A 72,089-nucleotide genomic window follows, 5' to 3' on the forward strand; every position below is an offset into this window, starting at 1 on the left:
AAACATAAAATAAAAGCATTCAAGACGTTTTGCTCTCAGTATCATTAAAAACATATGCTATGCTAACGTAACATTTTGCTAACATATATTTCAGACGATCAAGGAAATCACAGAGGTAAAAATATTAACAAAAGTACTTAAAGTAGACTGTGGGTAATGTTACTTAACAATCTGACGCAGTTGTTGAACTTTATTGCTATAAAACTGACGAGAAACACGGAGAAACGTCGACGCTGTCCTCTCCAGCAGCTTGAATGTTTTCCCGGTTGCCATGGCAACTCTAACGGCCACCTGCACTAACGTAAACATAACAATAAAAAAAGGTTTTGCGTCTTTCCAAAGTTAACTTTATACATTTTTATAAAAGCCATTTATTCGTTGTCACCTCGGAAAAATAAATTCTTCTCTCAGAAAAATTAACTTTACACTCTTATCAACATACTGTGGGCACGCGCGCACTCCATTTGTGGAGGCGCGCGCTGTATGTCACGTCACTATATATAAAAAGCAGTCATCCATACTCTGATTTGGTGAAAAGAAACATTTTTTTTTTCTTAAGGGGACATTTCAGTCTTGTGTCTGACATTTAATTACACGTTTTATATTGCAAATTCTGGTAATAATAACATATAAAGAATGTGTAAATGATGGTAATGAAATTACGAGCACATGACGTTGCTGTTACGTTGCCAGTAAGTCATGGAATGACCATTATATTACGAATAGAGGACGTATCTGGAACGTCCTTGGTAATCTTGTAACGTTAGGAGAACGTACTGACGACGTTGTGAGATGGTAATCTGAAGGTAATGAAATTACTGGCATGCGACGTCGTAGTTACGTTGTCAGTTAGTAAGTCATGACATTACCAAAAAGTACGAATACATTACGTAACTGTTACGTCGTGTGTTAGCTGGGATATGTGGTTAATCTGTGCTTTTCACGGCAGAGGACTGTTATTTTGTTGAACGAACTGAAGATGACGTCACTGGCTCAGATTTGATTGACCAATCGGCTGAAAGGGGCGTGTAATGACCGCCCACATGTGGAAAACGAGTTTTGAAGTCATGTTTCCGTTTTCTATCCGTGACCCGAAAAAACGAAAATCGAGTCAAAATCTCGTTTTTCCGTTTTTTTTTAACAAAAAAAAAAAAAACGGGAAACAACCGTTTTCTCGTTTCTGCATATTTCATTTCAAATTGGAAAACAAACTATCAAAACGTACACGGACCGTTGGGTTCCCTCAAGAATTTCCCTGTATATCCATAATGCTCCAGCTTTTTCTAACCATGCAGGTACAGCTTCTATCTACAGTACATGAAGATGGAAAGAAGGAAATAACTGGCAGTTGAAATTATATTTCAATAACATTTGAAAACAGAAATAAAACATGAGAACATAAAGTTCAAATAACGCAAAAAGAAGGGGGAAAAAAGCAGGCTGGTCCAGAACTTCTATTAATTGGTGCGATTTCGTCCATCCATGAATTAATCCCATCTGCCCTGTACATTCAGTTTCAGTTAATGACAAAATTTGTCCATTTTTATTGCTTTAGCTACATACAAAGAAAACTGCAAACACAACCTACAAGCTGATGACAATATAAAATGACAAAAAAAAAAAAAAACTAATTAAAAAAGAAAAAATAATTTGTATTACATAATGTAAAGGTAAAAGGAGAAAGGAATAAGGAGAAGAAAGGGGAAAAATAAGCAAGTTGAATAGCCCTACTGATAATGAGCCAAAGACCATTTGTGGCAGGCAGTCATTTATTACCCCAGTAAAATAGGTAGTTTAGCATTGTTTGGCATTGTCTCAAATATGTGGTGTTGTGTTTTTTTTTTTTTTTTCTTTTCTTTTCCTTTTTAAATGTTTATTCATTTATTATTTTGGTAAAAAATTATTAGAAAATGCAACTCTGTCTCCATTTTAATTTGGGTGCGAATGTGGACACAATCTTTCTTCTTGGCACCCATGTTTTCTTGTTTGTGTGGTTGTGTGTCCATATCGGTCCATATCTTGTGGTGGTTCCCAGTTTTCTATCAGGTAGTGGATGGTACAAACAAAACAGGCTTGTGTTGTAATTTCGCTGAATCAAGCTGGATGTATCAAATACATTCTGTGTCTCAGGTCAGTTGTTATTGATACTGAAATATTTTTTTGCGTGTTTGTTTCACGAAAAAATCACGAATAAATGTACTTGTTTGTTTGTCACACGTCACGTGAACGGATTACGTCGCTGCCACATGGTATCTGTTACTTTTCCCTGCGCAGTTGACTGTTGACCAATTACAATTGATTGTGGTTAAAGGATAAGAAAGATATTAGTACATTTAGTAGCACAGTGGTACTATTTTTTTGCTGTGACTGCTATAAAACAGTTTTGAAATTGTTCTATATTTATTCGCCCAGTCTTCTAAAGCGCAATTAATTTCGATAGTGCCTCGAGAGATTCCGTTAGGTTCATCATTGTTTGGAGTTCAACCTCCGGTTTTTACGCTCTTATGCGAATTCATTGTCACACTACGCGGTATTCGTTGCGTTATTTGTGTACTTTCAATACACCCCTACGTACAAATGCTACGATGTTAAACGGGGCGGACCCAGTTGCGTAGTGGTAGACGACATTTTCTTTAACCGAGTGAGCACGAAGGTGTTGTTTTTCTAACTCAAAACTGGCGTGTTTTTCACGGGTTTGTTGTTTGTAAAAGTCTGTTTTCATGCTGTAACGAGTTACATGCAGAATTTGCACCCTAACCTACTCTAAAACACCCTCATAACATATTACATATCTACCGCTTATCAGAGAAAAAAAAACACATTTCCACAAACCAGGTAGGACCAGCGTTTCTTCGTTTCGTTCTGGAAGAAAAGGTAATCATTCTGCTCGGGTTTTACTTTACTGGTCAAGGAGATGAGAGGAAGCTCCTCATATGGAGACCGAGACAGAGATCGAGGACGGGACAGAGGGTGGGCCTGTATATTTAATCGATGTTTGTTTATTTATGCGTATTAATACATTTTAATCATATCAGTTTAATTGGATAGGAGATATTGAATAATGATATTTTTGGTTTAAGTTAACAGATTTAACTACTTGTCCATACACTTCTCTTAAACACTGCTTATAACTGACAGGAAAAGCAAAGGATTTAAAGTTTAAGATATGAATATCTCACAGGCCTCGCTTTGGATCCAGTCGAGTTGTCCAACCTCCACCTAAGAAGTTTGGGAATCCAGGAGATAGGCTGAGGAAGAAGAAATGGGACCTGGACCAGCTGCCCAAATTTGAGAAGAATTTCTACAGTGAACACCCCGAGGTTCATCACATGAGTCAGGTAATAAAGAACCTAATTATATATAAAAAAAAAAAAAAATTGGTCTACTATTTTTTATTTTTTTATTTTTTACTTTAATTTATATTTATCTTTGTATATTTAATAGTATGATGTTGAAGAATATCGCAAGAGGAAAGAGATCACTGTCAGAGGCTCTGGCTGTCCAAAGCCTGTTACCAACTTCAATCAAGCTCAGTTTCCTCGTGAGTTTAATTCACATGTATATCACTTTATTCTAAAGGCCCTTTCACACTAAACACAAATATTTGGTGCAAGCAAAAAATTTAATTGAAAAAGGGGATCTAAATTAATTTTTTTTTTTTTTTTTTTTTTTTTTCAAAACGCACTTACTTTTCTGTGTTTTTTAAGAATATGTGATGGAAGTGCTTCTGCAGCAGAACTTTAAAGAGCCCACTGCAATCCAGGCTCAAGGTTTTCCTTTGGCTCTCAGTGGCAGGGACATGGTGGGCATCGCTCAGACTGGCTCTGGAAAAACACTGGCTGTAAGAGACCTACATCTACAACCAACAGCCAGAGAAAACACACATACTTAAATACCAATTCCAAGTAAAGTCATGTTTACTTATTTTAATGTCCTCCACAGTATCTGCTGCCTGCCATTGTGCACATTAACCATCAGCCATACCTAGAGAGAGGGGATGGCCCCATTGTAAGTTGCAATACAACTTTTACCTCAATAATTGGTAGAAGTGGGCACTGATTTAGAATCAAAATTGTGTACTATTGTTGATGCACAGTAGGATCAAAATGAATCCAAACTGCTTTGTTCAATCCAAAGTACATTCTTCATTTCTGCTGTGTTTCCTGCTTTCTGTTCTGTTTAGTGTCTTGTGTTGGCACCCACGCGTGAATTAGCCCAGCAGGTGCAACAAGTGGCTTATGACTATGGCAAATCATCCCGAATCAAGAGTACCTGTGTTTATGGTGGAGCCCCTAAAGGTCCACAGATCAGAGATTTAGAAAGAGGTATGGAATGGATCTGACCAACATCTACAACTCACTAACAAAATGTGATTTCTATTTTTTTAATGCTCAAAATATAATCATGATTATTCTAAGAAAATAATTCCTGTGAACTAAACCGATCCGAGACATTTCTATTTATTTATTTTTTTTATATACAATACCTATTTTTAATGCTCAAAATATAATCATGATTATTCTAAGAATTCCTGTGAACTAAACCGATCCGAGACACTGAAAACTAAAAAAATCAACTAAAAGCTCACTAATGTGTGTAAAAGAGCATGGTGCCATGTTTCACTCTGGAACATGCAGGTTGGCAGGCTATAAATGTACATAATTAAATCCTAGTCTTTGCCAGTGAAAATCTGACAAATACAGAATAAATGGTGTCACTGTAGAGCCCAGGGCAGCGTTTCCCAAAAGCTTCGTAAGTACCAATGGAGCTACGATCAACTTAAGGAAACACTACCTTGGCCAGTTTGACCAAAATAGCTGTAAAGTGCTCTGTCTTGGTGTGTTCAAGTCACTTTCGTCAGAGCAAGATGGTGGTGTACCTTCTCTTAATTAACTACACAAAAAAGCAAGTTTCTTTTAACTCTGCTTGAAGAAAATTAAGAACAAAGAATGTGCATCAGGTGTTTTGGTTTTTAATTAATTTATGAAGCCACTGTAATCTTTATTGTTATATAACAATGCTATCAAATTGTGTGCAGGCAGTGAGCTTATTTTGTTGTAAATAAAAAAATAAAAGCCTGAGAATGTCACCACAAAATACCTACAAATATACCTTGTGGTATTTTGATATATTACTTACTAAAACGCCTCCAACTCGGAAACTCTGAGATCAAAGAAAATGCAGAGTTTCCCACAAGTAATTACGACACTGTCCGTGTGTGCAACTTGTAAATACAGTCTTTTCGACATGACTTTAAGGCACCATTTTTATCCAGCTGGAAAATAATGTAACCCTTTTTGTGTTTTCCCAATTTAAAGCTTAACAAATAATTCACTGAAATGGACTTACATAGACTTGCATGTTTCTACAGTAATATTTAGCACATCTGTAATATTGGTGCAGAAATACAAATCTTAACTTTTGGGGTTAGTCATGGTCTGCTGAAAGTAATTTGTTAGTACTTTTACAATTTTAAGTTGTGTTTTATGTTAAATGATTGAGGGGTGTGGATAATAACATCCCTGCATTGTTTTTGAAAATGCTTATTATTGCATTTATATAGTAAAGCGTTAAAGGGTTAGTTCACCCTAAAATGAAAATTCATAATTTGCTTCCCCTGGTGTTGTTCTAATGCAGTATGCCCTTCTTCTTTTATGGACCACAAAAGGAGTATTTAAAAAAAAAACAAAGTCCCATTCTGCACTTGTGCTTTTCCATATAATGGCAGTGAAGAGCGACCAGCATCAAACTTTTTAAAAAAAGATCCAAAAGTACCTCCGAATGATTCCATGTGACGCATGCCATTTATTCCAAGTGTTCTGGGGGTATACAATAGGGTTTGATGGAAAAACAAACTGAAATTTATTGAATTATTTAACTAAAATCCTGAGCTTGGCTGTTGGTCTTCTGTGCACAGCTACGCAACATGCACATTCTTTTAGCACCGCAATTCACTCCATCTCACTCAGAAAAAGAACACAAGTTGAGAGAAATCAAGATTAACAAAAACACAACATGAAATACAATCCATCTACTTTCTAAATAATAATAAAATAAATCCAATGAGTCATAAGAAGTTATCATGTTCACACCTGTCAACTGTATATGGATAAAGATACAGATACTTTTTTGGGATTGCTTTGTATTTCATGTGTATTTATTAATCTTGATTTCTTACAATTTGTTTGCTTTTTCTGGGTGAGATGGAGTGAAACGCAGCGTTAATAGTGTCTCACAAATGTGCATGTCAAGGTCAGGATTTTTGTTAAAGAATACATATATTTGTTTTTTTTTTTAAACAAACCCTATTGAACACTTGAAAATATGGCATGTCACAGAGATCATTCTGTGATACCTTTGCATCTTTTAAAAAGCTTGATGCTGATCACTTTTCACTGCCGTTATATGGAAATGTGCTAGTGTGACATTTTTTTAAAATTCCTCTTTTTTTTGGTCATGGCATGTAGAAAAATGGTGGATTGAGCTGTGGTTCTCAACCCTGTTCCTGGACAAGTGTAATAGTAGCTTTGTATATTTTCTGATTAATTGAGCAGGAATAGTTAAGGGCTTTTCTTTCAATAAATATTGTTTGACCTCTTAAAGGTGTTGAAATCTGCATTGCCACACCTGGCCGTCTGATAGACTTCCTGGAGGCAGGAAAAACCAACCTACGCCGTTGCACCTACCTGGTGCTAGATGAGGCTGATCGTATGTTGGACATGGGTTTTGAACCCCAAATCCGCAAAATTGTTGACCAAATTAGAGTAAGTACTTTCCTTTTGTGAAACATTCTTTTTGTCCGTCTTAAACCTTTGTTTACTTAACTGTATTTGACAGTTCATGGATGTTAAAATTACACGCACATTAGTGCTAGACTGAAAATCTAGGATAATCGGCAGTAATAATGGACTCAAAAAAAGGGCCTTGTCTGTGTTTAAGATTGCTACCCATAATCACTTTCCTTAGAATACATATCATTAAGCTCAATTGTTTACGTTTGCTGCTATTCCTGTTTCCTTCAGCCTGACAGACAGACTCTCATGTGGAGTGCTACCTGGCCTAAAGAAGTGCGTCAGCTGGCTGAAGATTTCCTCCATGACTATGTCCAAATCAATATAGGAGCTCTAGAACTAAGCGCAAACCACAACATCTTGCAAATAGTGGATGTCTGCATGGAAAATGAAAAAGACAACAAGTAAGCTGATTTACCAGTGATGTCTCTAAAGTAGTGGATATGAAATTTATTGAGCTTTTATTAAGTTATTCAGGCATTGTGATTTGTGTTGGTTTACTTTCCTATTTGTCGGTATAAATCAAGATGAAAATGTTTCAAAGACATTTGTGCTCAAAGGCTGATTCAGCTGATGGAGGAAATCATGGCTGAAAAGGAGAACAAAACCATAATCTTTGTTGAGACAAAGAAACGTTGTGATGAACTGACTCGTAGGATGCGAAGAGATGGGTGAGACAAATTTTTATAATCCCTCTTAAAGGTTTTTGCAAAATTATATAGTATGCTGATGTAATTTGTGTTCTGTCTTTTTCCAGGTGGCCTGCAATGTGTATTCATGGTGACAAGAGCCAACCAGAGAGGGACTGGGTACTATCAGGTGAAGTTTTTAAGCTTCACATTTTATTGAAGCAGGCTGTCACAATTTTTCCTGACTGTTCTCACTGCATTGTGCTGTGTATTTCAGAGTTTCGCAGTGGAAAAGCTCCAATTTTGATCGCCACTGACGTTGCATCACGGGGTCTGGGTATGTTCTGATACTTGATACTCATTCAGAACCATTTCTGATTTTTTTTTTTTTTATACAATTCTAAACCGAATGATTATCTGATCGCCACTAAATAATACAGATAATATATAGACAACTCGATGACATGTACAACACTGACACATGCAGTCACATAATTGTGAAAAGTTCAGTGACGTCTCAAACTTTGACAACAGAGATGCACTGGTTAAGCAGATGTCATTCCTAGTCACAAAACACGGGACTACAAACTGCTCATCTTTTTGGAGAAATTCGTTGTTTTGAAAGCAAAATCACTTCTGTGAGATCCAAAAAATTGACTATAATAGATTTAACCTTAAATACATGAAATCATAAAACTTGATTGAAATGTTTGCTACACACTTGTTCTTTCACAAGAAATTCCCACTGAAGCATGTCCTCTTATATGTAATTGACTTTTTTCACACCTTAGCAGTTTGCATCCCTGCAAACAGCTAATCAAACAGTGTTTTCAAGTAATTATGTAATTATGTCAGACAGAAACCTAAATGATCACTGAAGTAATCGATAAATAAGTGCACTAGTCAAATATCGCTAACAATGAAACTTGGTCGATGCACACAGCCAAGTCCCATGTCCTGTATGTTCACACTTATAGTTTGGTTCTTTTGGACCGGACCAAAAAAAGAAAGGGATACATTTTTGTTTTAAATTTAATTTAACCAAACTGGCCAAGTGTGAACATTCTTAGTGGAATTCTTAAAAAAAAAAAAAAATCAAATATATAAAGTGCAGTTTATTTGTATAGCGCTTTTTACAGTACGCACTGATATTAAGATATTTAAGATATTATAAACATGAACATCAAGGAGTGTTCACATTGACAACTATTTACAGTAGCCATGCCATTCATTTTCAAAGAGAGTTGAAGATTTCCATCAATGTGTGACAGCTGTATCAGGTGGTGGATCGCAGTTAAGTAGGAACTCTCACCAACAGCACAGAGATTTGGTAACATCCAGTTATTTAATCCGTATCAGTGTGAACGCCCCTGTACTTTTCGTCAGCTCCAGTTGATGAACAGAGAACGCTGTTTTGTGTACTTGAAGGCTTAGGTATATTTCATTTTCCACATTCCACTTCATCCCGTGCATCTTGTGGCCCTTTCTTTTCAGTTGCTCAAATCATTTGCACATGTGCTGTGGTCTGCACACAAGTCTCCACAGATACAAAAACAGTGTGCACAGTAGGGATCTACATCTCCATAACTGAGGCCTATGTGATACGCATCTCAATGCATAGCCAATGATCCATTAAAGATACATATGAAGCAGCTACCGATACGATACGATTCAACTGTTACAATGCAGTGCAATCCTATTTTGATTCTATTCAACACAGTGCGAATCAATGCACTACGTTGCAATGGAAAAAGTTATGATGCTATGCAATTGAATTCAGATCGCTTTTATTTCTTTGGTTCAGACAGACAGCAAATCATAAATTAACTTAAGTGCTTTCTGACTTCTAACGCATGGCCCTTTCACAAACAGGCCTTTGTAGTGCCATGTTAATCTATATTTTATGTGACTCTCACGACATGCCTCGGTCTCCATAGTGTTAAGATGTTAAGTGTTAACTGTCCACAATATATGGAGTGGAATGCGGAAAAGTATACTTTTGGATTAAGAGTTTTAAGAAATTAAGAAATTCAAATTTATAGTTTAAGCACATAGAAATCAGTACCTAGAATTCTGCCTTGTCTTTTTTGTTTTGGATTATTTTGGTTTGCACCTTAATTGTTTGATGTTTTTACCTACAGCAATTCTTCTTTCACTCTCTCTCTCTTCTCCAACCTGTCCTTTTCTCTCTTATCTTTTCTTCCCAGCCTTCACTTGTTTGAGCAATATGCATATTTATTGACTAGTTGTCAAGTTTACCTTAAATCGTAAAAAGGACTCTGGGCTGACGGTGACTGACTGGTGGGCTGCTTCGTCAGTTTCCACATCCACAAGATGTTCCAGACATGTTAAACTTGTGCTGTCTGTTTCTTGTTACTAATGTAAAAATCCTCGCACATGTGGGGCTCACCGGCTCGCTGTTGACCCTAGCACGGATCTAGGGGAGCTGCTACCCTTCCCTCCTCTTCCCTGGGTCCTAATTCCAGTCTCCTTCCTGAACAAATTGTGTCCAAGTGTCCAGTTATCTTGGAAGATGTTAGTCAGTAGTCATGGTCAGAATAGAGATGGTCAGAACTTTTACTACACTTTTTATAAATATTTTACTTTATTACTTTTTTTGTGCAAAACTTCTTTCTGGAATCATTCAAATCTGGGTGAAAAATTACCTCACAAAAGATATTAGAAATTGCTATTTTGTTTTGTCTGGGTATGTTTGGGTTATTCTAGAGGGTCTTACACTATTATTGTTCTTTTTCCCCTTCAGGATTTTTGACTTCCTAACTGCCAGCCCAGGCATGCTGTGCTAATTTGACACAGTGGCCTCCCTCTACCATGTAACCAGACACTAGCACAGGGCTTGATTTGGATAAACTCTCTCAGCTGCGCCCCTATTTATCTTGAGTCTTAAGGGCTAGCGGCATCAACTAGCTTACTTTTTCTTTTTTTTTTTTACCTCAAAATCTGGATTGACCATTAAACATCTCAAAGGATACTATGGCCCCTCAGGGCTCTGTTAGATTCCAGGAAAGTCTGCCCCTAAGATAGATTTGGGGCTGAATGGCCCGCGGAGTGCTAGAGAGAGGGACAGAGAAAGTTAAGAGTGCTGGATGCAGTCCGGTCCGGTTTGTGGAGGCCCTGCAACCCAGCGAGAGAGAGAGAACTGGGGCAGAGCCGGTTCTGCTCCCGCCTGGCGTTGCTGGGGCAGGGCCGAGGGTGAAGGGGGGGCAGCTCAACGCGTGAGCCCACATTAACCTCTTCCTCTTGGGCCGCTCCACGGGACCCAGGACTGATCCCAGCCAAGAATAACCTAACCTAGGGTAAGTACCTGATCATGCCCTAGTCACTGCCCTGTTTATAAGAGCTGTTTCCATAGTGTGGCAAATGTCCTTTAAGAATGTTTGAATGGGTGTGGTAAGTGCCATGATATATTAGGCAATTATTGTATATGACTGTATTTCCATTTTACCACATTGCATTTTTCTTTAGATATCTAAAATGGTATTAAATATCATTATCATTTTCCAAAAGGAGACTGTTTTCTTTTAGGGTCAATAGCAGTGTTGTTAGAGCCCCTTTTGAACTGTAATGAGAAACAGACTTTTAATATGTCAAAAAAAAAAAAAAAAAAATCCTGTAATTTCTCCTCTTTAATACAACCTCAAGTATTGCTGGACACAGTTGTTAATTTTCATTGATAGTTCATGTAACACTTAAGATTAGAATAGCTGTTTATCTTTGGAATAGGTAAGTGCTTTTTTATTTGTACAGTGCTGCTCTGCTTAAGGCGGTTTCTCACTAGCCGACTGAAAATGGCTATTTGATAACAAAATTTTGGTCTCACATTATTCTGTTCAGTGCTTTCACACTAGCACTTTCTGGTTCGTACCCAGTTTCGTTTTACGTCAGTGTTCAGTTTGTTTGGATGATGTGAATGGTTTTCCAAGCTGTTGCTTTGATGTAAGCATACTGGTTCTGACCCAAAAATACATTGTGAACAGAATCCAGCAAGGGCAGTGAGAGAAGCAAGTTTCTGTTTCAATTCCCCATTACCCATATTTAGTCCCAGTAAAAAAAAAGAAAAGATGTTTGAATTAGATCCGATCACTGTCTAAAATGATCATTTCAAAGGAGACTAGTTGACTTCAAGTCGTAAGTGACATTAACCCAGCAAGTAGTTAATGCACCATCACTGAGAGATGCTCCATTGGAAATCAACTGCAAAATCGGCTAGTGAGACCCTGTCTTTGGGTTGAATTTAAGACAGAGCTTTATCTGAATTATTGTTATAGTGATGCACTGAAATTTCAGCAACTGAAATTTTTCAGTTTTGGAGGGAAGAATTCATTGACCGAAATGGTGGCTCCGGTTTCATTACGCTTCTCTGATTGCGTGTTTTGACACTATCAGTGTCTACTTCGTGTACACAACGTGGATCAGCCACAACTTGAAAACTTGTCAGCTGCTATGGCTGGGTTGACAATATCAATTAAAGATCTTCATTTTGATGGACCGCAATCATTTAGTTTATGCTGTTTTCAGTTGATTCATAAGCAAAACTTCACTAAATATTATTTGTAGTGCACATATCATCCAATAATCACAGTAAGCTTTGTTACTTTTTATATGAAATGAGTCTGAGCTTTCAAATTCTGTAAATTTTTAATACAAAATTCAAACAAATGTCCTTAGTAAACTCATCAATGAAAACTTAAATTTTGATTTCGATGTTAAAAAAAATAATTTCGGTGCATCACTAATTATATGTGTTAACACCTGGATATGTATGACTGTTGATGACAGCATACTTCAAAACTTTCAAAAAGTGTATTCAGATCATTGGATAACTTTTACAATTGAATGCCTATTAAAAGCATTGCATTTATTAAACATTACCCTTCTTGTATTGATCTTTTTAGTAATAGACAAACCTTACTCCAAAGCCATGCCTGTAAAATCCATGAAGAGATCCCAAACACAGATGAGTGAACAATGCCAGTGCTGCTGTCGCAGTGAACTAGGCAATGGTCCATTACTTCTGTCTACCTCACTTTCTAATTTTGAATTTTTTCTTCTTCCTCCATAAATGTATTTACCTTGGCCCCATGAAGATGTGGAGGATGTTAAATTTGTCATCAACTATGACTATCCAAACTCTTCTGAGGATTATGTTCATCGCATTGGCCGCACAGCTCGCAGCACCAACAAAGGTACAGCCTACACCTTCTTCACACCTGGAAACCTTCGGCAAGCTCGTGATCTGGTTCGAGTTCTTGAGGAGGCTAGACAGGCCATCAACCCCAAACTGCTGCAGCTGGTGGACACAGGTCGTGGGGGAAGTGGAGGTGAGAGTTTCAAGATGAGCTGAAGTTGGGCAGGCATGTTTCAGTTTGTAATATATCCTTGAAAAACTGGCACCATTTTAGAGGCAAATTTTTCTTTTTCACATTTCAAAATATTGTATCACTTGCCTAATTCCTGGCCTCTCACTGGCTACTTCTGTAGGTGGAAGGATGCGTTACCGTGGCAACAACTCAAGCTCAAATAACCCCAACCTGATGTACCAGGACGAATGTGAACGCCGTATGCGCTCTGCAACGGGGGGTAACAAGGGCAGCCGCAGCAACAACTTTAGCCGTGATGGAAGGTCAGGTGGGAGCAGCCGTGACGACCGCTTGTCTTCGTCTTCTTACAGAGATCGCAGTAGGGATGGACGAAACAACTACAACTCGGGGCCCTCCTATAACAGTGGAGGAGGTGACCAATACCAGAGCTATGGGGGTGGAGGAGGGGGGCAGTATGGCTCCAGAGGGGGAGGCTCACATCCAGGTGTAGGTGGTAGTGGGGGAGCCGGAGGGCAAGATCAAGCTGGGCCTCCCCAAGGTATGTTTGGAGCGCCGCCTCCAACTCCTCCTCAGCCTGGGCCAGGTCCGCAACCACTCATGGCACAACAGTTCCCTCCTCCACCACAGCCTGTCATTGGATTCATGGGTCCTGGCCCATACCCATTTGCCTCACCACCACCACCCCTTCCTCCCCCTCCCAGAAAGTAGCATCTAGAGGCATTGCTGTCTTTTCAAATCTTTTCTTGTTGTAGTAGTAACCTGCCCCTTTACCAGTCTGAACGTTTGAATATAGCTGTGTAATATGGTGTGCTCTTTATTTTCTGTTGTATTGTCATAGAAAAGAATGGCTTTGCGTTTAATCAAGCCAGTGGTCCAGGGTCTTGAAAGAAGGGCTTCTCGACTTTGTTTTTTGGTTCTCAAATCTTGGTCCTGAAGAAAAACCAGCTACGAAGCATCTTTAGTTTGTCATAAAAACTGAATTATCTTTAGATATTGTGACTTTTTTTTGTGTATCTTCTTCAATACATCTTTTGATTACAGTTGGTCAATACTTATGATGTTTATTGATGTTTTTAAAAAGTGTAATTTGTTTTATTAAAGATACTTACTTAGTTTTGCTAACTTTTAGCCATTTTGCTAACTTCAACCACACACCCTGGAAAACCCACCCACCAATGTCTGCCAACTCAACGTCATCAACCTGCAAAAATGCAAAATGTTTGATAGCTGGAGGTAGCTTCCATTTCAAAAGCTAACCACTCTGCATCTTGCCTTAGCACTAGCCAATTAATATGCTTAACCTTACCTATACCCAATGCATACATTAAATTATACTGTTGGTTTGCATTATTGCATTACTATATTGGATGATCAGGCATCACAAACAGCTATCCCCTGAGGTCCTGGACAAGACTCAGCTTGTTCATGACAGCCCTCTGATTGGAAGGGAGCTGGAAATGAACAAATTCTTTTTATATAATCACTTTGTATTACAGATTTTAATAAAGAGTTCAATACAGATCGTTCTCATCAATTTTTTGATTATATACCTTATTCAACTTTTGATCAAAGATTTAAAATTATGAAAACATGCATTTTAAACCCCAGAGAAAAAGAATAACTTTATTTCCCTTAAATACATATTTGCACTACATTCACTTCTCCATATGTTTAGTCTGTATAAGTTTTTGGCAAATGTACATAATAGCAATACCGATATTTACACTTTGTCAGGTTGGAAGGACAATCTGGAATGCAACTGGCTTTATCACAGACCTTTAACTGTAGGGAGACACAAACTAGAATTGTTTATTTGAGAACTAATTTAAATTCCTGTCTGCAGTGAATTCTGATGCAGCAGCAGCATCCTGATTCAGCAAATTATTTCTGTTAACATTTTCTGAATACAGAATCCTTCTGATAACTTATCTCATACAAGCATGGTGAAGGGTGAAATAGTATTCATTAAACTGTACTGCACTGAAAGAGCCCAGATTAACTGTGGAACAATCAAGGATTCAAAAAAGTGTCTACCCAAGGGGCAAATGCTTGTTATTCTGCCAATTAAAAACAAGCATCAAACACAAAAATATATTCACATTAGCATGAAAAAAAAAAAAAAAATCTGATTAGGCACGTACGGTAAATATAAACAAGACATCAGCGTGAAGTTCCAGAGCAGTACAGTGAACAGAACAAGGGCAATTTTAGGATTGAGGACAATCATAAATTAGATGCAAAAATTACATTGAATGAAGGGCTGTTTGATTTGTAATATAGTCTACTTTAAGTATTCCTTGCTAAGAAATTGATTCAAGTTTGGTGTTACCAGTAAAACCACATGCAGCCTGACAATACAATCAAACACACAAAAAACTGAAATATGATCAAGAATGTGTGCAAGTGAACAAAACCTATTAATCAACACAATGAAAATGAAACAATTAGTGCAGAAATTTCACCTGCTCTATGTCATTACAGCTGACTGAGACTCCAGCATCTCAATTCACACGTGGAAGTAATGTCATAAATGACCACAAAACTCAACTCTCTAACTTTCAAACATTTAAAGCTTCATACAAAAAGGGCAGAAAACAACAACAAGGGAAAAAAGGGGGGGATGGGGGCTGAAAAAAGTTAGAACTGGAATTAAAAATCAAACAAGTTTATTTAAAGGCCTCCTCTCAGCACTCATCCGGACAAAGGCAGAGCCATTGACAGACTGGATATGAACTGCCATCAGGAAGCAGAGGGGCCACTAGCAGGAAATCAGTCTGTTTCTTTAAAGGTTTCCCCAGGACTCTGGCGGAGGGAACTGCTCTACATCTCCGCTTTCATCATGTGATTCTTCTCCTAAATCAAATGTCAGTTTGTATCTCAACCGCACCTTCTCCTTCAAAAGGAAAAGAAAAAAATGCATTGGTAAGAACATGAAGAAATGCCATGTACTGTAATCAGATATCTACAAATCAGCAACAAAGACAGCTACACACATCTGACATAAGCCATAACCATAACCAGCACAGTTTGTGAGCTTTACAGACAAATCATATTCACATATACACTACTAGTCCAAAGTTTGGAAGAAAAAAAAAAATGATTTGAACAAAGTCTTATTCTCACAAAGGCTGTTTTTAATTTAATTGATTAAAAATACAGTAAAACAGTAATATTGTGAAATATTAAGATTTGAAAGAATTTTCATTTTAATATATTTAAAGATATAATTTATTCCTGTGATTGTAAAGCTGAATTTTCAGCAGCAATAATTCCAGTCTCCACTTTGAACATTCATCATTCTAATGAGCTGATTTGCAGCTCAGTTATTAATAATGGTTTTTATTATCCTCAATGTTAATTCCAAAGAACAGCACTTTTTTGAAATAGAAATCTTTTGTAACATCATACGTCTTTATGTTCACTTTTGATCAATTTAATGTGTCTTTGCTAAATAAAAGTGTACATTTCTTTTAAATCTTACCCCAGGCTTTTGAATGGTAGTGTATCACAGTTTCCACAAAAATGTTAAGCAGCAATTTTTAACATTGAAAATAAGAAGAAATGCTTCTTGAGCACTAAATCAGCATATTATGATAATGCAAGACTGAAGAGAGGAGTAACAGTTGCTGACAATTCAGCTTTGACGTCACAGGAATAAATAATGATTTAAAATATATTAAAATAGAAAATTATTTTAAATTATAATAATATTTCACATTACTGTTTCTACTGTATTTTTGATCAAATAAATGCAGCTTTCTTTCAAAAACATTTAATATCTTAATTATTCTTTACTTTTGATGGGTAGTGCATAGGGCTGCAACAGTACACAAAATTGATGTTTCAGTACATACCTCAATATTGGAATCACATTTTGGTACAGCAAAGAGAACAAAGAATCTGTCTTGAAATTATTATTCATGTTACAAATGGTGGCACAGTTACGAGTCTTCTTTTTACTGCCAAATCTCAGGCTTAAGATACATTTTACTAAACTCAGTTTTGAGGTTTGACGTCTATTGGACCACACACAAGAGCAAATTAATTTCTCTTCTAATAACTATTGTACTCCAGGTCCTTCAAGGTCTCTGTTGCTTTGCGATGTCAGTAAATTCATTCAGTCTTACTCAGAGTGGATAGAATAATAAATACAATATAGCATTAGACAAGGAAAGGCAGTATTCACATCTGGTAAGGTAAGCCAGCAAGAACAGCAGCGAAAAATGGCAGATGGAGCAATAATTGACAATAAACTGACATGATCCATGATATCATGATATTTTTAGTGATATTTGTAAATTGTCTTTCTAAATGTTTCATTAGCATGTTGCTAATGTACTGTTAAATGTGGTTAAAGTTACCATCATTTCTTACTGTATTCACGGAGACAAGAGAGCCGTCGCTATTTTCATTTTTAAACATGTGCATTAAACATAATGCATAAACACAGAGCATAGCCTCAAACTCATACAGAATCAAACGTAAACATCAATACTTTACTCACATAATTCGAAGCATGCACACAGCATGCATGACGAACATCTTGTAAAGATCCATTTGAGGGTTGTATTAGCTGTGTGAACTTTGTAAATGCACTGTAATATAGTCGAGAGCTCGTGAGGCAGGGAGCACGCCATTTAAAGGGGCGGCGCTGCTAAAATCAGTGTATAGTTAATGATGCCCCAAAATAGGCAGTTAAAAAAATTATTTAAAAAAAATCTATGGGGTATTTTGAGCTGAAACTTCACAGACACATTCAGGAGACACCTTATATAGACTTATATTACATCTTGTGAAAAAGCATTCTTGGGCACCTTTAATCGACATATATCATTATATCACCGTAATTTCGTACTGTTAAAGAAATAACAGTTAACATAACAGTATGGCCATCTTTAATACATTCTTGAAATTATTTGAATGATCTCAACAAGCTATTACAAGTAACATGTCCATATGTTACCATATATTATTTATGGTGTACAGTGGCGTACTGCACATCTGTGAGGCCCCCCCGCAAAGCATTAGATGGGGCTACCCCCAGAATGTGGCATTAGGTGACATTGTTCTCAGGCTGTTTTATCGTCTTTCCACAGTTGAAACACTGATTGATCGATTGCGCAATAGTTTAAGACGCAATAGTTTGATACGCGATACATTTCGGGAAATTATTTTGTATCTTTCAACATTCTTTCTGCTGTTCATTCATGTTTAGTTGCTGCTGTAATAGTAGTAAAGTCTAAAGAGGAAGAGATTGATCTTGAAAATAAAAGCTATCAATAAGAAAAGAAAAGAAAATCTACATATTTGTGGTTTATCCACGATGTGCACAAATTAGAACACAGTCAAAACATGAGAAGAAGCTCCAAACCTCATTTCCAAACCTTGTTTCGGTCAATGATTTCAGCCCTCCATTTCGATCGAAAAAAAAATAGCTGTTTCGGCCACAAATTTTCAGTAATTTCGATCGATTTCGGTGCATCAAATGATATAGGCCTAAACTAAATTCATGTATTTACAGTAGGCTAAAAGAATAAAGAAATAACTCTAGAATTATTGGCTTAGCTACATGGAGAAGAACTTCAGACATTCCAGTAGCTGACCATTAGCAGGGCTGGCGATGGGGTAAATAGGTTTGTGCAAAATATAATAATAATAATAATAATAATAATAATAATAATAATGATAATAATATCAACAATAATAATGTCTCAACAAAGACCAAACATATTTATTTGTCTCAGTTAACGGCACAAGTCCACTAACAGTAACACAACGCTTCAAGGCTGTTGTCTTGGCTACAGAGGGATGATGAAAAAAAAAAGAATTTTTTCCCCCTTTTTGTGGTAATTTAGCACTATTTTCTATGATCTTCTGCTTGCATTTTTGGGCTTCACTTGGACTTCACTTGCTTTATTTTCATCTTTATAGTCAACTGAGTTCAGTAAAGGCTAAAAAAATGCAAAGGCTACATAGCAAATGGGTGAATCTGCGACGGGGCCCATCATTGGCACAGTGGTTATATACAGTATCTTTAAAAAATTATAAATACAAATTATAAAGGCAAACATTGTTTTAGTGGTTTATTTTCATTGAGTTATACTTCAATTTCAATTGTGTTGTTACCAAAAATTTGAGATAAATTGTCCACGGCAGTTGTGAGAGTGGCTATGGCCATTCATAACACAGCAAGAGTCCACCGTTCTAGTGTGTTTTTAACTGTATAATAGAAATTTTAACGTCTACCTCCACTACTACTCAGTCTCTACTGTAGTGTCTGTGTCCTAAAGTACCTGGGGTCTCATTTATAAAGCGTGCATACGCACAAAACGGGGCTGGAAACGTGCGTACGCCAGTTCCCATACAAAGGTTGTGATCTATAAAAAACAAACTTGACGGGAGAATGTGCGCACGTTTAAGCAAACTTTGAGTCGTGCGTAAGCACATTCTGGAGACAAAGGGAATTGGTGACATAGATGGTGAGCTGAGGGACTGACTGCAGATGAAGGAAAACCACTTTAAATCTTCATTATGAGTCATAATCATAAATACAGTGCATGTTCACAATGACAGTTTAAATAAATAAAAGAATGATTTAAACTCGCATGAAAACACGTTTTCATTTTGATATACACATTTACATTAATATTACACTTTCACTAATGGTGATAAGCACTGAAATTACATTACGCAGTCATTACGGAGAAGTTCATCAAAAGTGATATGAATTCAGATAGATGTGCTATTTTCGATCACTTTTCCTGTGACACGCTGTTTTAATGACAGCGAGGAGCGCTAGGAGCACAATAATTCCTCTTTAAACTAAACTGCAGATGTTATAACAAAATATTTTAGCGAGAACGATGATCAGTGATGCACACTTAACTTCGATATTATGGAAGACACTTCTGGATTCGGTGGTCGAACGGTCCATTGTCCTGTTTGAATAGGTCCAATGATAATATCTTACTGTATTACTGCAGCTGCACAGAGTGTTGATGTCGTGTGAAGGATCTGCAAACAATTACCACTGTATATGAAGGATACAATTTGAGGAAAACTGTAAGATTTGCACGTTTATTTTTTCAAATACTTCACTGAAGCGCCGAGAAAGACAATTTTATTTACACTGCAATAAATAAGTAGGCCTATCTGTTTCCACTAAAAATATAGCCTATAAACTTCCTAAAAGATATCAGCAAATACCTTATCAGCAAAAGTGCATAAATTTGATTCGAATTGTTTAAAACAATTAAAATACTATTTGGCCAGTGGAAATTAATGAATCAACACTATTCTAAAACCTTTATCTTAAGTATTTAATACAATTTTGTTTTTATGTATATTTTGATATATTTATTCTAAAATATAAGAATATTGGATTTTTAGCAATGTAATGTGTATGGCACAAATGTTAACCATGGTGTCACGTGGATGGGAATATGTATGGAAATGATATGTAGATGAGGTTATGCATAGTAAAACTAGGCATCATAAGCACCATATATGGTGATTTTGGGGAGGAGACAGGGTGGAGATGCACTTACACACAATCTTCCGCTGACTGGGATTTATAAAAGGACCTGGAGTACGCATGGTTTTATAAATCAGATTTTTTTTTTGTGCATACGCAGAATCTAGCTTTTGCGCGTGCGTACACTTTTAGGATGAAATCTACGCAAAGTTTTATAAATGAGACCCCAGAATGCATGGCGTTCCCATTCTCTATTTCCAGTAGATTCAGGTATTTGGTCATGTTAGTTTTTGACCCAAGAATTTAACAACAGATGATGCAACATACATCTAATGCTCCAAAATGTTTTCACATCGTGTCTACACCAGCCGCGACTTTTTTCACGCTGCGCCATAACAGCTAAAAGCTGTCTACGATGAACGCTACAAACTGACTGTTGCAAAGCACTTGGACTACATCAGAAATAGAACGGGGAATCTGTTTACTGTCGGGAATTTGTGTTGCGTGACTCGCGTCAAGCCGCATCCAGTGTAGACAATATCACTGATTATAATGGGTTCTATTATCTTTTGACGCGTACCGCTCTTGTCCAGTGTAGACACTGTGTCAGTGTCATTTTGTACCATATCAAAAGCTCTATTTCTGCATCCAATATATATGCATTGTTGCAGCCCAGCTATTGCATAATATTCTATGATTCTGTCTGTTTATTTACCTTGTGAGGATTGGCTAAAAGCAGGACCTGTGTAATGGCGGCAGGGGGCAATATAGGGTTGAAGGCCGGTAAATCTGATCCCGACGGTGGCTGCAGCTTCACTCTCATAGTCTGCACATACATAGAATACAACTTTAATACAAAATTCAACAAAGATTACCTGAAGATGCATGGACAGATATAGTTACCTTAGGAACAGCAGCCTGGAATCGTACATTTGAGATGGGCACAGGGGCAGATGACAACATGGAAATTATCACCACTAAAACATCTGGTCGGGCTGGTGGAGAGTCTCTTGCAAAATGGAACAAAACTCGCAGACTGTGTTTATCAAAGATTGTTACAGGTAACAAGCTACCTGTGAGGTCAGACAGAGAAAAAGAAACCTCAAATACATATTAAATTGATTTAATATTCTGAAAAGCAGTAAAACACAGCAATAAAACAAATGTGTCAACACATACTCACTTTAAAACAGACAACAAAAAGAAAAACAGCATCCACAACGTCACCACAATTAATACAGTACAGACAGCTAAACATTTATTCAAGCTTGTGTAATTCCAAACCATTTAATTTTATTTCTTCTATGGAACACACAAGAAGACATCTTTAAAAATTGTACTAGTCACTCTTTTCCATACAATTAGTCCTCATGGGCACTGAGGCTTTCAAATGTTAAAAAGAATACAAAAGCACCCCATTATGACTTTTGTGCTGAAGCAATACAACAGCTTTGTAAGGAACAGACTGACATTTAAGCTGTTTTTTGTTTTTTTTTTGTGGATAATTCTCTAATTAAAGCTGCTGACTGAGCAAACGACAGAACAGTTCGCTCACCTCTACTTCTGTCATGAACACACCACAAAGAGCTAGGGCAGACGTAAAGCTTTTTGATTGGATGACTTTTTTTTGGTTCTCAACAAACAGATCATGTGACTCAGTTACAAATTATTTTAAATGTTTGCTTTACAGAACTGATTCAAAATAAATCACTCTTCAAATGTTAAACTTATGGAGGCTTAAGCAGGCTTTAACTACAGAAAAAAAAACATTAAAATATATTACAATACATTTTGAACATTTGTCCCTACACTACATATTCTGCTAAGAGCCCCCTTAACTCGGTGATATGAATTTATGTGAATTGTCTCCTGTCTTTCCTTTCCCAAATCTAAGACATTTGCAAACTATAATTTTTTATAAGATTTAAGATACTCAAGATTTTCTACAGTCTTAAATTCTAAAAAAAAAATTGAAGTACTTTTAATACTTTTTAAAGACCTTTAGGAAACCGGTTGTAACAGCATGGAAAAGAACAACCAGCCAAATTCTTTAAAATGATTTTATGTACAAGGTTTGAAAAGACACGATAAAAAAGAAGAGACAATTCTAATTTTTGGGTGAACTATTGCTTTTAAAAAAAGTCTGCCCTAAGTCTTACTAGGTTTGATAGACTCCAGGGGCACAGTCAGATTCACCAATGATATGTCATCCTGAGGGGTAGAGGCTGGAGTGATGCCTGCTGTGAGCTGCGAGTTCAGAAGAGCTCCTGGCTCAGCGGAATACGCCAACACAGGACTGGCGGTTGTAGCGGAGTTGTTTCCAGATTTGATCTGAAGGTCTCGTAGTGTGGGTTTGGACTGAGACTGAAGTTTGTCCCTGTTGAAAAAGTTGCAATGTGTATTTGTTGCACTGATATAGCCTGATGTATTTTTAAACCATGAATATTAATCTGACAGTTCTCCATAATCTTTGCATTTATTAACAAGCAAACATTTTCCAATTATTTATTTTAAAAGGATAGTTCACCCAAAAACGTTCTCATTAATTACTCAACCTCATGTCATTCAAAGACTTTCATTCATCTTCGGAACACAAATGAAGATCTTTCTGACATTTCCAAAGAGATTGTAAAGAGATTGTAAATCTAATCCATATGAATTGAGTGGTTTAGTCCAAATCTTCTGAAGAGTCTCAACCGCTTTATATGATGAAAAGATTTAATTTAGGCTTTTATTCACAGAGCAGCAAACATAAAAAAAAGGTTCAAACGAAACCTGCTTGATGTGCAAGAACAAACCTCTTCTGGAAGTCTAAATGTGCTTTGTAATACACGAGAAAGAACTTCATTGGTTCTCGCATGTCAAACAAGCATGCTTGAGCTTCTGTTTACAAAAAAAAAGTTAAAAGCCTAAATTCAATATTCTCATATAAAGCGATCATGTCTCTCCAGAAAATTTGGACTAAAGCGCTCAATTCATATGTATTAGTTTTACGATCTCTTTATAAACTTTATGAAGCATTGCATATGGCAGTCTATGAAAGGACAGAAAGCTCTCAGATTTCATCAAAAAGATCTTCATTTGTGTTCCGAAGATGAAAGACAGTCTTACAGATTTGGAACGACATGAGGGTGAGTAATTAATGATGGAATTTAATTTTTTTTGGTGAACTATCCCTTTAAAGGCCTTAAGAACAACCATTTTTAATAAGTTTTGTTAAATAAACATAACAATGGAAACACGTAAACATTTACCATTTGAACTGAAGATTTTCTGGGGGTAGAGACTGCTGCAGCAGGGTCTTACCCAACAGGTCTAACTCGTCTAGGGATTTAGTGGATGTCACAGGGAGAGTAACAAGCGTCTTGGTAGCACTTGCCACTGGCAACAGCACTGCAGGGACTGGCGTAACGGGTGCGTCCACAGACTCTGATGACTAACAAAACCTTGAAGTGTTATGGTAAGCAGGGATCCAAATGACATTAACCCAAGTCATCAACAGACTAGGAATGTGAAAATTGATACATTTTCATAATTGAATAGTTGTGGGTTGTTGACAAGTCAGTCTTAAGGAAGACCTGTAGAAAGAGGCTGTGCCACTTATCAAACCGCCTTCTGTATGTTCCTGCAACGTCAGTGCCAGCAAAGTGCATTTTCTCTGAAGCCGGCCTTATTGTTAACAGACCAAAAAAGGCCAATTCACACCGCACTGACAGATACTAGAAGAAGGAAGGAAAAAAAAAAAATTCTCTGATGCATCTTAATTATAATTAAATTAAAATATGAACAAATACATTTGAAACGTCGCTTGAAATCAGACTGCAAGATGCCTAAACATTCCCACCCCTAGCATACACGGGCCAGCGGCAACAGACACGTTCATTGGGTTGTCGGATCAGTGTTACCACTGTTGGCATCGGTCAGAGCTCGTTTTCACCAGTTGAACATGTTGAATCAGCATTTGTCGGGTCTTGGAATGAGGTAACGTACTGCAATCCATTGACTGTCAGCATTGGTTTGTGTCTATCAGAGCAGTGTGAATTAGCCTTAAGAAGGCAACTTTCACCCAAAAATGTCTATACATGGATGTTTTATCAACAACAACATGTGAAACAATATAAACACGAATGCTATTACAGATTATGGTCAGTGTTTATTTATGTTTTGTATTGTACATTAACTGGGGTCTACTAGTGATTTTTTGTTTCTTCTGCATTAGATTAAATGATTCTGTTATTCTTTTTTGTATACACGCACTGCCTATATATATTTTTTACTAAAAGACACAGTATATAATGTAAGCTTGTTGTGATATAATAATAAGATGGTTCTGAAATGGTGCCCTTTTTTTTTTTTGACATGATGCACCACAGCTGTGTGAGGCTGAGTAAACATTATAAACTGGCACAGTACCTGTCAAAAGTTTGGAAACAATACAATTTATGTTTTTGAAAGAATACTGTGAAAAATGTATTACAATTTAAAAATAATTGTTTTCTATTTTAATACATTTGAAAATGTAATTCATTCCTGTGATGACAAAGCTGAATTTTTAGCATCATTACTCCAGTCTTTAGTGCCACATGATCCTTCAGAAATCATTCTAATATGATGATTTGCTGCTCAAAAAACATTTATTATTATCAATGTCGAAAACAGTTTTTGCTGCTTAACATTTTTGTCGAAACAATGATACCATTCAAACATTTGTGGTAAGATTAAAAGAAAAAGAGAGAAATCTGCTCCAGAAATTATATGCCAATTAATATCAAAACAGAGTACTACAAGAGGTGCAACTAATCAAAATTGCACAATAGCAAAGAGAAAAACTATATTTGCACAATCCACATTTTCAGTTCAAGGTACACTGCTTTGGAACAGCCTGCCAGCTGAACTGAAAATGCAAACAGAGTTTAACATTTTTCAAAGAAATTTAAAAAAGTGGTTCAAACAACAGCAGGTTTGTGAACACTGATGGTCATGCACAGTCTCAGCTTTTGTTTTATTTTTTATTAATGTTACATTTTTATTGTTTAACTGTTGTTAAAAAAGCCTAACCAGGGACTGGGGCTGCAAATTAGCCTTCGGCTAGAAGCCTGTATGTGGAGCATCGGCTGCTTGAAATTGTAGCAATGTTATACTGCATTGTCCCTGTTAAATAAACTAATAAAATAAAAAATAAAATAAATTAATACTTTTATTCCTCAAGGATGCATTAAATTGATCAAAAGTGACAGTGAAGACATTTATAATGTTATAATGGTATTTCTATTTAATAAATGCTTTAATAAATTTAATAAATTAATTTAATAAATGCAAATAAATATTGTTAATTAAACTTTCTATTCATCAACTAATCCACCATTTCCAAAAAAATGTTAAGGAGCACAAATGTTTTCAATATTGATAATAACAATTGTTACCTATGCACCAAATCAGCATATTAGAATGATTTCTGAAAGGATCATGTGACACTGAATCTGGAGTAATGATGCTGAAAACTCACCCAAATAATTCCATGTTTAAGACCTGCAGGTACAATAAATAATTCCTGGTACTGTTATTAGAATAGCACTCTATACTGCTTGTGTACCGGCCCACAACAACAATTAGAAAACAAATCTAGATAAATTAGTCAACTCGTGCACACCTGAAAAGTATTCCACGTCATAGCATCTCCAGATTGGGAATGTGCCAGGTTAGAATTGACTTCAGTCAAGCCTGAAACAGAGTTAAAAACATGAGCATGTTAAGTCACACATGCTCTTGTTACTGCACTTACTGTATTGAGAGAAATAATGTAAAATTATGATGTGTCATAACTGTGCTGCTCCCTTGCCCGTTCACACAGGATCTGTGTTGTTTCGTCCTATTTATTCTGGCTAGCTGCATTTTGTTTTATTCAAATTGCGAATATATAAAGAAAACAAGCAGAGTGCTCTCTTTATTATCACTATATTTCAGCACAGGTCACTGAGTTTCGCACTCTGACAAAACTGCATAATGAATCTCTTATTTACATTGTGTCTATACTTTGTCATAATGAGAGAAGTGAGCTTGTGCTGAACAAAGATCACTTTAAGTGGATTTCCTCTCTGCAGTGATTCCTCTACACACCCCTAATTGGCCACTGCATTCATGCACTCAGCAGACATAGCTGTGCTAAAAACACATTGTAATTAGTAACCTTAGATGCAATGGGGGTAAATATAAATATACACAGCGTTACAAATTATTATGCAAGTGACATATCAGTAAGATTTCAGTAGAATAAACAGAATTAGTATTCTAGATTAGTATAGAATAATTAGTATAGAATTTAGTTTTTCTAAGAAAATGTTTGTTTGTTTATTTATCCATGTCTTTTTAGATAACTGGTATCAATCTCAGACAACTAATTTGCCAGGTCTATGGAAACCTTACTTAGAGGTTGTTCCACATTATTAAGCAAGTCACAGTTCTCATGCAATATGGGGAGGAAGAAAGATCTTTCTAAAGAGATGAAAAGCATGAAATGGTGCAATGTTGTGCAAAAGGCATGAAAACAACTAATATTTTGTGAAAACTGAATGGAGATTATCAAATTATCATAAGATTTGTGAGTGATTAGAGCACAGCAGAACTCTGTCAGATAAAGGCTTATTAATGAAAGGTCCTGTCAAAAAAATTTATTGTATTAAAAGGGCAGCTATAAAAAAAGCCAGTGTTGAGCAGCAAACAGGTATTTGAAGCTCCTGGTGTCTCTGGAGTCTCAAGAAGCTCTCCATGCAGGCTGGCAGTTGTGCGTAAAGATGCATTTTAGACACCACTAACCAAACCTCACAAAGAGAAACATTAACAGTGGGTGTAGAAATACATGAAGACTCATTTTTTAAATAGTTTTATTCACTGACTAATGCTGTACTACAACAGATGGTCTAAACGGATGGATTTCTGGATGGTTGGTGAATGGCCACCACGTTCCAACAAGACTGCGACGTCAGCAAGGAGCTGGTGGCTGATGATTTGGGCTGGAATACTGGGAAGTGAGATGGAAGGTCCCTTTAGGGTCTCTGAGGGTATTAAAATGACTTTTGCAAGATATGTGAAGTTCATAACTGGCCATTTTCAGCTATGATATAAAAAAAGAGGATAGTGCCTTCTGAAATACAATGCACTATGCACTATCCCATGTTGCAAAAAACACCACAGCAATAAAACTGTTTGAAAATTTATTTCTACACCCACTGTAAATGTTTCTCTTTGTGAGGTTTGGTTAGAAATCTTATGATAATTTGATAATCTCCATTCAGTTTCACAAAATATTAGTTGTTTTCATGCCTTTTGCACAACATTGAACCATTTCATGCTTTTCATCTTTAGAAAGATCTTTCCTTCCTCTCCATATCATGAGAACTGTGACTTGCTTAATAATGTGGAACAACCTCTAAGTAGGGTTTCCATAGACTTAAGTAGACCTGGCAAATTATTTTGTCTGAGATTGATACGAGTTATCTAAAAAGACATGGATAAATACACAAACATTCATTTTCTTAGAAAAACTAAAATCTGAATGTTTATTCTACTGAAATCTTACTGATATGTCACTTGCATAATAATTTGGAACGCGGTGTAATGCTGTAATCAATACTTTTCATGATTAGGTAATTGCGGCAGCTGTACCTGTGATTATTTTTCTGAGAAACAGTGTAGCCAGAGTGTGTACTCTTCTATACATTTCTAAAAGGATTTCATTACACTGACAATACAAACAAAAAAAGGCTTTTCTTAAAAGAAAACTACTGAAATCCAGGACAGGTAATTTTGACCTTTTTATGCATTCATTTAGGTTTTTTTGGGTCATACATTTTAGGGTTAAGTCCACCCACTTTTCATGCAATCCTTCATATGCCTCAATTCACAAGAATACAGAATACAGTACATGGCAAAGTGTCCTCACAAATTTCTTACCCAGGGACATGAGCTCATCATCCAGAAGGCTGATGCCCAGCTCATGTGAAGATGGTGTCTGAGAGGGAAATTCAGAGAAAGACTGAGCCGAAAGGGAAGTGTCCAGTCCTGTCAGGTCCAACAATGTGGTACTGCTGCCTATGAACACCAAGAGTATCCAATCACACTTTAGAAATAGTGTAGGAAATAACCATTAGTGGGTACTCTATTCACAATAATTTATAAAAACCATAGAACAAGGTTCACAGCAAACTGAGACACTCCATTAAAGGGTTAGTTCACCCCAAAATGAAAATTCTGTCATTAATTACTCACCCTCATGTCATTCCAAACCTGTAAGACTTCCTCTTGTCTTCAGAAGACAAATGAAGATCTTTCTGATGACAGAATGCTGTCAGATTTCCTTCCATGCACTGCCTTTGTAACTACCACTTTGACGCTTCAAAAACTTCATAAAAAGATCAGAAAACTAATCCATACGAATCAAGCAGTTTAGTCCAAATTTTCTGAAGAGAACTGATCACTTGTTATGATGAATAGATTTCATTTAGGCTTTTACTGGCATGTAAACATTGATCGGCAAACATAAGCAGAAGCTCAGCCTAACATGAATAACGCACAAGAACATACCTTTTCCTGAAGCTCAAACGTGCTGCATAACACATGAGAATGAACCACATTAATTACACCGTACGTTTGAGCTTCCAAAAGAGGTATATTAAAATGGTAATAACGCAAAAAAACATACCTCTTCCGGAAGCTCAAATGTGCGGTGTAACAAATGAGATTCATTCTTATGTGTTACGCAGCACGTTTGAGCTTCAGGGAAGATGTATGTTCTAGGTTGAGCATAAGCTCAACCTAACTTGAATAACGCAAAAGAACATACCTCTTTTGGAAGCTCACACGTACGGCGTAATTAATGTGGTTCATTCTCATGTGTTATGCAGCACGTTTGAGCTTCAGGAAAAGGTATGTTCTTGTGCGTTATTCATGTTAGGCTGAGCTTCTGCTTATGTTCGCTGATCAGTGTTTACATGCCAGTAAAAGCCTAAAATTAAATCTGTTCATCATATGAAGCGATCAATTCTCTTCAGAAAATTTGGACTAAACTGCTCAATTCATATGGATTAGTTTTCTGATCAATTTATTAAGTTTTTGAAGTGTCAAAGTGGTAGTTACAAAGGCAGTCAATGGAAGGAAATCTGACAGCATTCTGTCATCAAAAAGATCTTCATTTGTGTTCTGAAGATGAATGAAAGTCCTACAGGTCTGGAACGACATGAGGATGAGTAATGACAGAATTTTCATTTTAGGGTGAACTAACCCCTTAAAGTGTAACTTTGCTGATTGTGAACCTGCTTTAAATTGTTACAATGTCGGTAGTATGTGTAAATTAAAACGCATCATCTGGTGGACTTTTGACAGTTCTAGGGCTTTTGTGAATACAGATTATACTTCAGCATTTTTTCATCCCCACCAGTAGCATCAGTAGGATCAACAGTGGGTTACTAACAGTGCAGTTATTGTAAGGGTATGTTGAAAGTTGTATCATACTTTGTGTACTCTCTAAACAGCATTACAGTAAAAATGGAACGCTTATGGCAACAGCTTTCTTACCTGTACGCAACAGTGTTTTGCTTTGGGGGTTTTGAAATGTTGACTACAGATAGTTTTTTCAGATTTTCCATGGCGGCTTTCTCTTTGTATTTATGATTCTTTGCAGCCTTTAGCCACTGTCTACAACACACTGGAACCATCAATGGAAACCGAAAGTAACTCACTCCTGCTAAACGTTTACTCTTTGAATACTTGTGCCCGTGAACCACACCACAATAACCTAATAACTAAAAGTTTACTTAGAAGTATTTCATACTAAAGCGAGGCAATATTTGAATCTGGTCAAGCCTATCTATAGCAGACTGGTGGGAGTGGCCTTGGACGGCAACATGCCAGTGCATTATGGGTGTTGAAGATTTCCTACCTATTAGGCAAATAGGAATGACAATTTCTATGAGGCTCAACATCTCTAGACATCACTAAGCTCATGGCTGACGTCTGTGCTGTACCTGGGAGTCCGGCTGTATTGCAGGTGTCTCCATTCACCTCTTCCCCCTTCACTAGCTGCCTGTACAGATTGATCACCTGTGTTAAGCTGTCATTCGCCTGTAAGATCTCAGCTGCAGACAAACACATAAACAAAGACAGTGTCAGAAATTGACTCTGTTCATCAACTCAAGGGCTCCATTTGTGATATTATAGGTTTTGCCCTTCAACCTCTATGCCTTACCAAGAGCTTCATCATTATCCTCAGTATCACTTGCCAGTCTGAACAGAGTGGGTCTCATTTTCTCACAGCGCTGGTACAGATCCTACAAAGACACAACAAAGACCATACAGCACTATTTAACATATAGTAAATATTCAATAAAAAATGTCTTTCCTGCTGATTGCATTGTGTGACACAATAGCTCTAAATTCACCACTGTCATTTCAGGAGTGTGACAGGCTGTTTTGCTGGTATGTGTGTGGTTGTGCTGGTGTGTTACAGACCTTAATGAGCTCCTCGTTACTATGTGAGCTGCTCTCTTTGCTGTAATCTCCCAGTAGCTGTGTGAGAAGCCCAACACTCTCCTTTACTTCCTGAATAGCATTCACCCTTTTCGACACCTTCTCCATACGCTTCTGATCCTGAAAGCACACTGTATGCATTACACAGAGCAGATCCTCAGAGCTTACACAAAAGCTCAAAAAAGGTACTGTGCAATAAAAAAGCAGTGATTACAGACTCACTCTTTCAACATTTGAAAAAAATACAATTATCAAAAGTATACTTCCCTTTTTATGTGTATGCTAGGGTATGCACAAAGTGTGTATGATGCAGATTTCATCATCAGCCTAATACCATATTACGTATACCATATTTGACTAAATACGCTCAGCTAACATGTGCCTTGAGTTTTTTTTTGTTTGTTTTTTTCACTTATTAGTTAATCCACAAGGTAGCAACACTGCCCAGGCCTATTGTTTCATAGTAAAAAAAAAAAACAAAAAAAAAAACCCCAATAAGACCAAAGAACAACAACAAAAAACTACAGGAAACAAACTACAACAATAGAAACCTGCATTGATGAGCATTTGGCTGAGTAGACTAAAAGATACCTACAACTCTAGTTTAAACATAAATAAAAAGACATTTTTATCTGTGATAACTTCCCAAGAGAAACAGAGCAAACAATGAAAAAGTATGAAACTTTCTAGTGCGCACTGGTCAAGCGCCTGTGTTTATGTGTGCGCATCAAAAACTTAAGTATACTTTGAGCTTTAATCTATTACGATCTATCAAGGAAGTGATTTTATTTAATTTTTTTCAAGACTAAATATGACATGCTCAAATATATGATATTTATTATCATAATTTATTAACAATGATAATGTATTATTTTGAGTTAATTGCTTTATGGGCTTTCTAACTTTACGTACCAATACTTTTATTGCTGACCTTAGATGATTAAAATTCCACCATACTAGAAAAACATAAGAGACATTTGTGATAGGTACCCAAAGCAGTCACAAGAAGAATCATACCTAGATGTAAACATGGGAGCGATGTTGACGTCCAAAAAGATGTTTATTACAAGCATGTACAAATAAATATGGTTAAAGGGATACTCCACCGTTTTTTCATGTTATTCCCTTAACTAAGACGAGTTGATACATACCTCTCTCGTCTCAGTGCATGCACTAAATCCAGAGGTGTCAAGTAACGAAGTACAAATACTTCGTTACCTTACTTAAGTAGAAATTTCGGGTATCTATTCTTTACTGGAGTAATTATTTTTCAGCTTACTTTTTACTTCTACTCCTTACATTTTCACGCAATTATCTGTACTTTCTACTCCTTACATTTTAAAAATAGCCTCGTTACTCTTCATTTCGGCTTGTTTTCATTCCGGCTTTAAAAAAAAAAAAAAAAAAAAAAAAAAATATCCAGATAAATCGCGCCATCCGGATAGAGTGAATTTGATTGTGGTTGGATGAGAAGATAAAACATATAACGTACCATTCTGACACCCTATTGGTTTGTACGTAATCCATCACACCTGCACATCAAATCACGTCACACTCCAGCAAGGAGGACTAAAATGTGCGTTCACGCGGCCTTGTAATTCCTGTAGTTACGAGATTCGAGCTTGTAAAAAGCGTTCACGTCCTCGTAGAGATCGTAATTACAGCTTGTAAGCTGGGAGTTTTCTGAGAGCTCCCACATGTTCCACCTGACCGCTGTAGATTCATTTAGGTGTTGATAGTGGTGTCATGGAAACGCATAATTCCTAGTCCAAGGACCAAAAGGACGTGAACAGCTCCGAATATAACGTCACGTGTTGTCATGTCAAGATTCCGGTAAATACGAGGTGACGTGAACGCAGTAATAGTCAGTGTTGGGGGCATTACTCAAAAAAGATGATTTCTTATAAGTTATTATTTCTACACTACTGGCTCATTTAGGCTATCAAACGGGTGCTTTCTCTTCGTCCTCTGCAAATTAAGCTAGGTAACGTTAGTTCGATAGAGAGACGTTTAAATCGTATACCGGTTTTTAAACTTTTTTTTTTTTTTTTTTTTTTTTAAGCGCGACCCTTTTATTTATGTGACACATAGTCATATACAACCATGTAACTAAACAAGCCAAAACGAATTAATTTAAAACGAAACTTAAGGTAAACCTGCATTGCTCTCATGGTATACCTCTCTCTTTCAGTGAAGTGGAGCAGTGCTCTTGCTGAATGGCACGGATTGCACTACAGACTATTGTACCTTTTATATGTTTTTTTTTTAAACTGTATTTTATTTTTCATAACGAACAAGCTGCGATGTCACGTTTCCAGTGCTTTGTTGTGTGCGCGTGAGGCGCAGGCGCGATCAAACAGCTGTCTTTAAAGGGGACTTGCCTCGTCGTCATGGCAACGGTTCGTGAACAGGTCAGATTACGTCAGAGTTTGTTGGATGCTCAGACGACCAAACAAACGCCGATTAAAGGTGCCCTAGATTCAAAAATTGAATGTATCTTGGCATAGTTAAATAACAAGAGTTCAGTACATGGAAATGACATACAGTGAGTCTCAAACTCCATTGTTTCCTCCTTCTTATATAAATCTCATTTGTTTAAAAGACCTCCGAAGAACAGGCGAAGCTCAACATAACACCCACTGTCACGTAACAGTCGGGGTGTACGCCCCAATATTTGCATATGCCCGCCCATGTTCCCAACATTATGAAAGGCATTAGACAAGGGCAGGCATTAACGTCTGGAGCAGCACAACCAAATCATCAGACTAGGTAAGCAAGCAAGAACAATAGTGAAAAATGGCAGATGGAACAATAATAACTGACATGATTCATGATAACATCATATTTTTAGTGATATTTGTAAACTGTATTTCTAAATGTTTTGTTAGCATGTTGCTTATGTACTGTTAAATGTGGTTAAAGTTACCATCGTTTCTTACTGTATTCACGGAGACAAGAGCTGTCGTTATTTTAATTTTTAAACACTTGCAGTCTGTATAATTCATAAACACAACTTCATTCTTTATAAATCTCTCCAACAGTGTAGCATTAGCTGTTAGCCACGGAGCACAGCCTCAAATTCATTCAGAATGTAAACAATATAACAGTATACAATACTCACATAATCCGACGCATACATGCCGCATGCATGACGAACACTTTGTAAAGATCCATTTGAGGGTGTAAACTTTGTTTATGTACTGTTTAAGGCAAGCGCAAGCTTGGGGGCAGAGAGCATGAGAATTAAAGGGGCAGTAGCATAAATCGGCTCATATTTAATGATGCCCCAAAATAGGTAGTTAAAAAAAATAATTAAAAAAAATCTGAGTATTTTGAGCTGAAACTTCACAGACACATTCAGGGGACACCTTAGACTTATATTACATCTTGTAAAAAAACATTCGATGGCACCTTTAAACATGTTCAGTCGGGTAAACAGACTCCGACCAACGCCAACACCTATCCAACAAACGCCAACAGAGAGTTTGCTGGCGTTTGTTGGTGCGGTGTGAACTGAAACAGCTGAAAACAGCTGGCAGGTGTTAATGTCAAGCCCTGATTGTTACTAAGCCTGCCCTGGGTACACCAAAACTACCCGCATTTTTCTTGTCCGTTGCCCTCACAAATTTCTGCAGTTAAGCTTGGATGTACATTTACATTCCAATAAAGGTTATTAATGCCTCTGAATTTTGACTTTTTGCACCATTAGAATACTTATAGGCAACTAGTCATGATATCTTCCACTCCATGAAACCCATGTTAATGGTCAGTAGTACACATATATGGTGCTTTAATGTATTTGCATTGTACTAAAATGCGTTCATTTTCAATGGACATATATGCGGCTGAAACGGGTAGCCTAGTGCATCCCAAATTTTTCAACATTAACATTTTAATATAACATTATGGTCATTATGGCCTTTAGAAAAATGTTTTTTTGAGGAGGTGGAGTACACAATAGGCCCCTGTGGCGCGGCCTAAGCTTTTGTCCTTAATGGCATTTTTTCCCCTACATTACTTTTACTTTTATACTTTAAGTAGTTTTGAAACCAGTACTTTTATACTTTTACTTGAGTAAAACGCTTGAGTTGATACTTCAACTTCTACAGAAGTATTTTTAAACCCTAGTATCTATACTTCTACTTGAGTAATGAATGTAAATACTTTTGACACCAGTGACTAAATCGCTCTGTCTTGCGGCGAAACTTTGTTAGCACTTAGCTTAGCCCAGTTCATTCAATAGGGGCCAAGCAGAGAAGCTACCAAACACCTCCACGTTTTCCCTATTTAAATACAATTACTCGAGTAGTGTAACTCGACCTAGGACGGTGACACAAAACAAAACGTTGCGCTTTTCTAAGCGTGTAAAATGGATAACTATATTGTATGGCGGAATACCATAGCAAGTGCTCTGAAGCACTTTGACTTGGCGCAGTAATATCTACACTCGTGAAAAGTCCTCTCACCGGCCCCCGCTCTCTCTCCTCCTCCCTCTCATTTCCGTCAATAGAACCAACGTGACTTTTACAGGAGAGGGAGCGGGGGACTTTTCACGAGTGAAGATATTACTGCGCCAAGTCAAAGTGCTCCCGAGCACTTGCTATGGTATTCCGCCATACAATATAGTTATCCATTTTACACGCTTAGAAAAGCGCAACGTTTTGTTTTGTGACTCAGGCAGAAATCATATTCATGGATGAGCTAATGTACTAAAGATTTATTAACATAACTATAGTATGAAGCAGGGTAAAAGCCGCTGGAGTGATTGCTAACGAGAGACAAGCGCAACACATGGCTCGAGAGCAGTGGAGCTTTTATTATCCCGCAGATGACCACTTCTGCTTCTTCCGGTCATGCGTATGTGTATCAAGAAAACAAGATTTAAACAATAAGACTTACTGTGTTGAGCTATATATAACAATGGTTAGTTTTCTTGTCCAAACAGTTGGTCACCTGTCTAATAAAACATATACTAAAGCGTCTTTGGTGTCTCCATGGTTTCTACAAAATTAAACGGAAATCGAGAGTAACGCAAGGTACAGACCAGGCATCATGGTGTGGATTAACTGCAAAGTTAAAACCATCATAAAGTAAAAGTTTATTATTTGCATTTGTTTTAGGTCCAGTCAGTTTAAACATTCATGTGATTTTAAACCATATGAGTGCAAGAAATCATGAAAGAGTGCAAGAAACTCAGTGCGGAACTGGCATGCTGTTTTCTGTGCGCACAGCGCGCAAACACAGAATTCAGTTCTTTTTCAAATTTATTTGTGCTTGAATGGATACATGCATGCAAAATTATGCCAAAATGACCGTCTCTACGAGTAACAGTCGCTTAGGGCTTACGTGAACAAACAATTAAGAAAGAGAAAAGGATGCATATCATTATATTGAATCCGTGCATTAGGTCTTAAAGTGACAGCAGCCTAATTTTCCTGCTGCTGTCTGTGTCATTAAGAGAGATGGTTCACCCAAAAATGAAAAGTCATCAATGTCAGTTTTTTCCAATATCGCGCAGCCCTAGCTAACCCAAAACATACATTTGCACAAACATTTCCATAAATTAACTATAAGGAGTGTTCCTCTACAATTTTGTGCTTCCATTAAGGCCATGCCCACTCAGCTAAAACAGGACATATAAACCAGCAAACCCCACGTAAATATTATAAAATGCATAAGAACAGTAGGAACACAAAACAGTGATGGAAGACAACTTCCTTCAAGGTCTCTCCATCACAAACCCCACCCCTTAAAACTTACACTGTAAAATGTGTCAGAACATAGTCAGTGCTCTTAACCCTCTTTGTACATTTTGCACACGTGTTTTAATAGACATCAACTTGGACGGCAACTACGTTTCCGTTTTTTCCAACACAGAGTGATTCTGCTTGCGGGTCCCTATTACAATGCTACTTTAGTTAAATGTGAAGTAGGCCTGGATGATAAAATGGTATCGATATTTATCAACGGCACATCTTAATCGATAACGATAGAAAAAATTTTCGATATAAAACTCAATATAGCTTCACTTAAATGTGTTAAAATGTAAACAGACATGAAGTTCGGTTGCATCAACAACTCTCAAGCTTGCTCCGTCCCTGGGTCACAAAGAGATGCGTTATGAGTGACACGCGAACAAGTTGCTGTGCAGTTCAGTTGCGCAATCGCCACGTGAAATCAAAACACACAAATAAATGAAAATGAGTGCTGTACCTGCGCGCGACAAGGAGATTGTGAATAAAAAGGGACATGGTTCCTTACTTCAGCAGTTGTCATGTAGGTATTAACAGCTGCAGTATTTTAAACCACAAAGTATCTTTATTTCTGTGTGTTACAAATATTCAAATTATCACAGAAGTACTGAGATAAAAGTTTATAGTTCAGATATAAACACTAATGTCTATGTCATCGATCAAAATTGAGCAAATCAGCTTTTGAAAAACTTGGCACTGAAAATGACACATTTATCGGTTACATTGTTTCACCACCAGGTGGCGACAAGTGACTGTTAAAAAATGTATTTGACGTTGAATCATTCAACAGATTCTTTCAAATACACTGATTCATCCAGTAAGGAAACAAGAGTATTTATGAGCGAGTAATTGAATCATTCATCCAAACAGATTTTTTTTTTAAATAATTAACTCAAATAAATAAAACATTTTTTAAAAAAGACATCAGCAATGCAGCGGAGCGGAGGCAGAAATCTGAAACAACAATGGAGGACAAAATCATCGTCACTTTACGATACATCTTCATACTTTTATAGAAACCGAAATAGAAAAAGATCATGCTTGGAAGAAAGTGAGTGAAGAGGTCGAACAATCTGGTAAGTTGTAAAAAATGGTCTTTACTCAATTTGAGCTATATTTATATATATATATATATATTATATATATATATATATATATATATATATATATATATACACACACATATATACATATATATATATATATATATATACATACATATATACATATTGAGACTACAAGCTAGCTAAAGCTGGCAAATTGAGCTTATTCGCCGTATTTTCCAACTACTTTCCCGCTGACGAGTTGTGTTTATTCAGAGGAAGTGTGAAGAAAGAAGTGGAAGAGTCTGAGGGACACATATTTAAAGGAGAGGGAGAGCCCCTCTCATGACGCGAATTCGCGTCTGTTGTGAAGTGAATTTCACGTGCAAATGAAGCGAGTAAACTCAAAATGTTCAAGTGTCCAACTACGTGCGAATAGCGTGATTTGTATTCGTGCAAGTCGCGTCTGGTGTGAAAGCCCAATTAGTTTCTTTAACACTTATTTATTTATTCTTCATATAAAATATAAGAAAGATTTGTTTACAGTTTATTTATTTTGTTTTGTTTTATTATTTTATTATTTACCTTAATTAAAAATGTATTGGTTAAATTCAAAACTAAAAATTCAAAATTTAAATTAAAACTTTTTTTTCCTACTGGTCTTTTTTTTCTTTCTTTTTTTTTAAAAAGGTTATTAAAATGTTCAATAATTATCGATACTGAATAATATGAAATTTTATATATTGATACATTTTTTTGCTGTGTCGCTCAGCCCTAATGTGAAGGTTTTTTTTGTGCTAAAATTAGAATGTTGAACTTGCGTTTCCTGCTTCTATCCTTCTGACAGTTCAACTGAAAGGTGAATTCTGTGTTCCAGCATCTATTGTGCTCACATGAATTAGTTTTTTGTTTAGACTGACAAATACTTATTTTGCTTTTGGTGTGAATAGACCATTTGTTGGCATTGTGTATCATTTGTTTCACATCACTGTTCTGGGAAATAGACACTAAGAGCTAAGAACTTCAAAGTTACTGAAATATCTAAGACATATATACACACACATCTACTCACCTCCTGAACCATTTCTTTGATAAGTTTGTTTGCTGCCCGCAGGTCCTCAGGATGAGAGCTATTCAGAAGACGGGACAACATCTATTGAAACAGGAAAAGAGAAAGTATAGGACAGAGAAAAGAAAACATTAAAAGAAAATGCACTTGGACTTATCTTAAAATGTTTAACTGGCTCAGAGTTTTCAAACATCTTAGCAATAGTTTTGTGCATGTCACATAAGTCAGGTTGAATTCCTAAATCCTTCTTAATCACGGTACACATAGTAAAATCATATTAGGAAAAAGTGACACAAATCATTCATTTAAACTGCATTACTGCTTCTCAACTACCTTTGATTTCTCCTCATCCTCAAAAATGGCGTTTTTGGGCCTGGGTGGTGGAGGAGGACAGGGCTTATCATCAGGAAGATCTGGATCCTGTTTAATAATACCTGGAAAGAAATGCAGATCAGTTACATGAACAATGTAGCCTATGTATTAACAGAGTCCACAACACAAAATGACAATATCAACACAACGAGTCCAACAAGAGAACTTTATTGTTTTAAACATATGCATTGCACATCATGTTTGCTTACCGTAACTTTTAACAGCATTCATGAAAATACAAATGTCAATATGTCTATTGAAAATACATATATCAGCTGCGAGACGTAGCTAAATATGTACGTTATTTATGAGTAGTGAGGGCCATACACATCAGGTTACCTTGTTTCTTAAGCATCTGATAAGCATCAGAAATCTTAGTCTCCTCTGGTAAACTCAGAGTCCAGCTGTACATCATTTCTAAAACTTTTTTCTTCACTGGTTCTGGTGCTCGAGAACCAAGATACTGCAACAGAAATAGGGTACAGGTGAGTTATTGACAAATGCTTTAGGGGCTAGTGTTTGTTTGTGCAATCTAACCAATTAGCATAACTTATTAGTTATGCTAATTAGCATCACATTTAAGAAATATTCAGCATTCAATACAAGTTAAAGGAATAGTTCAGACACATTTAAGATATCTATTACTAGTATTTCCATTCAAAGCAGCAAAAGACTGTATAACTGCACAGTGTCTTCATCTATATCACCAAATCATTCTCTTTTCTTAGCCTAATGGCACCACTTTCTTCATCTTCCTCTAGCACTCTTTCTTTGGTTTTCATGTTTTTACAGTTCTTCAAGTTCCTCATGCAATATAATCAGGTTTTAACAAATAAGGATGTGCAATAAATGCATACATTTATCATTGTTGAATGTAGTGATGTGTGCAGATTAGGGAAGAAAAAAACAACTCTCTGACAAGCTACCTGGGGTTTGTACCACAAACCCCAGGTAAGCTTAAGATTAGTTAACACCACCTCTGGGTTATGTACCACAAACGTGGGTCAGCTTTTTAATTTTTTTTTTTTTTTTTTTTTAGTTTTAAACATCTGTTATGTGAAATAGCTTATTCAGGTACTAAAAAAAAAACATGCAACATGCAGGACTAAAAAACAACATGCAATTTTTATGATCCCTCTTATTTTGTTAAAATGATTAACATTTTCCAGATCCTGCAAGGTGTATGTAAACTTATAGCTGCAACTACATTTTTAAATTGTTAAATTTATTAAGCCTATGTTATCATTGTGCAGCCATATAAATATACATACTCATTGATATATCAGCTGTTTTTCTATATTTTAATGAGCTATTCTCCTCTCTTCATTAGTCCTTTTGAACTGTTGTGGCAGCAGTTGTGTTTCCTCCTGCTGTGTAATTCTGTTTAAATTCTGCATTTTATAATTATCTTTTGTGCTGTGCAAATGTGTTTTAATTCTTCTTACTGTCCATAACAGTTACCATCAGCTGTAAAGTTAATCATGCTGACTCTTGTGAAAAGGGAATCATATTGTCATTATGTTTCACATAATCAAACATTCACTGTCTGCATACTGTACATCACACTACCCTGTGCACGTGCATGCAATCTAATCACAAACTTAGGATAAAATGCTGAAATGACAGAGGTTTATATCAGCTGTAGTGGTATTGTTTGAACTGGGTTGAATATGTTTTGTCAACAAACCAACTCCTGTAACTTTGAGTTTGTTCAACTAACTTTGTGCCTCATGAACATAGGTTCATGCACTCTATGTAGGGCCCTATGATATCTGCGATAGGGCTGGGCAATATATCGCATGCGATTGTCACGTGCATTTCGTCAGTAAAGCCGGTTCCCTGATTACCACTAAATCGCTATCATGTCCTCTCAAATGGAGCGGCATTTAATAGACAGAGCCGTAGATGAATCGCCTTCGATAATGAACGCGATATTGCGTAGCTTGTCAGTGAACTACGGCTCTGTCTATTAAATGCCGCTCCATTTGAAAGCAGGTGATGGCGATTTCGCGGTAATCAGGGAACCTGCTTTACTGACGAAATGCGCGTGACAATAGCATGCGATATATAGCCCAGCCCTAATCTGCGATGGAGAAAATGCAGACAGGATCATGGAATCCAGTCATAAAAACGGAATTTACTCTATAACGTGGAATGTCACAGATTTTGTGTGACGATTGCTGTGTTTTCAGCCTATGCCGCCTCACTATATGAGGACATGAACGCATTAACTTAATCTCCAGAGCAGCTCTAAGAGTTTTACCTTTAGCATTTTACAGTTTCATTTGAGAAAAACTATCATCATATCATAAACACACAGAAACTCAAAGCTCTTCACGGCAACCCGTCAAAATAAAAGTTCGCCTTAACTTGTAAGACATAAATTTATTACTGTTGTACAGTACAATTAAGCTATGTCTCAATGGAATAATAATACGAACAATAATAATAAATTATTATTAAAACTTAATTTAAGGAATAATCATAATTTTTATGTTTTAATTTTAACAGTAAATCTCTGTTGTGCAGCACTAAAAAGTTTGTTTAATGTCATATGATTTAAAGAAATATTAAATTAATATTTTATGGCTTCATTTGACTGCCAGAAAAATTAAAATACACAACAGAATTTCTGAAAAAAATAAAAATAAAATAATAATAATAATAATATGACTTCAAATTAGACATGGTTTTTGTTTATTAAAATTTAATGAAACCTTTAAAATGGAATCCGGAAAACTTAAAACAGAAAAAAAGAGAATCTGGTAAAAAATAAAATGGAATTTGAGAAAAATAAATAAAATGTATTTCACTGGGCCCTACTTTTTTTTTTTTTTAACTTTTAATAATTTTTGTTAAATTCTATAAGTTTAATCATTTCACACAATTATTTGGACATGCTTTTTCATTTCTAAAATTTAATTTAACCATTAAAATGGAAAAAAACAGAATCCAGAAAAATTAATACGGAAAAAAATTTATTTGGAAAAAAATAGAATGGAATGTGGGAAAAAATAAAAACGGATTTCATAGGGCCCCATCTATGTAAACATGGAAGTTTTGTCTACTTTTGCGTATACTTCTGTGGACAAGTAATAAAACTTTACACAAAAAAAGTTTAGTAAGCAATTTTATCGCACAAAACTCGCAGACAAAACATACCTTAGGAGAAACCACTTTGATGAGCTCGTTCAGGAAACGGAACTTCCCCACCTCATTATGGAACCTTTTCCCACAGTTTTTCACACAGGTTTCTAGAACCTTAGGACACAAACACACAGTGACAAACAGTTAAATAATTTATATTAGAAGGAATAATGTAGGTAAATCATCTCTCAGCATCAGATGTATAATTCATACAGAACATTTGCACCCTGCATCAATGAAACACAAGAAAACTCCCAGTAACATTCGAATTATGGCTAATTTGTAAATGAGCCAACAATATGATGCTCCCACCTATTAATGGGAGAGCCCATCTATTAATTTATATATATATATATATAAAAAAAAAAAAAAACAGCAAAGGACACTGCTGTCAAGGTCAATAGGTTTTTACATAATTTGATCTTTATATGACATGGCAAGATTATAAATAATGTGCAACTCACCAAAAATGTAAGGACATTATACAGTATTATTAATTAATGTGTACAAAATACTTTTGGCTTTTACCTTGAAAACCATATTTTAAAACATTTTGAAAATAATTATTAAGATGTATTAAAGGTGTAAAGACAAATATGTTATTATTATTTACTTGATGGTAAAACTGCATAAGGTTTTTACCATCTATTTTTGCTAAAAACTCCAAAAAAATATTTTTAGAAAAAATATATATAAACTTGTGTGTCTACTTGTCTATTTCTGTGTCTGAAGTTTAATTTTTGTTTTAGTCATCATGGATCTAGAGTTATTAGAAAAAATGTAAATTAGCCTATAATAGCACAACCTTGTGGTTGACTCTCAATCAATTAAAAAGCCTCATCATTCCTTGAATATGCTAAATTTCATAATGATCCGTCATTCATAATGCAAGTTATTAACTGCTAAAAAGTTGATTGCTCCTGGTGGCCATTTTTGTACTATTAATTTTTCATGGCTTGGCTACCATTTGCCCTTAAGAAAATATGCATCAAAATATAATTTTCCTCAATAAACAGTTGTTGATTTAAGTTTTTATTTGTAGGGACCCCTATGGGCAGAATTGGACAAAGATTTGCCTGCATCCTCAAAATATCCTGTTGTCTATGTGTTCAAGTATCAAGTTTCAAGTTTCATTACGTTTAGACTCTGCGTTCAGCAGTTATATGTCAATTACTCAATTTAGGCGATATCAGACTATTTAATTTGCTTATATCTTTGCAATACTTTGATAAATCAAAATTTAGCACCAAATAAGCAAAAAATCAAGTAAAAATACAATAGGGTTTTAGCATATTCGGCTACACCCTGAATGCCAATCTTACCGTGAGTGCCTGCATGGCCTCCCACTCCTGAGGGGACTGAATCTTGTGAGCAAGAAGCCTGGTGGCCAACTGTGGACTACACACACACAATGCACGATAAAAAGAACAATCTGTAAAACAGGACCCCTCAACAAATGTTGAATGATTACTAACAAAAGCAAAAGATATATGATCCTAATAGATTATATTTTTATGATCTTAATTAAGATTGAGCATATGTGGTTTTTTAGCAGCTTTAAGAGACTAAGGTATCCCATAACTATTTTTGATTTAATCTTGCTCTTTTCTGTCAAAGGTCTTTCATGCACATACACTGATAAAAAATGGCAGAGGGGTGACAGACTACTTAGCTTTTTCTACATTTCCCATTCATGTGAAGCTCACTGAAATAAGGACAGGTGTAACTTTACCCTGTGATTGTGTGTTTCTGCCTTTGGGACTGCTATATGACCATGCACAGCCACAATGACAAAAATAATCAAATTCAATATAACCACAAATGCTCCTACTTCTACTTTCTCATTTTATTAGTTGGTTAAATGTAAGTAAACCTTACAATTATCATATCTATTATTATGTATAATAGATGTGATAATAATCAGTGCTCACAACATACGGCTTTGCGTCAGCTGAGGAAAAATGAAATGCTTGACAGATCTTCAGAAGCTCATTGGTCACTGTAATGAGAGCTTGCTCAACTGCCACTAACTGGACAGAAGTTGATTTCTAGTCATTAAAGTTATAGAGTACTGCAGGGATGATGACAAAAACTGGAAGACTAGTTTGCCACTGGTTCCCTTTCGAGATTTTCCTAAGGGGTTTTACAATGGGTTTTTTCAATTTATGAGTAAAATAAGGACTATGGTAAACATAACTTCACAATACTTGAAAGTTTTGCTCTGCAATGTAAATTACACACATCCAGGGCTTGACCAACACCAACCCATCAATATCAGCAGTGGCATGTAACAGGTCCACTAGCCACTTTGGTGGGCTGAATTTATATATTCAGTTAAATAAATATATGCGCAGCGGGTTTCCAAGTGAAGCACGTTTCTTCCAGCATCTCAGTGGCTCCATTCACAGTAAATGCTGCTTCACACAAACTCAGTCTCTGCATGCGACGTTTGTTTGGGTTTCCAAAAATGTGCCTTTCGGAACGCATAAAAAGTCTGAAGTGCTTTGTGTTTACATGCATGTAGCAAGGCTCAGCAGCTTGGTTAAACTCCATGCTGTGAGTTTGGGTTGCTTATAACTTGCATCTGGGAATGCAACATGTGTCATTTCACCAGATTTGTAACATAAATCATTTATAAACCTATGTCAACACAGAATACATTAATATGTTACTAAATATGCAACTTGTTCATTGCGATTTCAAAATAAAAGTTTAAACTCTGACTGCATGTTTTGCTATACACATGATCTTCTTCAAAAAATGACAGTGGCTGTAGCATTCCTATCACAAAGAAGTGGCCAAATATTAAAGTTTAATTGGACATTTGAATTAAATATTGTTTGGTCAGTATTATGTACATTAAATTACATATTTTGAACAGTGTTGTTCAATAAAACTAAATGATTACTTGCTTTTGATACTTTATTTGAACCAATTATTATTGCCTTATTGTTATTATAAATGTATTTAAAGTCATTTTAAAGGCTATTGTTCAATTAGGTCTATTTTTATTACCTTAAAAAAATATTACTTGATTATTCATTAAAATAATCAACTGATTACCAAAATAATCATTAGTGACAGCCTTAGATTAGTTAAAACATTTCAAAATGAACCTGCTTTGTTTTGCATTTTGTGACTTTCAGTCAATCAATTTCATAATTGAAGATTTCTTAAAAATAGTGTTAAAATATCATATCTTCTTGTAAGCTAAAGTGTATTGTCACACCCCTAATAAAATGTAATTTCCCAGTAAAACTGTGGCCAAGGAAAATGCGGAGTGGCTAGTAATGTCAAGCCCCGTACACACCCATATTGAAAACGTAAATATTGAAGCTGTTATTTTTACTTAAAAAAAGACTTATGTTTCTAATAAGTAACTAGGTAGGAACATTTGGGGTGTGAGTGTGTGCAGTTTACGTTGTAGAACAAAACATTCTTCAAGACCTTATTTTACTCAAACACTGAAAAACAACATTCTAAAACCCTATCCGCTTGTTAAGTCGTGACGCAAAGAACGCCGTTTCCGGGTCCAAGCCTCGACTCGTTTCACTTGAGAATGCCATCAACGGCCGTTTATAAGCGCTATTTATTCATATTAAACATCAATCATTTAAAAAAGTTAAACATTTTAAATACTTACAGTCTACACAACAGTCTCCGTGCTCACAGCGTCACAGATATTAATATTTTAATGATTTATAAAAGATGAATCATTGTCTGGCCATCTGGAATTTTGATATGGAGATAAAGGATGTAATTATATATTTGTTGTAGTATTACACCACATCGTGTATGTATATTAGCACCATTTGTTGTTTTCTTGTGGTATGAGATAGAGCGTTAGGACCCGGAAGTGCTGCCGCGTGACTTCAGACTTAACAACCGGATAGGAAAATCTTGAGGGAACCAGTGGCGAATTAGTCTACCCGGTTTGGACATCATCCCTGCAGCACTCTATTAAGTCACTGCTTAAGGCTTAAAATGACTGAAAACCAGCATCAGAGACATTACACCCCTGAGGGTAGACCTTGTGTTTATGAATTGCTCAACAAAACACATTCATAAATGTCAAATACTTGAGGGCTCTGTAAGCACTTTTAACCTGCTAATTGTTTACAGGACTGTCTCAGGGACCATTCACAAAGAATGAGTTTTGGAGTTTAAAAAATGTGAGATGCAAAGACATGTCTAGAATGTTTACTTTAAAAAACAATGGAAATCAATACAATAAAATGCAAAAACACATTCTGTGTGAAAGGTTCCTCACTGTGCATATTTAGGACATTTAACTTTAAAAATGATTGAATTTTTAACGCACCCTTCAGGTTCATTGCTGAGCTGGTCACAGAACAGTTGAATACTCTCCCAGTCAGCTTCTCGATTTAAAGGGTTGGTCGCTTTGTCTACAGGTGACACAGAACAGATGAGGTAAAAAAAGTCAGAAAGACTAACAAAACCTACCTACAAACATATAACAAGCATATCTGCATAAAGATCACAAGAACTGTAAATCAAGAGTTAGAAAAGCAAACAATAAGAAATCCTTTCTAATGAAAAACAAAAACAATAACTGATAAGGAATTTCACCATGAAAATTTAGTTATTAAAAAACAAGTATCTGAATCTAGAAGCTGATAAATAAACAAAGCATTTTTTACATCATGTAAAAAAAGTATTTTCCTCGTTCCTTTGAAAAGAAGCCCACTATTATGCTATTTATCAAAAATCAAATTACCATCAAAGCCAAATTTCCCTCTCCAATAAGCCAAACCCACACTAGTTCAAGATTCTTTTATGGTTATGATGTCGGAACCATGAGCATATTAGCACTCAAATGTATTACATCAAATCCTATATAAGTTACATACAATTTCCGGAAGTAAAAATCTCATTCAAAGCCAATCGATGCCACTATGAGCTGAGCAGTTTAAAAAGTTAGAAAAGTTTAAAAACTACAAAAATAAAAAATAAAATTTGTTTTAGCCTGCTGATTTGACTTGAGTCTTCATTTTAAAGCTGCCATGAAACAGAAGTTATAAATTTCAATATTGTTACATATTTCTAACTAAGGTGGCTTATCGAACAAGAAAAAAAAAGTAGGGCAGGCCTTGATTTTATTCATTGGTTGTTGATTGGATTGTGAAAAGTGGCCATTGTCTACCAGAATGGAGGAAGATCTGAATGCGATTGGCTTAACTGTAGTTTGACCTTGTAAATGTCAGCAGAGAGAGAAGTGAAGTAAAATCACAGGAAGAGCAAGTTATGACATTAATAAAATTAAATAATAATAATAATAAAAACATGCTTAGATAAATCATTCACAATTCACAGTGACATAATTAAAGACAATATATAAAAATCCATTTTGATTTTATGCTATTAAAACTATTAATTGGAAAACTAATAATTTGTGTACAACTTTTAAATGAAAAATAAATACTGAGTGAACTGTATAAATACTGTAATCTGCATTATTATTGATGTTGGGTCCAAGACAACAATTCAAAGAGGTTGGAGGTTTTTTGTTTGTTTTTGGAAAGTAATCTTTACTAGCATCACAAGTGGGATACATAAAACTGACAAAAGTGATGGTCGGATATGGCCACTTTAAGGAAACGGCAAATGAATCATCTTTTCTTGACTGACATGTTGGGTGGCTGAACAGAAATAGTGTATAAAGGGAGACTTTACATAAGAGAGGCATATCAAATATTTTATCATTGAATGTATTCATTTAACATTTTATTGATCATATGAGTCTTCTTTCTAGAAGACTCCTCCCTTTTGATTCAAGGAGAGATAGCTAGCAGTTTTTCAACTCTTTTTTTACCTGTCCATCACAGAACACACACTCCCACAACAAGAAAGATACACACACATAATACACTAAAAACAAAACTGTGTCAGAAACTTAACTATATCGTCGTTAGCAAGCTAATAACTCCACTGCCAACAACAACATGACACTCCGCATCTGCGCTTAACAAAGCACCTGCGACAAGGCATCAACCGAGGCTAATGCATGTCCTTGGTATTGGCACTGTCACATTAGAATATAATAAATTTGTAGTTTAAATGTGTTTGACTTACTGATGCGGGACTCTAAGCTCTGCTCGTCAGGCGGAGCCGCCATCTTCACCCGAGATCACAAGACCCAAATCTCGCGATGAAACACGTGATCTCTCTAACTAGACAAGTACTTCTGCATTTTTTATTTAAATGAAATGAAACAATACATTACGATTATTGGGCCATGACCTTGAAACCGCACTCATTTCATACGATGTATTTAACTATACTTACACAAACAGAGTACAACTGGTTTTGCCTGTAAACTTTTCATGGTGGCCTTTTTTTTTTTTGGTACATTTGGTGGTGGTGGTGGGGGGGTTACTTATGTGGACCTCAAGATAACAAACTGGCAATTAGGCAGAAGTATAAAGAAAGATTCTTATATAATTTTAGTATGCTTCCTGTCATTTTAAATGATCAGAATACATCTATGGCAAAGGGTTCTAAAATATGGCTTTTTATTCCTGTGGCTCTATTTACCCCAGGTTAAGGGTTGCTCTGACTGACACCATCTGGGTGTAACTGACCATCTGACTGAATCTGAATCAAACCCCTGTGAAATTATAGACAATTTACCTCTTTTAAAAACTAATTTAATAATCAAATTTCCTTTTACAAATAGTCATATTTCTTTTCTTAAAGCTAACTTAAACAACACAAAAAAAATCAAATGAAGTTGAAATGTCAATATCTTTAATTGTTTGCATTTCTGAAACAATATGTTGAACACCAAAGTTGTAACCTTCCCAAAAACAGAATAAACAGAGAGTTTGTTCAGTAAAATTAAATAAAACTACATGAATTAGAATGAATGAATTAACGTCACTGAAACTATAAACATTTTAGTAAATTTTAAGTAAATGGGTGCCTTCCACTCCTCCCATGTGCTTCTCCTTGGCAGAAATAATGGGTGGTTCTAAAATATATGGTCACAATGAAAGTGTACGGTTGCCAAGATAAAGGTGTGGGTCAACTTACCCTCTGGCTCATCTTACCCAACTCTCCCCCTAATGGACAGAAACATATTCCATCTTGAGGTCATGGAATGATGTTTTTGATGGTCAGGCAGAGTTGTAGTTTTACAACAAAACATGTGACACGAGTGTGTGCTAAAGCTAATTTTGGTTCATCATATAACTGCAGGATTATCAAATCCGATTTGAGCCTTGGATGGGTCTAAATTTATCAGCTTGTGTGATAAAACATGCTACTGTGGATGTGATTAATTCCATTCTAAACTAAGAGAGAAATGTGAAAAATATAAATATAATCTTTTGATTTTGATAAATGTTTTATCCTTTAATTCTAAAGGACAATTAATGTTGGCTATACTCATCCTCATATTTCCCCATGGTTTTACTAAATACATAAAAATTTAATTATTCAAGTGAATGGGATTATAGGCATCCCTCCAACCTTAATGCTTCTCCACTGGGCATGCAGTAAGAGATGTAACAATAAGAGTTTCAGAGTACTTAGCCTTTATAGCTTTATAAAAAGAAAATTGAATCTGTGCAACTATTACAAAATTTACATTTCATAAATACATTCCATATAAAATATGAAAATATTTATCATCAAATCAAGTCAAAACCAGCTGCAAAAATCATAGTGGCAGTTAAAAGCAAGGTGGAATTGTTTTGCCTCAAATGGTTTTACAGAACTAAGAATCAGTGACCAAACTGTGCATGCTCAGAAGCCTGTCAATTCTACCATCACCACCAAACTTGATTAGACATTATAGGTTCTTACTATTTAAAATTGCATGTGCTCAGACCAATTTATTTAAAAGTTGACTTACATTCTTTTTTTAAATCCTGATTTTTTTTCTTTTAGAAAGTTCAGTCAAAGACTATAAAAGGGACTTTGGTTCAATCAACCTTTAAAAAACAGTGTGTCTAAGTTTTCACCTTGGAATTATAAGGTTCTTTCTGAGCGGTTTGTACGGAGCCCCACACATGACATGCAGGAAAACAATGGTAGGCTAAATCGTGCACACAATTTACTTATTCGTTCCCTCAATTTACTAATATGTGCGGACGCTTTAGTCGTTCCCTCGATTTACTAAATTGTGCGCACGATATGAAATTTCGTTTTCTCGATTCCTGCATGTCATGTGTGGGGCTCCATAGTTTTGAGATATTGAGCTTCAACATTTTGGCATTCCATATGCTGTAGCAACATTTATATGGGGAACAAGTCTCTTTCATACATGAAAATGACAGAGACCCTAAATGTTTTCTAACTGTACAATATCAAAATCCTCTCAAATTTGTAAATGGGGATTTTTGGAACAGGTCAAATGCAGATAGAAGCTTATAGGCCTAATTCTTTAAAAAAAAAAAAAAAAAACACTTTTCACTTGGAATTGGAAGGTTTTATCTTGCAAAACATTAACTAAAGTAATCATTTAATAAACACAAACAGTTTACTTATTTGTTTTAAAACTTAAAATTGGTGTTGTAACAATGTGTTGACATGCATGAGAAAGTTAAATTTAATGCTTTCTATTTTAGAATGAATTTATTTCCCTCGTTCAAGTCAAGCATAAAATGCAGTGCTAAATATTTTGTCCAGTGCAGATGTTAAATTTAGGCAGGAATATGGTGGGTGTTATGAGACAGAGGGGTCGGACACAGATGTACAAACGGTAAGTAGTCTTTATTGATAAACCAGTGAGCAGATATGGTAAGCAGAGTAGAGTAGATGAGCAATGGTAAAGTCTGGTGATATTTATGGTCCTTTTGTGATTGCAGATGGTGGAAACTTGGAACTGGATGGAGCTGGAAAACGTAGGAGACATAGGAGTCGTAGGAGCACTCACACACAGACAAGGAACACACTGGGAGATCAGGTAGCACAGGAGACAGGTAAGTAGCGAACAAGGGAGTCCTTGAGGTAATCATACGGGTAAGTTTAGCTCAACAAGACCAGACAGTGAGTGCAGGGTGTGAGTGCTCCATATACTGGTGGTGATGAAGGGGATAATGATGTGCAGGTGACGGTGATTAGTATTCCGGTGATTGGGAGCGTTGTGATTGGTGCATGGTGGAGCCTGACGTGTCTGTGACAGTGGGTAATTTAACACATTATTGCAGGAACCATTTAAGTTTAAGTTTCCTTTTGTTTAGACAGAAAGCAGCTACTGTAATACATCTGACCAGGGGCCTGTTTCAGAAAGGAGGTTAAGTGAAAACTCTGAGCATGTTAACCCTGAAATGAGGGATACTCTGGGTTTTCCGTTTCAGAATGGGAGGTATGTCAAACCTGAGGCATTTTTTAGATTGCCGCCTGAATTTGACATACCAAAGTTTAAATGTTCACCCTTCACACATACAGTGAGAGAAATGTAAAATATTGGTGTCATTGTAAAGAAAACCCCTCAAAATAACAAAATCAGACTGTAATACTTCAGAAATTACATTGTATGCATTTAAAATACTGTAATAAGCACTTAAAAAATAGGCGATTTTTGTTTTTTTGTTTAAAATCCTGTTTTTGAAAATCTGTAAATCAGGTTCTGTTTGCTCTAGGGACCTGCTGATTGTTTTCTTTGATTCCACTAGGTGACAGCTTGTACTAGAAAAAAATATTTTTAATCTATCATCTTCTAAACAGAAGTTATTGAAATGTAACTGAAGGGAGGCAAAATGATATTTTAGCGTATGCAAGTGTTCTTTGGATTGTCCTTTGCAAAAACAGGTTTTACAGACTGCATTACCCCAAAAATCCTATTTTTATTATATGGTATAGCACTTTATTTTATTATTTATTGATTTTCTTCATTTTCATCTTTGTCTCTGAGATGCAAAACAAGTACTATGCTAAAAAGCATAAAAGAATGAGATTTTGTTTAGCGTTTTACACTTTTTATTCTCCTTTCAGGTGACACAAGACAGTATAACATAAAATAAAATGTATGTGGTCTTTAACAATGTAAAACATGATCTACATCCTCCACATTTTTATCATTCTGTGCATCACTATAATATTTTGTCCCTTGTGTTGAGAGCATCACCTTCCTCTGGCCTGTCTTGAAGATGTGAAGCTGAGGACCATCTGTGCCGGTGGTCCAGGATCTCATGCAGCATCTGAAACAAAAAATAAAAGTTGTTAGTTAGTTGTTTACAAAATAATAATATACATTTTACGATTTCAAAATGTAGATTTACTGAAATGACGATTTTATTGAAGTCTGCATACTTGTATACTAATATGTATGAGTATGCATACTTATACGCAGTTTCGTCAAATGTTTTGTCAAATGTAACAGTTTATTGGCTTAGTTGCTGTGCTTTCCCATTTCAAAATAATAATTTTATCATTAAATAAGCATTAGCATTTTAAATGCAGGAATATATGAGCTTACCAGTCAAGCGCAGGGTCCTCTCGTCTCCCTCGAGAAAAGCGAGCTGTCATTTTCGCCGAATCATAACACGGCGTCACTGCTCAATGCCTCCCCAGCTAACACACGACGTAACAGTTACGTAATGTATTCGTACTTTTTGGTAATTTCATGACTTACTAACTGACAAAGTAACTACGACGTCGCATGCCAGTAATTTCATTACCTTCAGATTACCATCTCACAACGTCGTCAGTACGACCCCCTAACGTTATAAGATTACCAAGGACGTTCCAGATACGTACTCTATTCGTAATATATTGGTAATTCCATGACTTACTAGTAACGTAACTACAACGTTGTATGCCCGTAATATTATTACCATCAAATTACCATATCACAACGTTGTCAGTACGATCTCCTAACGTTATAAGAAAACCAAGGACGTTCCAGATACATCACTTTCAAGTACTTCAAAAACGTTTCTATCGGTGCCATTGGTGCTTTTCCCTCTCCATATGCCATTTTAGAAGTCAAAACAATACACAAACTATGAAAACACATGCAAATCTTCCATCAAACAGCTCCTCTCATCACTCGCAACGCGATCACAAGCCCACCACGTGAAACTGAAGCGCGTGTGTGTGTGTGTGAGTAAAGCTGCGGTGTGATCCCGCCTGTCTGCCTCAATGATTTGTTGAATATCTCGCCATCTGATTGGACTAGAAGCTTGATTGACATGTCCCTGGACAAATAGGATCCTTAGCTTTATACACATGCCTGATATGTATATCATCGTCATCACTGAAGGAAGCCAGACCGTTTGGATGATGGTGTGAAGATCGTGTGTTTCTTCATTCGTCTCCATTTTGTGTTTCGGACAACCGCGACATAACAGTGGATTATTTACCAATATAAGCTCACAGAAAAGTGAAAGTAGGCTCATTTGAAAGAAAACTTCATAAGGTAAAAGATGATATAGAGTTTGTGGCTGATTTTATTGTAGAGAAGCATTGAAAGGGGTAGAAATGTGACGTTTGTGTTTGTTTTTTCCACATTTATCAAATTTATTGCGCGATTCTTTTGAAGATCGTTCAAATGATGTTGTTAAAACAATAAAATAAACTATATAGCCGAATTCCTGAGAATGAGAGCTTTCTTCTGATATATGACATGTCTGTTTTATGAAATATGCGAAAAATTCATATTCATATTTATATTTCCTCATCGTAGTCAAGGGGAGGGGCGTTTTTGGCATGATTGTATATTTAAGCTTTATCTTACTAATTTGTGTAACATAAACACAGAAGTCATTATATTCTTTGTAAAGATTAGATTCTAAGCTTTCAAATGGTACCATATATGGGTTGGTAGTATCTCCAGAAATTTTAAAACAAAATAAGTGAAAATATTATGACGTCGTTTCGGCCCGCCCACGGGCCGGCAGAGTGGAAGAGGTTAAGTCAAGCCTGTTTCTAAAAGGGAGGTTACCATGTTAACTTACTCTGTGAACCTAACCTGGTCAGGAGCAGGTTTTCTTCAGTAAACCCAGAGTTTCCTTCGGTCTCCTCCCCCTTTTTAAAGTGCAAGTGATGTTTAAATAGTTAACTCATTCATTCACACTGCAAAAAATAGTATTTTTCATCCTATTTCAAGTACAAATATCTAAAATATCAAATATCTCAAGATGGATTTTCTATATAAGAAAATTATATAAGTGTCACGATCATAGTCTGTTCCTGTTCACTCCAGACTCCATTTCCCATAATCCTCCCTGTCAATCACATGCACTCACTCCACCAATCACCTGTTGCCACATACAGTCATGCACACTCCACACTAATCACCACACCCAGCTGATACGCATTACCTGGACTATAAAGGACTCACACACACACCACCTCACCGCGAAGTCTTGACCCAGTGTGTCATTTCCGAGCATTATTATTCCTGTCCGCCTGTTTGTTGCCGTTACTGCCTGTTTCCTGTTTATTGACCCGTTGCTGCCTGCCCTGATCTTTGCCTGTCCATTGACTAGTGATGGGCAGAGCGAGGCTTCGTGAAACACTGAAGCAGTTGAATCAAATGTGCCGTGATGATTCGAGGCTTCGAAACAATCTGACACTTGACTCCACGGTGACCCCTAGTGGTCAAAAGAGTGTAAATGCAACAAAAAGTCAAACTAAACATGCAGTAAAAACACCTTTTACAAATCTATTGCAAATGTTTTATTGAAAGTAAAATCTATTAAATGCAATTAACTAATTCTCTAATAAGATTAGGCTACATATAGAGTGACTGTATATCTGTTCTTTTATCAATTTTCAAGGCTTGTTTCTCTGTTCCATGGCTCAAGCTAAACAGGCCAATAAGAGATTAATAACTACCATTATTCATTTTAATTATTCTAATGTCTAATTAAAACATCTACAAATTTATAAAACTGATCAGAGATCAGGTAAAACCCATAGACACTTGTTCAATGCTTCTCAGTGAATCTGCATGATTCATGGATTAACTTTATCATCGCCCTCTACCGGTGAACCACTGAAATTTCGAACTGTATTGAAATGTTTCGAAACAGTGATGATGTAATGAAGCCTCGTTTTCTAAAATCACGTGACTTTGGCAGTTTGATACACGCTCCGAATCACTGATTCGAAACAAATGATTCATGAAGCTTCGGAGCTTCATGAAGCATGTTTTTCAAAATCGGCCGTTTGTTCCTGCCTGTACGACCACTCTCACTTGTAAATAAATGCTGCACTTGGATCTCCTGCCTGAGCCTCCCATTCGTTACAGAAGACTTCGCCGCCGCTTCTACGAGTGTGTCGAGCCTCCGCATGGACCCAGCCATATGTCTTGTCAGCCTTCGTCAAGGTAACTGTACCCTGGAGCCACATATTCAAAAGTTTCTGGATATAGCCCACCTATCTGATCTACCTGACTGTGCCCTCATTGACTTTTTTATTTATGGATTAAACAAACCACTTAAGGACTATGTATTCACCAGTGGTCCACGAGGGTCGTTCGTGGAGTTCTTGGACTTTGCCCTGCTCACAGCTGGTTCAACTTTTACTGTGGGGGTCGCGGAGGAACGCGACACCACGCTGAACCACATAATGGCGGCCGCTACAGACTGCGCACATAAAATGGTGGATGCTACAACGCCTCATCACGTCTCTGATCGCCCAGAGCAACGTCATGCTTTTGCAGATCGCCCAGAGCAACGTCATGCCTTCGCAGATCGCCCAGAGCAACGTCATGCCTTTGCTGATCGCCCAGAGCAACGTCACGCCTTCGCTGATCGCCCAGAGCAATGTCACGTCGCCGCTTATTGCCCAGAGCCACGTCACGTCTCTAGATCAGTCAGAGAATGGCAAGGATTACGTTCCAGTGTGGTTGACCCACCGCTGATTTCAGCGCGAACGGCTGGCATTCCAAGGCATCAACCGGCCGCTTCGCACTCAAGCCCAGTGGCCGCTACGCTCTCAAGCCCGGTGGCCGCTTCGCACTCAAACCCGGTGGCCGCTTCGCACTCAAGTTCGTTGGACGCTTCGCACGCAAGCTCGCCGGTTGCAACGCATGCAAGCTCGCCGGTTGCGAGTGAGTCCGCTCCAGCCAGTGAGTCCGCTCCAGCACAGCCTGCTCTCCTGGTCTGTCCTGTCTTAGCCCAGAGGGCTCGGACAGCAGCCCGAGCCCGCTGCAGTCCCGGAGCTGTCTGCTCTCCCTGATACGGCCATGGAGGCCGTCACCGAACTGCCCGCTTTCCTTGATACGACCACAGGGCAGCCTTGGTCGGCCCTGCCACCACCGCCTGGACCATTTGCTCTACCGCTGCCACTCAGGCCATCTGTAATAAATAAAATAAAAAAATATGCACAATTCTTTGAAAGTCTTTAAGAGATAAGAAAGATTTCACCTGAGTTGTCTCAATTGGAAAAAAATAGATTTAACTACCGAGTTAATCCAATTTAAAATCACAATCCATGATAACACCCAAGATTTTAACATAAGGCTTCACAAATGGTTTCAGTTCACCAAGGTTTAAATCAACTGACTCACAGGTACCCCCTGGCATAAACTACATAACTTCTTTTTTCTATTCATTAAAATTAAGGAAATTTAGTGCCATCCAGGCCTTAATTTCCTCTGCAATACAGGCCCCAAAATGGAGCCCTATTCGATCTACCTGTGTGCTGTCAATAAAGACCATCTGTTGACTTCTATCCTTGTGTCTGAGAGTACTTCTGTAACACAGATGTATTTTGGTTCCAAAAATATGCAGAATTATATGGTTAAATATAAAAATGAGAATCGCAAAAATAAACAACATTTGTGAAACACCGTTCCTGAAGCATTGTCTGTTTTCTTGCAGTTTATTTTTTTAAATTTCTTAAATTTTACAATATTAAGATTGAAGGTCAAATAGTCAACAATTGAATTGATTGGGTCTTAATTACAACAATAAACGTTATTTCAGTCATACTGATGTCTAGAGAGAAAGCCATTTCACCTGTCCCACGTTCTGTGGAATAAAGTCCAGGGGCCCGTTTCAATAAGGAGGTTCAACCGACTCTGAGTTGAAACTTGAACTCTGAGTTGACTTACTCTGAGATGGGAAACTGAGTTTTCTGTTTCAGAACAGCTGAATTGAGTTAGTTCAATCGACTCTGAGTAGGTTGACTCTGAGTTAAGCACGTGCACCATGACTATGAAAAGCTAGCCTGACGTGGTCATACTCAATTCTAGTTTGAGTATGAGTCTGATACTGCTCCATTGGGCTTTGATTATGGGGGTGTATTTCAACCGATCCAGGAAAGACCTCAACTGACCTTTCGCCGGGAGTTTGATTGACAAGCGATCTAACCAATCAGAACGCCGTATCCGCCATTTTGTCCGACAAAGCAGCCAGTAGTTAAAAGATTAACCTTGGTGGAGTTAAACTTGAAAAATGGTGTGTATTGACGTCTTTCCACGTTCGAAACAACATTCATTCTCATGTTCATGGACTAATAGGAAGAGATGATCGTTTTTTACGAGCGGTTGAGCTGAGGATCTACAGCAATCTGTCACGACCATGGTCACGACACATTAAAGAGCAACAAAACGTTTTTTATTGTTTGAATTTCTTTAATAACTACATGGTTTGAAAGCTGGGACTTTGTTTAATATCATAAGTAATCTGCTCTGTCTTGTCTGTCGATGTGTGGTCAGTATCCTCTTTGTTCCGCGATGTATTTTTCACTGCGTGTGGAGTGACAGCGCCACGGCTTGTCAGACAAAGCAACAGTAACTAAGGGGGGCGGGGCTCGGCGAAAGGCTAATTGAATAGACCTACAACCAATCAGAGCTACAGAGTAAGTGACGTATGTTGAGCGACGCATAGTTGTCAACAGAACTCCTCTTAGCGACCATCGGGGCCAGCTGATAAATCAAACTTTTGCCGAATCCCGTAGGAAGGACGGCAAAGACATCTTTCCCATCGACAAATGCCTTGATCGCGGTCCTCTGTTCCTCTTTTAAAATTAATGCGCTGTCGATCTTCTATAACGGACGCGATGGCGGAATCTACACATCTCAGTTCTTCAACAACAGCCATCATTGTTGTAAACTAATTGACCTTTCGCAAAGACTCGCCCCCCTTAGTTACTGTTGCTTTGTCTGACAAGCCGTGGCACTGTCACACCACACAGAGTGGAAAATACATCGCGGAGCAAAGCGGAAACTGACAACACGTCGACAGACAAGACAGGACAGGTTACTTATGATATTAAACAGAGCCCCAGCTTTCAAACTGTGTAGTTTTGTGGCTCTTTAATGTGTTGTGACCATGATCGTGACAGATTGCTGTAGCGCCTCAGCTCAAGAGGCTCGTTAACCGATCATCTCTTCCTACTAGTCCATTTATAGCATCAAATAAACATGAATGAACATGAGAATGAATGTTGTTTCAAATGCGGAAAGACGTCAATATGCACAATTTTTCAAGTTTAACTCCACCGATGTTAATCTTCTAACTCCTGACTGCTTTGTCGGACAAAAGCGGATGCGGCGTTCTGATTGGTTAGATCACTTGTCAATCAAACTCTCCAAGCGCTCTTTGATGACGTGGCTGAATACGTTTCTGGTGATAATCTGTAAATCATCGCCCTGACAATGTGATTGGTCCGAACAGTTTCTGTTCGGGCATAATTACTCCTGTACGGATCAAGTCCAGACCGAACTCCCCGACCTCAAAATGGTGTGGGCGGGGCTAAGTTCGGCTGGCATCCAGGCTAATGAAAAGCCATCATCAATAGAGTGCCCCAGGGATGACGCGTTTTTGTAGGCAAAACCCGGAAGCGAGTTAGCATTTTAGGACTTCTGGTTCCAACGCCGTAAAGTCTATGGGTTTTTTGAATGGGTTTTTACTAAATCGCCTGAAATAAGGTCTGTAGTTAACAAAGCCTCTAAATACTTTCACGTTTTGATCTATGAGATAAAACACACCGGTTATAACCCACTTGTGATTTTTTAAACTTTTACTGTGTCTTAAATTCGGCGGTTGCTAACAAATTGCTAAAAGGGACTACTTCCTTTGGCGGGGACTTTAGATGTCATCATGACAAACAGGACATTTGGACAGCATTTCTCACGAAAAAGTGGATAAGTATTCATACACAGCGCAGATCATAATCAGTGAGCATGTTTTTAAATAGAGTTGTTTTCTAAATAAAGTTTGAGGACGCTTGGTGGTGACGACGTTGATCCGCGACCATGGTGTGCTGTAGTCCGTTTATAGCCTACTGTTAGCCTTTTATATCTGACGACTTTATTTAGGCTTCAAAATCTATAAATGTTGTGTTAACTTGTAAAGATTATCTTGATAGACAAAATGTGTAAGTGTCATAACCCTTTGTTAAACACAGAGCTTATTTTCTGCGATTTTCCAAAAGTCTATGGGAAAAATGAATAGGCTTTCAGTCGAGGGAACCCGTGCGCTGCTAACTTCCGGGTTGGCCTACAAAAACGCGTCATCCCTGGGGCACTCTATGGAGCGCAGATATTACGATTCACCATGGCAATAGCACGTGACAAAATGATGTCCGCATACTTCTAAGTCAATGCAAGTTTAATTCTTATCACTGTTATAATATCAAAGGTGAAAACTGGTAGAATGGCAAGATATTGAACTAATATTTATTTTCATGGTATCACTATCCCACATGCAAAAAAAGAAGAAGAAAAAAATAATGCAGAATGCAATTATAAGAGTGTAAATGATTCTATCGTCATTAAACACTCGTTAGGCAATTTACTTCCACTTTTAGAAAATTTTCTTTATTTTTATTGAAAATAAATGCCTTTCTGATGTGATGATGGGAAAAGGGAAAATAGCGAGCTCGGCAAAAGGCAGATTCAAACCCAGTCAATCACATCACAAGTTAATTCTTCACAAACACACTATTGCCTACACCACTGCAGCCATTAGAACGTGGGTCATTTTTAACCTGGTGTGACATTGGTGGGCGGAGCTACTGTAAATTTGCACTTAGTATAATACCCAGGAGAAAAAAAAGCATAATGGATCTCTCAATACCTATAGCTGTTATATGGTGGATCCAAAATGGTCAATATTCATGCATTTTATTCATAACATCATTTATGGCTTATGATTTATCCATTTTACTTTTGATTTCATATGTACTCCTACTTTATATATTAATTCTCATCATATTTTCAAGTATTTACTTGTTATTGTACCCTTATGGTTATTCTTCGGGTGTCTTTAAGAGTATGTATGCTGGTGTGGGATTACAAATTTAAGAATCTGTTTAAGATCTGCGGATCCTACATCCTGACCATTTGGCAGGACAAGCTCAAGATACAGAAGTGCCTTTGTTTCTATGATAATGTAAAGGTATGGGTGATACTGTCAGACTGATTGGATTAGCACCTATGCATTTGAATGACACATTTATGCTGATTAGATCATGGCTGGGAAATGTAGGGAATGGGCTGATTCCTGTATTGCATTTGCATGCTTTGTTTAGATTGTCCACACCTCTACTCTATGTATCCCTCCCCCTTGAATGTATATGAACTACCAAGTCACTGCCTTAGTTAGATTTTGGATGACCACAGCAACACACAGCGTGTTTCTCAATAAAGAGTAACTTCTGCTTCAAGAGATCCCAAAGTCTCCTGGTCTATGCTTCTGAGATTTCCAACACTTGTTATATTCAATTGTTCTTCAAGTGTTCCAATGTGACAGGTCATGTTGACACAATTGTGGTTAGATATTGAACGCCTGCCAAGTACTGCAGAAGCGATGGTGTTTTGCTATTGGAATTAGTTGTTCATTTGAAATTATATCTGTTATTATTTCTGCTGACATGTCATAAAGTAAGATTTGCAAAATTCCCTAAGGGGGTCAAAAAACTCCTATATCTATTTTTGACATCTGACAAGTCTATGACATAATGGGTAAATCCATTCGACCTTTTCTGATTAGAACAAAAAGTGAGTTTGAGTGGGATGTAAAGTTCCCTATTTTTATGGTATAAAATGGACTGAGTCGTTGTTAGGGGGGGCTTTTTCTCTTTGGCTTTTTTCCCCCCTTTGCTCTCCCTTGCTCTTCTGCTTCATCTCTCCTATCTGCAAATGTATTGTTCTTTCTTTCTGTATATTCTGAACTTCATCTATTAGATACAATACTCTGGATTTTACAATACTGTAAATTTAATTATTTACTATTAATTACTTCTTTCTGATTGTTAATTTACCTTTTGGTTTTATTAAATATTATCATTATTGATTAAAGTTTGCGTGTGAGGCTAAATTTAATTGAAATGAATAATAATTTTTATTCAATGTGATCAACAGCTTGGATCTCATTTTCTCAAGTTTTTGCATCTATCTATCTATCTATCTATCTATCTATCTATCTATCTATCTATCTATCTATCTATCTATCTATCTATCTATCTATATATATATAGATATCGATATCGACATCTTTATTTTTATTCGTTTTTTATACCATTACAAAATTTCAGTCGAGAACAAAGAATATATATATATATATATATATATATATATATTCTTTGTTCTCGACTGAAATTTTGTAATGGTATAAAAAACGAATAAAAATAAAGATGTCGATTTATAAACCAACGGATGACGTCATCAAAACACGTCCTCAATAACTGAGCGACGGAAGTGCATTTACCAGTGTGTGTGTGTGTGTGTGTGTGTATATCTCGTTTCTAAAGCGGGAACCGGTTTTTATGGGAGTAATCAAATATTTCTGCTGCAGTTAGTGAGTTTAGCTGGTTAAGATATTTTGAAAGATTATTGCCATTAATGTAGATGTCGCCCAGGCCTATAATTTAATTGTATTTTCTGAAGGCTATTAAAAACTGTCGCACTGTTTGTGGTTGTATGCATGTAAACGTGAGGTAGAATTTACGGTTTAACTTTTTATAACCTGAGTATGTTGATTAATTGTAGACACTTTCAAAATCGTAGCGGTTTGTTAACGTTACCATTAAATTGACTTGAATTGGTGTAGGTATTGTAGTTGATCTTTGTTGTCACGTGTTAATACTATGTTGTATGTTACTTGTATAGGATCTGATTCATTGTTGTCTGATCAGCTCTTAACGGACTGAAATGAGTTTATTCGGGACGAACACGGGCTTTGGGTCTGGGGGAACAGGTGTATTTGGCAGCACCACCACAGATAGTCATAATCCAATGAAGGTGAATACAGAAATATAATATCTTTAAAAATATTATATTTATATTATATATGTGCATGTTAATTCAATTGAGGTGTCGTTGATAACAGGATGTTGAAGTAACATCGCCACCTGATGACAGCATAAGCTGCTTGGCATTCAGTCCTCCTACGATGCCTGGAAACTTTCTTGTTGGAGGCTCGTGGGCCAATGACGTAAGCCTCCTATCCTAAATATAAGTTTTTTTACCTTGTGTTTCTTTCTGTCAGTGTTTTTATGTAATAATAGAACATTGACTGTAATATCCTCAGGTGCGGTGCTGGGAGGTTCAAGATAATGGTCAAACTGTCCCTAAAGCCCAGCAGATGCACACAGGCCCGGTGCTGGATGTCTGCTGGAGTGATGTAAGAACACGCACACATTATAAATATTAGTGGGTAATTTAACATCTTACAGACTTCAATCAACCAACATTCTTCACCATAAAGTCTATTTTTAAGGAAATTAATTAGCCTGGATGCCAGCCGAACTTAGCCCCGCCCACAACATTTTGAGGTCGGGGAGTTCGATCTGGACTCGATCCGTAGGGGAGTAATTATGCCCGAACAGAAACTGTTCGGACCAATCACATTTGTCAGGGCGATGATTGACAGATTATCACCAGAAACGTAATCAGCCACGTCATCAAAGAGTGCTTGGGTTGAATTAGTTTACAACAATGATGGCTGTTGTTGAAGAACTGAGATGTGTAGATTCCGCCATCGCGTCCGTTATAGAAGATATCGACAGCGCATTAATTGGCAAGTACTCCGTGTATACTTATTCTTTTTACAACACCGGCAAAAATTGTTTAAGCTCATCTTCTATTAGTTCCAGCATGTGTGCAGTTGAGTTCTGTTGACAACTATGCGTCGCTCAACATACATCACTTACTCTGTAGCTCTGATTGGTTGTAGGTCTACCCAATTGAGGTCTCTCCTGGATCGGTTGAAATACGCCCCCATAATCAAAGCCCAATGGAGCAGTATCAGACTCCTATTCGAACTAGAATTGAGTATGACCACATCAGGCTATAAATTAATGGGAATTGCACCCAACTGGGCACATTTTACCAAGTACACAAATCATTGTTGTGTACAAACTCAAAAAAAAAAGACATGGATTGATTGACAACAAACAAACTTCTTATGCTGGTTGCTCAGATTAGACATTTCATTTAAACATTAAAAGCCACAATACTGACTTGGATCAGACCTCAATTCTGCCTCTGATCCTAGGCTGTTTTATTTGTTTACTTTATTTCTGTTGTTGGGTCAGAGGTGGCATAGAATTTGGATTCACTAGAATTGTTGTAATCCAGTTAGGACTTCCTAAATCGAATAGAGGTGCTTAATGATTCTAAATAAGAGATTGATTGATTGTTGGACTTTTTTTCATGAATATAGTTCCTGTCAGAAATTTAGTTCTACACAATCAAACCAGAGTCCTATTTTCCATGTTCTTTTTATTACTGACATGATGTGTCATTTTACCCGATTCTGGTTCTGTTCTTTGTATTAACAGGATGGCAGTAAAGTATTTACAGCCTCCTGTGACAAAACTGCCAAGATGTGGGATCTGAACAGCAATCAGACCATTCAGATAGCGCAAGTAAGCAGTTAATTTGTGTTCATTTAATATTTTTATGCTTCTTTATAATGGGCTAATGTAAATTATTAGCAAAGCCCATAGCATACCTATTTGTGTATGTTTTTCAGTTATGTTGGTTTACAGTATGATTAACAGGTTCCACAACCTTTTCCTTTGACCAGCATGAAGGCCCGATCAAGACAATTCACTGGATAAAAGCACCGAACTACACCTGTATTATGAGTGGCAGCTGGGACAAAACACTAAAGGTGCTGGAACCCATCTTTGAAGTTTTTAGGGTTGCATTGTTTAAGTAAAAATTAAATACTCATATGGCTTTGTGCATCTTAAGGCAGGAACACACCAAGCCGACTGTCGGCCATCAGGCAGTTTTTCTTCGTCCGTCGTTTTCTCAGTGTGTTCCGCACCGTCGGCTGAAGTTGGTCCTCGTCGGCCTTTTTTCGGCCGATTCGAAATGTTGAATCGGCGTTGGAGCTCGTCGGTCCGTCGGGCCATCTGATCATTCTGATTGGCTGCTCAGCTACTGCCGCCTGCTGTTTCAGAAAGGCATTTCATCTCACGCAGGCGCAGAACTGACGTGCTGCTTGGCCGTCGGCTGTTTAGCGTCGGTTTGGTGTGGCAGGGCAACTTTGGACACTGACGCTGCCGACGTGAGCAAACCCCACAGTTTGTTTTCGGTGCCACTAATTCGTCGGCGTCGGCTTGGTGTGTTCTGGCCTTTATTAAACCACAAAAAGCATGCCGGATTCACTTTTTCACAATTTTTTTCACTTTTTCACAATTGCATATTTTATTTTTTATGGACCACAATGTATTTAAACTGCAATCTTTTAGTGGAACATTGTCCATTGAAAGTTCTTTTTGTTCAATTCGGTTTGACTTGATCATAAAAAAAAATCTTTTTATCAAACTGGGCTTGCAAGTGTGCTCAGATATTTTTTAGTCCACTGTACCTTAAGTTGTAGTTGTTAAATGTTAATTATATCACAGTTTAGTAAGGGTGTGACGAGATCTTGTGTCACGAAATTTTGCAAGATTAAATTGTGACAAGATTTCTCATCGGGGTGAAAAGCAGTTTTGTGATAGTGTGAGGGTGAAATTAGGAAAGAATATGCCACTGCTACGTTTACATTATGCCTCCACTGTCGTTTTGCTTTTTATAGAAATAAAAAAAACATTTAATTCAATTGGATAATGGTCGCCGCCGCTCCCTTTACACAGAGTATACGCGATCGCGAAAGTGAAAGTAAACGCGAGCGCGTGTTCAAACGTGATGTCACTACCCCGCATTTTGAAAGTGGCTCCCTGATGAATACAAATATCTTCCAATATGAAAGCTATCTTAGGCTGGGCTGTGTAGTTGTAAGCATCTCTAAGCTCTGTATCATGTTTAAAGTAAAATTTGGTCTATATTTGCACTTTGAATATTGAGAGTGCTATAATTATGATTGCACTTATTGACTGTTATTTATTTTATGGTAACACTCTACAATAAGGTTTCATTAGTTAACATTAGTTAACTTTAAATGAACTAAGGAAGAATAATACTTCTACACCATTTTAGTTAATGTTAATTTCAACATTTACTAATACATTGTTAAAATCAAAAGTTGTATTTGTTAACATTACTTTATGCACTATCATGAACTAACCATGAATGACTATTTTTATGTTTAACTAACATTAACTAAGATTAATACATATTGTAGCAATGATATTGCTCATTGTTGATGTTGGTTAATACATTGTTTATAAATGAGACCTTATTGTAAAGTTTTACCATTTTTATTTATACTCTTTTTATTTTGATGATCAATTTGTGGAAAGGAGTTTAGTTAGGAGGTCAAAAGTTGTAGAAGCTCATAAATCATGTACAGTAAGGTCTGAAGAGACTTGTATGAAATTATACAGGAGAGAAGCCAGTCAGTTGAGTTTGCGGCAAAAAGTTTTACAGTGCTTGAATATTGTTGTCTTTTACTGCATATGATAATTCATACTCTGAAAGTAGAACTTAAATGATATCCATTACAAGATGATTAGTTAAAACATTTCAAATGCACCTGCAGATTATTTTTTCTAATCATCTTGAGGATTCATGAAATGAGGATTTCTTAAAAATAGTGTAAAATCTCGTCTCGTTCTTGTTAACTCAATCTCGTGTCTCGTCTCGTGAGCTACCTGTCTCGTCACACCCCTACAGTTTAGTGTGCAGTATTTGATAAAATAATTGCAAAATTATATTAATTTGACCAAATATTGCAGCCTTGGTCTAGAGTAGATTAGCAACTGTTTCTCTACTTCTCTTTTGTTGACAGTTTTGGGATACACGTTCCCCAAACCCCATGATGTCCCTGCAGATGCCAGAGAGGTGTTACTGTGCAGATGTGGTAAAGGAGTGTGATTTGAATGATTTGTTATAGTATCAATTTAGAAGGTTCTCTGTTCCTCTCACTCTTACAGAGTAATTGATAGCTTGAGTTAATTTTGTGTACTTGTCTTAGCAAAGTGAACCTCTTTCTATCTTAACATCTGAGCACTAACGTTGTGCAGTACATGGTATATAAAATTAGTTTTTTATGAAATTAAATCTTGAAAGCCTTTTATGCATATCTCTTGTTGTCAGGTATATCCAATGGCTGTTGTAGCCACTGCAGAACGTGGTCTTATTGTTTACCAGTTGGAAAATCAGCCTTCAGAGTTTCGACGTATAGAGTCTCCTCTGAAGCATCAGGTTTGTATTAGTTAATTTCTAAACACAATTTTATGCGTAACATTTTAAAGTTCAACAAAGAAAGGAGCTCAGACACACAATAGATTTCTTATAAAAAAAAATACTTTATTTAGAGGCCAAATGCAAAGACAAAACATTTGAATTCGATTTGAAAACACACAAGGCTGATCATGTGAATTGGAAATGCTTCTTGGCATTTGGCCTCTAAATTAAGGTGTTTTTTTTTTGTGTGTGTAAGAAATCTATTATGTGTGCAAGCTTCCCTGCTTGTTAAACTTTATTACTGTAACATAGAAATTAGAATAATAAAATTATTTTTATATTGTGGCAATGTAATATGAATCTACAATGTATACTGCAATAAAATCTGAAAACCCCGTACAGTGATTAGGTTGTATGCCTTTTTTTTTTTTTTTTTGGTCAAAGTCAGTTTACTTATGGCAATTCAATTCAAATATACTGTAAGAACTCACTATGTGTGTGAAATTTAACACATGCACAAAACATGAAATCCTGAAATCTATATTTTCTTTAAAGTCTGTGTCATTTTAGTGCTTTCTAACAACATTTGAGAAGTAACTAGGGCTGGGTAAAAAAAAAAAAAAAGATTTCTCGATTTTTAATCTATTCTCATTTTTATGAACAATATTGATTCTTAAATCCCAAGAATCTAACTTTTAGTGCTGTTTTCAGTTGTTGAATAACCAGAACATTGTAGTGTTCCTTCCATCCAATAAATAACAATAAGCTTTGTTACTTTTGATATGAAACAGTCTGCCCATTTTATGAAATTCAAACATTAAATACTGTTTGACGCTCTTTAATGTGGCATGACAGATCGCTGTAGTACCTCAGTTCAAGCGAAGCACATGAACTGATCATCTTTTCCACTGTACTACTAGTTACAGCATGAAATAAACATGAATACACGTCACAAGGTATGTTAAAAGATATAGTACAACTTACAGAAATCTGTATCATGTCAAATGTAATCCCTCAGTCAGTGTTTCAACTGCAGAAGATGTCAATTCTCATATCTTGTAACCATCTGTTACTTGCCAAGTTGTAATATATGGAGGCATGAATTCAATTTGAGATCTGCAGAGGATTGGAAGATTTTTGATGAAATAACTTGTTGTTTTAGTTTTATGTGAGGAATACAATTGTATGGCTTTGAATATAGCATATAAGCTTTTTTTGGGGGGGGTCATAACATATTTCAATTTTGGGCAGTTTCTTAAGTTCACCAACATCTTTGTAGTTGCCCTGCACTTCTGCTCTATCATGTTTTTGTTTTGTTTAACAGCACCGCTGTGTGGCTATCTTTAAGGACAAGCAGAGTAAACCTACTGGTTTTGCACTGGGCAGCATTGAGGGCCGAGTTGCCATTCACTACATAAACCCACCTAACCCGTGAGTCTGTATCTGATCTGGTTTGTAAATTGAACAGATAATACAGTAACACTGACTATGTATGCTATATTTTATCTAATATAACTAATATATATATATATATCTTTTAACCCAGAGCCAAGGACAATTTCACCTTTAAGTGCCACAGGTCAAACGGAACCAATACTGCCACACCCCAAGATATTTATGCTGTGAGTATTCTAGTTTTTGTATACTTTTTAAATGCAATGCAGATTTTGCTTGAGTATTTAGTCTAGTACAGTGGTTCTCAAACTTTTTTTGGTCACGCCCCCTTTAAACCTTTATATAAAAAAAAAAAAAAAAATCTGGAACACCCCCCTCCCCCCATTTATTTTATAACACTTCGGCTTGTGATTCTTATTAAAAGTAGATCATTTTTTAGGATTCTTTAGCTAACCTAAGTCTCTGACATCCTGACACCTTGCACTTCTGGAGACTCCAGGTAGGTTGCAGTTCTGGAAAATGGTGGCGCTGGAGACTAAAGGGTTCCTGATGGTTTCAAACTTAATTAAGAATTAAGATAAAGAATTATTTTGCAGTTAACATGTGTCTTTTCTTTTCCACCTGTTTTCGCTGACCCAGTGAGCATTTTGCTGTCCCTTGGTCATGCTTTAACTTTGCAATTTCTAGCATTGCATTAGTATTGCGTCCTTCTCATGAGTATTTAATAATTTTTGACTTTTCAGTCTGAGTTAAATCTCTTTTTTGGCTCATTTGCCTGTAAAAGAAAACCTGCCTAATAATTCTGCACATCTGAATATAAGGCATTTTTCATTTCCAGCCTTCATGAGCAATTATATATCACGTATAAATTATTAAAAACAATATTAATAGTACTTATTAAGATTGATGTGGATTGGAATTGGTAAAATGTGCTTGGAAAAAAAATATCAGAAAATCAACTTGCCTAATAATTCTGCACACAGTATATAAAAAAAATTTAAAAGATTTTTTAAAACGAAAATCGTGCAGTGAAAAAACACCTGCTTTAGTTTCACTTTGTAATGTCAATCATTGAAAAATACAACAGTAAGAGAAGATAATGCATAAGAAGTTTTTAATTGAAGTAAACAAAAAAAAAAGTAAAAATTTCAGTGATGCTTTTGGATGAACAATATATAACAGTGCCAATATATAAAACAGTTTTTGACAGTGCCACACAAGCTCAGCCTCTTGTAAGCTACGTCTTCTCACCAGAACCGCTGAAGCGGTGCTTTTCTATGGTGAGCAACTTCTATGTTGGGCTTGTTCAGACAAGTCAAGAAAATGAAGAACGATTCAGTGTAATTGGTGCTTTATAAAGGCAGAGCGCCAACCGCTATTCATGCAATTTAAAATTTTTCTTCTGCTGAATACCCCCCCCCCCCCCCCCACCTGTGTGCCCCCCACATTTTGAGAACCACTGGCCTATTTTAAGGCTGGCCAATGTTGCAATATCAGACAGCTTTCAATAAATAATACTCCTGTACAACTGAAGGAACAAACTTGGCCTAATTTGCCTGTTGTTCAGCAAACTGAAAAAGTCTTGTTTGTTTCTATGTTTTAGGTAAATGCTATCTCCTTTCACCCTGTCCATGGCACTCTGGCGACAGTAGGCTCTGATGGGCGCTTCAGTTTCTGGGATAAAGATGCTCGCACTAAGCTGAAGACCTCTGAACAATTAGATCAACCAATAACAGCCTGTTGCTTCAATAACAATGGGAACATATTTGCCTATGCCTCCAGCTATGACTGGTCTAAGGTACATTCCCAGTGTCTATTTAACATTTGTATATTATTAACTTCAGAAATACTATGAGAGTTTAGGATGGTAATATAAAATAACTGATCTCTTTTCTAACATCAACAAACAAACCTAAAATCTAATCCAAAGACAATTGAATGAAGTATAAAAAAATTGTAGTATAATATTATAGTCACTTAGGATATCTGATAGATTGCTTCATTAGGGCTGCACAATATATTGTTTCAGTCACATCGCAGCTGTTTGTCACCAATGTTAAACAACAAAAGAGAAAGTGCAAATCACTTTTGTAGCTTTAACAAAGATAAGTTGTTTATTATTTAATTTATACAGTAAAGACTATGCAGTGTTATTTTACATTTGATTTAATTATTTACATTTATTCAATGTCTATATCTGAAAACAGTTAAATTTACCTGAAAAACATAAATATAGAACAAAGATACAAATGAAATAAGCAGTATTTATGCTTGTAATTTGTTTTTCTATCCAGATGCATTACCCTACAAAACCACCCCAATCATCCTAGGATGATTAATACTTTACAAATAGAGCTATTCAAATCATCTGTTGAAATTATTTTCATAGTTTTTTTTTAGTTCAGCCGATCTTAATTTTTTAATTTATATATTTAGCATCAAACAAGCAATATAATTCTTGTTCACAGTCATAAAAAAAAAGATTAAAGATTAAAAAATGATTGGGGGGGGATTGCACAGCCACCCAGTAGGTGGCAATACGCAATAAGAATGCAAATCACCATTAAAAGTATAGTTATACAGAGCCCTTAATGGTAACTTTGCAAAGATATAAGAAAGGCTCACGCTTCAAAAAAAAGACAAGTCGCTGGATTTATTCTCGTAGGGTACTAGACAAACTGCTCTAACGAACTACAAAATTTGAGCACCCAATGCACACAGCCATATTTACTCATCAGCCCATTTCTCAGCGCGGTTTCACAGCAGGATGCGTTAAAACGAACATAAGGCCGTGATATTAGAAAGAGCCTATATTGCCCTAACAAAGCCATATTTTGAGCAAAAACAGCTTTATTAATTCATGTGCATCCATACTCTAATTTTCTTCATAGTAAGGTGGCAGTGACACACAAAGGAAATAGCTAGGTTATAGTATACATAAACCATAAATTGGAACTCGTGAGCATGCAGAATTCTGTATATATTTTTAATTTGGAAAAGGTAACAGTGTCTGTTTTCATGGTGACTCCTGGATTCGGTTCACTGTGAATCTACTCTGTTGACTGAACTTTTTTGGAATCAGAATACCCAGAGTACGCAAGATTTTGGTTAATCAACTGAGATTTCAGGGTATATGTGACAGTAAGTTATTGACCTTGAACACCCCTGCTGCTTTAAATCCTCATGTCTTTAAAGTCAGGTGGGTTCTGTTTGGATGTCAATGTTTATCGTTCATCAGCTGGAAAAAAACTTGTTCTGAAAGTGACTCCAACGATTTTGTTCCTCTGTGTCGTTATCATCATAGTTGTGGTTTGGTCATCCAATACTCACAGATTTTAAAATGATTAATAACTTTTTATAGTTGTCATTATAGTTCTGTCCTTGGTGTGAACAGGCCCTTAGAATGTTGCTTTTATGATTTGGTATTATCTTTGGTATTTAGAACTTACTCAAGTTCTCATGTTTTCATCTTTGTAACTGTATCTGTCTTTCTAGTGAACCAGTGTGACGACTTCTCACTTTTATTTCCTCTGCTTTGTTTAACAGGGACATGAATATTACAATCCCCAGAAAAAAAATTACATATTCTTGAGGAATGCGGCTGAGGAACTGAAGCCTCGGAACAAGAAATGGTGAGAGCGGGATATCCATTACCATGGAGACTGTCTTTCACTGGGCAAGGGCCGGTGTGCTTCCTGACTTGTGCTGACTTTCCTTTGTGTGCCGTTGTGATGCTTTCTGAGTCCTTTGGTAGCTCATGATGGATAAATAAGTTGTTCTTAGTTTAGTGGGATAAATTCTGAAGGAGCACATAATCGTTTATAAAATGGTATATATAAAGGAGATGCTACTTCAGTTTGAAATTAAATGTTCAAGATTGAAGTGTATTATACTTCATAATAGCCACTATATAAAACAAAGCCATGTTAGGAAAGCAACTATTTACTAGGACTGAACCTTTTTGTTTTGCAGTGCTTTAGTAATATTCATAAATCTAGCTGTGATGTTTCTATTCTATTTCATAATTCAGTCTATTTTAGTCAAC

At 36.6% G+C, this 72,089-nt stretch overlaps 3 protein-coding genes across 7 annotated transcripts in view; 2 read left to right on the forward strand and 1 right to left on the reverse strand.

The window, feature by feature from the left end:
* Nucleotides 1-2,503: 2,503 nt before the first annotated feature.
* ddx17 (DEAD-box helicase 17) lies at nucleotides 2,504-14,286 on the forward strand. Its single transcript, XM_067372751.1, has 13 exons — nucleotides 2,504-2,970; nucleotides 3,182-3,338; nucleotides 3,445-3,541; nucleotides 3,708-3,841; nucleotides 3,943-4,008; nucleotides 4,184-4,325; nucleotides 6,604-6,764; nucleotides 7,023-7,195; nucleotides 7,352-7,462; nucleotides 7,549-7,610; nucleotides 7,698-7,757; nucleotides 12,529-12,762; nucleotides 12,923-14,286. The coding sequence occupies exons 1-13, from the start codon at nucleotides 2,915-2,917 to the stop codon at nucleotides 13,468-13,470; spliced, it is 2,001 nt and encodes a 666-aa protein (XP_067228852.1). The 5' UTR covers nucleotides 2,504-2,914; the 3' UTR covers nucleotides 13,471-14,286.
* Nucleotides 14,287-15,375: 1,089 nt separating this feature from the next.
* gga1 (golgi-associated, gamma adaptin ear containing, ARF binding protein 1) lies at nucleotides 15,376-48,296 on the reverse strand. 2 transcript variants are annotated; one of them, XM_067372749.1, is made up of 17 exons: nucleotides 48,235-48,296; nucleotides 46,463-46,547; nucleotides 43,464-43,539; nucleotides 42,157-42,255; nucleotides 39,334-39,457; nucleotides 38,956-39,056; nucleotides 38,626-38,706; nucleotides 30,740-30,877; nucleotides 30,477-30,558; nucleotides 30,256-30,366; nucleotides 28,187-28,324; nucleotides 25,887-25,957; nucleotides 23,491-23,672; nucleotides 22,396-22,613; nucleotides 21,140-21,309; nucleotides 20,952-21,062; nucleotides 15,376-15,655 (listed from the first exon to the last, which is right to left on the reverse strand). In XM_067372749.1, the coding sequence occupies exons 1-17, from the start codon at nucleotides 48,275-48,277 to the stop codon at nucleotides 15,545-15,547; spliced, it is 1,941 nt and encodes a 646-aa protein (XP_067228850.1). In that variant the 5' UTR covers nucleotides 48,278-48,296; the 3' UTR covers nucleotides 15,376-15,544. The 2 variants fall into 2 exon arrangements, with proteins under 2 accessions (XP_067228850.1, XP_067228851.1); XM_067372750.1 differs by having other exon boundaries at nucleotides 15,545-19,776.
* A 13,458-nt stretch (nucleotides 48,297-61,754) lies between these two features.
* rae1 (ribonucleic acid export 1) overlaps nucleotides 61,755-72,089 on the forward strand; it is a 12,106-nt gene continuing 1,771 nt past the window's right edge. Inside the window, exons 1-12 of one of the 4 annotated variants that reach the window (XM_067374236.1) lie at nucleotides 61,755-61,865; nucleotides 62,177-62,308; nucleotides 62,397-62,501; nucleotides 62,598-62,690; nucleotides 63,850-63,936; nucleotides 64,098-64,184; nucleotides 66,252-66,323; nucleotides 66,560-66,667; nucleotides 67,974-68,080; nucleotides 68,196-68,271; nucleotides 69,648-69,842; nucleotides 71,591-71,676. In XM_067374236.1, the coding sequence (XP_067230337.1) occupies nucleotides 62,219-62,308; nucleotides 62,397-62,501; nucleotides 62,598-62,690; nucleotides 63,850-63,936; nucleotides 64,098-64,184; nucleotides 66,252-66,323; nucleotides 66,560-66,667; nucleotides 67,974-68,080; nucleotides 68,196-68,271; nucleotides 69,648-69,842; nucleotides 71,591-71,676 (1,106 nt within the window). In that variant the 5' untranslated portion in view covers nucleotides 61,755-61,865; nucleotides 62,177-62,218. Of the gene's footprint in view, nucleotides 61,866-61,887; nucleotides 62,005-62,176; nucleotides 62,309-62,396; nucleotides 62,502-62,597; nucleotides 62,691-63,849; nucleotides 63,937-64,097; nucleotides 64,185-66,251; nucleotides 66,324-66,559; nucleotides 66,668-67,973; nucleotides 68,081-68,195; nucleotides 68,272-69,647; nucleotides 69,843-71,590; nucleotides 71,681-72,089 lie in introns of those variants that run through there. The other 3 variants (XM_067374233.1, XM_067374234.1, XM_067374235.1) reach the window with 3 other exon arrangements.

This window comes from Chanodichthys erythropterus, chromosome 21 (assembly GCF_024489055.1).
Source record: "Chanodichthys erythropterus isolate Z2021 chromosome 21, ASM2448905v1, whole genome shotgun sequence".
NCBI classification, from domain to species: domain Eukaryota; kingdom Metazoa; phylum Chordata; class Actinopteri; order Cypriniformes; family Xenocyprididae; genus Chanodichthys; species Chanodichthys erythropterus.

Excerpts from the sequence above, each read along its gene's own strand:
- ddx17 (XM_067372751.1), top strand. The coding sequence starts at position 2,915 with ATGAGAGGAAGCTCCTCATATGGAGACCGAGACAGAGATCGAGGACGG. Across the intron at positions 6,765-7,022 it reads AAATTGTTGACCAAATTAGA|CCTGACAGACAGACTCTCAT; the intron begins GTAAGTACTTTC and ends TGTTTCCTTCAG. Across the intron at positions 7,463-7,548 it reads CGTAGGATGCGAAGAGATGG|GTGGCCTGCAATGTGTATTC; the intron begins GTGAGACAAATT and ends GTCTTTTTCCAG.
- gga1 (XM_067372749.1), bottom strand. The coding sequence starts at position 48,277 with ATGGCGGCTCCGCCTGACGAGCAGAGCTTAGAGTCCCGCATCA. Across the intron at positions 30,878-38,625 it reads TCAAAGAAATGGTTCAGGAG|GATCAGAAGCGTATGGAGAA; the intron begins GTGAGTAGATGT and ends GTGTGCTTTCAG. Across the intron at positions 15,656-20,951 it reads TTTTAGCCAATCCTCACAAG|GAGAAGGTGCGGTTGAGATA; the intron begins GTAAATAAACAG and ends TTCCTTTTGAAG.